The sequence below is a fragment of the Megalobrama amblycephala genome, linkage group LG15 (assembly GCF_018812025.1).
Source record: "Megalobrama amblycephala isolate DHTTF-2021 linkage group LG15, ASM1881202v1, whole genome shotgun sequence".
Lineage (NCBI taxonomy): Eukaryota > Metazoa > Chordata > Actinopteri > Cypriniformes > Xenocyprididae > Megalobrama > Megalobrama amblycephala.
In genome coordinates this window covers 4,244,948-4,317,036 of record NC_063058.1, presented here as the reverse complement: position 1 = coordinate 4,317,036, position 72,089 = coordinate 4,244,948, and the positions used below count along the sequence as shown (strand labels likewise).

Genomic DNA, 72,089 nt, shown 5'->3' with positions numbered 1-72,089 from the left:
GATGATGCTAACAATTTTTTTGTGAATGTGACATGGGCGGGTCCTTGTTTGTTACTGACGTTTTAATTTGCTTTCAGCAACCACATACAAGAGACGGCAGTCTGTCAGAAAATCGCGCTACAGAAAAAAATTGCATGTCATTTGACTTAACCAAAGCACATCATTGGCTAAACTAAGGTCTTCTCTTACCAACAAGAAAAACGAGAATGTTCTCTTAAAGAGACAGTGGCAAGGAAATGAACACAAAGAGTATGTTGCCATATGGCAACACTATGTGGTAGAGGGTTAATATCTCATGACTGCCACTTGGTCTTACTATGTTGCTTACCAGAAGTTTTTGTCTTACCCATGATACTCTCCAAAAAGGTCATGATGCCTCTCCACAGCAGTGTATAAAAACAAAATTATTGTTTTTTAAAGACAAAATTCCAACTTTATTTTGAAAATAAAACAAAAGATAATAACCATAACTTGATTAGATATTAAAGTCCGCGTGAACCGGAAGTTGCAAACGACTCTTCTCCAGTGTTGTGACGTATTTCCAAGTGAAACAGAATATTGAATAGAGGGCAGTTTTACTTTAGTGCTCCTCCTCTTCATCTCTCGCGCTCCTCCTCTCCATATCTCACTCATAGCAGACGAACGGTTTGCAGAAGAGTGGTTTACACGTTTTGAACCCAAGCCGTCAAACTGACGTAATCAGAGAAGGAACGCCATTCCAGACCAGAAGTAACTCTTCAGATTTTGATTAAAGATTACTGCGACAAACAAGTTTTTTCTGTGTTTTAACTTGCGCGGATTCATTGTTCACCACAAGACCAGTAATATGCACTAATAAAGTAAATAGGGTCGATTTTGATTTCATCTGTACTTTAATAATGAAAAATTTAATTACAGTAATAGTTACCTGTGACCCCAATGTAAAGTGAAAACCTGTGAACCATTTATTAATGAGTTATGAACATTAATAACCTATGAAAAGGAACATTAATGTAAAGTGGAAACCTTGCAATCATTTATTAATGATTAATAAACATTAATAACCTATGAAAAGGAACATTAATGAAAAGTGGAAACCTGTGAACCATTTATTAATGAGTTATGAACATTAATAACCTATGAAAGTGAACCTTAATGTAAAGTGAAACCCTGTTAACCATTTATTAATGAGTTATGAACATTAATAACCTATGAAAAGGAACCTTAATGTAAAGTGGAAACCTGTGAACCATTTATTAATGAGTTATGAACATTAATAACCTATGAAAGTGAACCTTAATGTAAAGTGAAACCCTGTTAACCATTTATTAATGAGTTATGAACATTAATAACCTATGAAAAGGAACCTTAATGTAAAGTGGAAACCTGTGAACCATTTATTAATGAGTTATGAATATTAATAACCTGTGAAAGTGAACCTTAATGTAAAGTGGAAACCTGTGAACCATTTATTAATGAGTTATGAACATTAATAACCTATGAAAAGGAACATTAATGTAAAGTGGAAACCTGTTAACCATTTATTAATGAGTTATGAATATTAATAACCTATGAAAGTGAACCTTAATGTAAAGTGAAAACTTGTGAACCATTTATTAATGAGTTATGAATATTAATAACCTGTGAAAGTGAACCTTAATGTAGTGTGCATCGTGTATTTATTAAAGCAGACGCAGATCTTTTTTTTTCCTAGTGACATATTTTATTGTTGAAATATTAAAGGTCCCGTTCTTCGTGATCCCATGTTTCAAACTTTAGTTAGTGTGTAATGTTGTTGTTAGAGTATAAATAAAATCTGTAAAATTTTAAAGCTCAAAGTTCAATGCCAAGCGAGATATTTTATTTAACAGAAGTCGCCTACATCGAACGACCAGTTTGGACTACATCCCTCTACTTCCTTCTTTAATGACGTCACTAAAACAGTTTTTTGACTAACCTCCGCCCACAGGAATACACAAGAGTTGCGTTTGTAGAGTGTGTTTGTCGCCATGTCGTCGAAACGCTGTTATTTTCATCCCGCAGTCCAATCACCGGGTCTGATTCCGGCTCAAATTGATAGGGTAAAATTAACACTCTGAGGTCTGAAAACGCGCCGGCGCGTTTTGCAGGTTTTTTTTCACATTGCAGCAAAACAGACTTAAAATACTCCGTCATTTTTTGTCATAGAGACATAAGTAATATATCAATTGAAACTATAGAATATCTTCTTTTATTTGTATACACTCAGAGTAAAAACACAATGTTGTGCTTTTTGTAAAATAAAGAAAACTAACATGATGCGTGATTTCTCCTCTCCCTCTGAACGAAGTCCATACTGATAGTTCTCAGAAAATGAACTGTAACTTAGTGAATACTAATCACAGAAAAATTAAACTTATGTCTAAAAAAACGTTAAGATGTCAGGTTTTAAATCATGTAAGTCAAATCGAAAACAAACCTTCTGTGTTTATGTAATCTGTATGAAAAGAGAGCCATGTCAGAAGTCCGTGATTCAGCTCATTATCCGCTAATGCGGCCACGCCCACGGAGCCAGCGCTATTCAGACGCAAATTCAGAGGCAATTCATGCATTCATCGTCTCAATCGTGTATTATTGTCTTGAAAAGTGTTTATCTGGATGTAAAAGTCATGGTTAGGGAGCTCTAGAAGACATGCAGTTAGTTCCTGTTTTCTTTTCTTCTACAGATGAATTTTAGATGAGTTTTTGTTTCTTTAGCGCCCTCCGGCTGCAGTATGAATTGGAAACTCCATTCATGGAATAGCCTCTTCTTCTTTTAGATGAATTTGTGGACTAAAAATGCACAGAGAGCGCCCTCCGACTTCAAGGATGAATTGAAAACACCAGCGCTCATAGTAATGACAATGAATATTAAATAAATATAACTTCTCTGTATAGAAAATTGACATAAGCATATGAGAATCCAATATTTCTCCAAATGTGCATGCTTTTAAACTAAAAGCCTATATTCAGACTCTTTGCATCACAGAAATACATTATATTTTAAAGTATAATATAAAACCATTACTTTATATTGTAATAATATTTTTTTGTATGTTTCATATATCATGATGAGCTTGAGACATCACAGAAGGTTTTTTTCACAGCCTACCTGACTGAAATGCCTCATTAATATGCAAGTCGTTTCAGCTCATTACTATCCAATTCTTTTGTCTTCTCAGGTGAGAATGGCCCATTTTTCAGTGGTGATTCACGCCTCCTCGCATACCGTGTTTCTTGGCAAAAAGTGTCTTACAAAAACTAAATCAATATATTGTTTTATATGAAGGAGTAGGCAGCATAATTTTTACATAATTTTGAAGCAAAAACTCTAGTCTACAACCTCCAATACCCAAAAGTCTTGTGAACACAGATTTAATATACTTATTTTGGCCTTATTTCAGTGACTTAAGTTTTTTGTTTTTTCAGTAACCACGCATAAACATTATTCCTTCAAAAACACAAACATGTACATACATGTTCCTCACATATTATTGTAGCCTAGTTTGTGCTGAATACAGTGTAATGACACTTTTGTCATTTATATGTTTATGAACAACTGAAAAAAGCACAAATGAGCATGAGCATGTCAAAACTTCTCCAGGCCCCAAATCAGCCTCAGACTCCAGAGGGTTAAAGACATGTTTACAATAACACTGAGCGCGTGCATCTCCACGTTATGGTAAGAGGCGTGACCTTTCCGGGCAAGATGCGCTAAACTGCTGTCGAATCACAACACAGGAACCGCTGGCACAATCAGAACTCGTTACGTATTTCTGAAGGAGGGACTTCATAGAACAAGGAAGTCATCAGCCCGTTTTTATGACAGTGGAAACAGCGGTATACAGATAAGTAAATTATGTGAAAAATACTGTGTTTTTTACACGCGAAACATGAACACATGTTATATTGCACACTATAAACACAATCAAAGCTTCAAAAAACCACGAAAAACGGGACCTTTAATAAGCAATTCATAATTATTCTTGATATCATGATAAAGGATACTGTAACTTTGTGGGAGTGCCAGAGCGGTTATTTATTTAATATAACTAAGCTAACACCACGAATAAACATATAATATACGAACTAACACAGAGATTATAATATAAACACTTGAAAAACATAGTCTGCAATGTCACTTCAGTTAGCTTACCCATCAAATCAGTAACTTTAAACACAAATTTCACTTTAGAGCATGTCGGAACAGTGCTGGTAACGGTGTGACTTCTTCTCATGTGGCAAGGCTTTATTGGATGCTCACTAGCACCAACTCCTGTCACACGCCAGAACACGCATGCTTAGTGATGTAACCCTGAAAGAGTGATGTGACCTGAAAGAGTATAAGTATATATAGAGTATATAAAGTATATAAGTATATAAAGAGTATATATAAAGACTATATATTAGTATAGCCTAATATATTATTGTCATGTCTAGTTTTCTATAACTTTCTTTATAATAAAAAAAATGCTTCATCTGAATCCTGCTCCCTGACTGCTCTTTACACCAAATGTGACACTAATGAATAATAAGCAATGTATTCTTCTTCTTTTTATAATTATTGTTATTATTACTATTATTATTATTATTATTATTATACACAGTAGTAGTAGTAGTAGGCTATATACTTTATTATGCTCTTTCAGGTTCTCATCACTATGCGTGTTGATTCTGGCGTGTGACAGGAGTTGGTGCTAGTGAGCATTCAATAAAACCTTGCCACTTTTCACGAGAAGAAGTCGCACAGTACTGTTCCAACATGCGTTGAAGTGAAAATTTGTGTTTACTGATTTGATGGGTTAGCTAACTGAGGTGAAATCGCAGACTATGTTTTTCTAGTGTTTATATTATATTAGTAATCACTGTGTTAGTTTGTAGTTATCTTAAACAAATAACTGCTCCAGCGCTCCCGCGCATGTAAGTTACTGTAAATGGGGATGACCAAAGCCAAATACTCAAGTTATGGTGGCCTTTATCATATCAGAAATATCTATTAAATGCATATTAATATGCTGCTAATGTTCTGTAATGGTGCATTAGGTCATTGATTTAAGGATCTACACAACTGTTAATTAAAAAAATACATATTTAGGTGCCTTTATTCAGCTTGTATCAAATATGTTTGGTTTATAGGTGTGATGTTTATTATCTTTTCTGAATACTTGATTGTTTCTCTGAATGTTTTAATTTAAGTTTACTTGCATAAGCCACAAGTCATGCTCTGTAACTTTGTGCTGTAAAAGAACTTTTCTTTTAGTTTTTTTGTTTCAAGTTTAAAGTTGTGTTTACTGAGACATTCATCTGAAAAAGATACTATCTTCTGTGTGTACATTAATAATTAATAAATACATGATTCACGTGTGTTCACACTACATTACTCATGAATAAATGGTTCACAGGTTTCCACTGTACATTAAGTTTCACAGGTAACTATTACTGTAATTAAATTTTTCATTATTAAAGTACAGATGAAATCAAAATCAACCCTATTTACTTTATTAGTGCATATTATTGGTCTTGTGGTGAACAATTAATCCGTGCAAGTTAAAACACAGAAAAAAATTGTTTGTCGCAGTAATCTTTAATCAAAATCTGAAGAGTTACTTCTGGTCTGGAATGGCGTTCCTTCTCTGATTACGTCAGGTAACTTCTGGTAAGCAACATAGTAAGAGTCATGCAACATAGGCAGTCATGAGATATTAATAAGAAAAGCACAAATACAACAACCTTTAGTCTAATTATGATAGTCAATTTTTGCTGCATCATGAAATAAACCAGGAATCTGTTTTTGAGTTAATAAATGCATTTATTAAGCATTTATAACATGTGAGTTAAAAACGGCTTACTAAATGTAGAAAACAATATATGAACAGACTATTACTCACTTTATATGCACGCACACAACTTTAGCAAGGTATAAATCGCTACAGCACAAGCTAGTATCCGTCCGCTTTTCCGATCGATATGACTCAGCTCAGTGGGCGGGACCGCTGATCTGCACGTCCTGTACGGAGCGCTGATTGGCTCGCTGGATGGATGCTGCGTGTGAGTCAACTTCAGTGTATTGCAAGGGGAACTAAAGCACGTGAATATAACCTGAGTGTGGCCTTTTTTACAGTTGTTAAATTACATAATTTTCTTTGTTGATCTATTTCTCTCCTTATCCCCTCCATTTTACAGAAATAACACATACAATGACACTATTTCTACTGGACCTTACAAAAACTCATCAGCACCTTTATTTTCGGAACAAAATGGCATACAAAACTTATTCTCACTAAAGGGCTACAACTTGTCAAGTGAGAAAATTCGAAAAAAGCTAGCAAACATGTTAACTACTTATAAGAGAGTGAAAGACAGGCGCCGTGCAACTGGGGAAGGGAAGATCACCTGGGAGTACTATACAGTAAGTTGAAGACTGCTTTACTTTGTTTCTGAAATAACATTGTCATGTGTTACAAGACTGAAACATTGGTCATTTTCATTTTTCATCCACCCCCACCAGCTAATGGATGAGTTATTTGAAAAGACAAGAGCAAATTATGCATCTATTACAGAACCCACATGAACCCCAATAAAATTATAATCTAAAGATGTTATCTCTTTTGATTTACACCTTTGCCCAAAATGTCCTCTGTTTTTTTCCCCCCAAATAACAATTTCTAATGACAAACTAATTTTGTTCAATAAAACAAATTTCTTTATTTCAACACAAAATCTGTTTGTGTTTTATCATTTTTTGAATATTTCTGAACATTCAAATCTTTACTTTTCATCTTTTGTTTTGTATGTTAACTATACACATACAAGTTAGATCTGGCCACAAATCTGGTCTCTATAATGACAGGCATGAGTGTTGTGGGGTTGCTGGGGGTATGGTTCATCATCAACACCATCACCTACCACAACTACTTGATCACTGGGCTCTAAACAAAGATTATGCAAAATGCAGCATGCTGAGACTGCTGAACTGATATTTGAAATGCTTCTCATTTGCAGACACTGGAGCCTCCTAAACTTACATTTTAGAATGCCAAATGCATGCTCAATGACCACACGAGCAGTATTGAGCTTTCTGTTAAAATATCTTTGCCTAGCAGACAAGTGGCCATTGTCTCTATAAGGCCTCATAAGTTGAGGCAACAAAGGGTAGGCAGAATCCCCAATTATGTGCATTCCCTGTGGAACAAGTGAATGAGGATCTTCTTCAAGAACACGACAAACTTCTGTGAAGCGAAATGCTCTGGCATCATGCCAACTCCCAGGGTGACCCACACTAAAGCCGAGTTCAGACTGCACGATTTTAGCCCCGATTTTGGCTCGCCGACAGGTTTTGAGAAATCGCCGACAAATGCCCGAAATCACAGGCAAATCGGTGCTCGTTCACGCGAGTGACAATCACGCAGTGTGAATGAGCAAAGAAGCGATCTGAGAGAATCGCAGACGAGTCGCCGACACCCGTGAGATATTTGGCATGCTAAATATCTGGACCTGTCGGCGATTCAAAATCCTGCTGTGTGAAAAGTGTTCTGACTGAAAACTACATCGGTGATGACCGACAGCCAATGAGAGAGCAAGATACAGAGCAGCGGGGAGTTCGGGGAGGAGTTATAGACCACAACATCAGCAAGCATGGCTTTGTACACATAAACATTACAATTATATCAAACAGAACCAAAGCACAAACATTTGCTTGACCATCCAACAGCAGCACATTGAAAAGTTAAGCCGAGTTCAGACTGCACGATTTTCTAAAGCCGAGTTCAGACTGCACGATTTTCAAAGCAGTCGGGTCACTGTTCTTTTCACACTGCATGACTATCTTGGCCAGCATTCAGTCGCTGCTGTGTTCAAACTGCACGATGGATCGGCGACAGATGGTTTCACACTGCGTGATAGGAAGAATCGCCGACAACTCTGTCTGGCACGCAAACTACGTTTCACAACCAAACACACACGAGATGTGACAAGGAAACAACGCGATACCACGCGTGCAAGACCGGAGTTATTATTATTATTATTATTATTAAAAACGGTAGCCCGCAAGAAGCTTGCAATACGAATTGCCTGTGCGCTGATTTGCAGCGAAAACAAGAAAAAGAAAAGAAGAATATGGAGGAAATGTTTGGGGAGACTGTGGATTGTGTGTTCTGCAACGAGAGTTGGAGCTAAATACATAACTTTTCAATGTGCTGCTGTTGCGGATGGTCAAGCAAATGTTTGTGCTTTGTTTCTGTTTGATAGAAATGTAATGTTTATGTGAATGAAGCCATGCTTGCTGATGTTGTGGTCTATAACTCCTCCCCGAACTCCCCGCTGCTCTGTATCTTGCTCTCTCATTGGCTGTCGGTCATCGCCGATGTAGTTTTCAGTCAGAACACTTTTCACACAGCAGGATTTTGAATCGCAGACAGGTCCAGATATTTAGCATGCCAAATATCTCACGGGTGTCGGCGACTCGTCAGCGATTCTCTCAGATCTCGTCTTTGCTCATTCACACTGCGTGATTGTCACTCGCGTGAACGAGCACCGATTTGCCTGTGATTTCGGGCATTTGTCGGCGATTTCTCAAAACCTGTCGGCGAGCCAAAATCGGGGCTAAAATCGTGCAGTCTGAACTCGGCATAAGTAGTCGGGTCACTGTTCTTTTCACACTGCATGACTGTCTTGGCCAGCATTCAGTCGCTGCTGTGTTCAAACTGCACGATGGATCGGCGACAGAAGTTTTCACACTGCATGACTTTACAATAGGAAGAATCGCCGACAACTCTGTCTGGCAAGCAAACTACGTTTCACAACCAAACACACGCGAGACCTGACAAGGAAACAACGCGCGCAAGACCAGAGTTCTCACGTGAGACTGGCCCTGCGTCTCAATCAGCTCCCTAGGTAGTGAATCAGTACATAATGAAAGTAAATGTGGCTGATACCCTCATCAGTGCCCTGACTACTGAACTAGGGAGCTGATTGAGACACACGGTGGGATTATTATTAAAAATAGTAGCCCGCATGAAGCTTGAAATACGAATTGCCTGTGCGCTGATTTGCAGCGAAAACAATACAAAGAAAAGAAGAATATGGAGGAAATGTTTGGGGAGACGCAAAGTACAAGGATTGTGTGTTCTGCAACGAGAGTTGGAGGTAAATACATAACTTTTCAATGTGCTGCTGTTGCGGATGGTCAAGCAAATGTTTGTGCTTTGTTTCTGTTTGATAGAAATGTAATGTTTATGTGAATGAAGCCATGCTTGCTGATATTATGGTCTATAACTCCTCCCCGAACTCCCCGCTGCTCTGTATCTTGCTCTCTCATTGGCTGTCGGTCATCGCCGATGTAGTTTTCAGTCAGAACACTTTTCACACTGCAGGATTTTGAATCGCCGACAGGTCCAGATATTTAGCATGCCAAATATCTCACGGGCGTCGGCGACTCGTCGGCGATTCTCTCATATCGCGTCTTTGCTCATTCACACTGCGTGATTGTCACTCGCGTGAACGAGCTCCGATTTGCCTGTGATTTCGGGCATTTGTCGGCGATTTCTCAAAACCTGTCGGCGAGCCAAAATCGGGGCTAAAATCGTGCAGTCTGAACTCGGCATTATTTACCTCCAACTCTCGTTGCAGAAACACACAATCCACAGTCTCCTCAACCATTTCCTCCTCCATATTCTTCTTTTCTTTTTCTTGTTTTTGCTGCAAATCAGCGCACAGGCAATTCGTATTGCAAGCTTCTTGCGGGCCACCGTTTTTAATAATAATAATAATAACTCCGGTCCTGCACGCGTGATATCGCGTTGTTTCCTTGTCACATCTCGCGTGTTTTTGGTTGTGAAACGTAGTTTGCGTGCCAGACAGAGTTGTCGGCGATTCTTACTATTGTAAAGTCATGCAGTGTGAAACCATCTGTCGCCGATCCATCGTGCAGTTTGAACACAGCAGCGACTGAATGCTGGCCAAGATAGTCATGCGGTGTGAAAAGAACAGTGACCCGACTGCTTTGAAAATCGTGCAGTCTGAACTCGGCTTAATGTGACATAAGACGTTAATAATTTAGAACGTCGGCAATCCGCTCTTTTACAGACGTTTATCAGATGTTTATACGTCTGCAAGACATCTGATTTATGTAGCCCAGACATTGTTTTAAGATATGATTCCTCCCATTAATAAAATTAACCCCCATAAAATCCAGCCACATCTTCACATGATTAAATAACCACAATAAAACACGCATTTGTTGATGGTTTTAAAAATATTTATTAGGCAAAAACGTATTTCTAATTCATTATATTGATTACAACTTTTAATTAATTATAAAAATCTATATTAACATAACGCCATATTCAAACAAAACAACAAACAAATAAATTAAGATTAAAATTAAAGGGAAAAAAAAACTATTCCTGCTGCCTGTTTTTAATGTTAAATCCAACAACAAATTACAAAGAAATCACTCACTGCTCTTCACTGAATAGCTTTTGTAACTAAAAAATGGTTAATATTTAATTTATTAACCAGTGATGATAATATGCAGAGTTATTTTATATTTGATTACTTTATCCATTTTCTGTACATTAAAACTACTGTTAGATACCTGAAAAACCTGAAAAGCACTGTTTATTTATTTGAATATTTGCTCTGTTGTATTTATTTGTGATGTTGCTTGTATTATTATTATTATTATTTGTTCTTATTTTCTTTATTTTTATTTGACAGTAGTCATATTTTCCCTGAACATTGCACATACTGAAACCGTGACCCTAAAACCGTGATACGTACCGAACCGTGAGCAATTTGAACCGTTGCACCCCTACTGAGAACACTTGTAAAGTTTTTCTCCAGTGTGGATCTTCATGTGTATCTTCACGTGACTTTTAATAGTGAAACTCTTTCAACACTGATCACACGTGTGCAGCTTCTCTCTGCTGTGGATCCTCTCATGTGTTTTCAGAGATGATGACACACTGAATCTCTTGTCACAGTGTGAACACTTGTAAGGTTTTTCTCCAGTGTGAATTCTCTGGTGCTTTTTTAAATCACTCTCTGTAATAAAAGTCTTCTCACACTCAAAGCACATGTACTCTCTTACACCAGTGTGTGTTTTCTGATGTCTATGTAAATTTTGCAGCAGTGAAAAACTCTTTCCACACACAGAACATGAATGTGGCTTCTCCTTTGTATGAACTCTCAGGTGTATCTTCAGGTTTGATTCCCCAAGAAATGTTTTGTCACATTGATCACATGTGAACGGTCTCTCTCCAGTGTGGATCCTCATGTGTGCTTTAAGACTTGATAATTGACTGAAACTCTTCCCACACTGATCACATGTGTGTGGCTTCTCTCCAGTGTGAACTTTCATGTGATTCTTAAGATGTCCTCTTTGTGTGAAACTCTTCCCACATTGATCACATGTGAACGGCTTCTCTCCTGTATGAACTCTCATGTGATCCTTAAGATGTTGTTTCTTTGTGAAACTCTTTCCACACTGAGTGCAGGTTGTAGATTTCTTGGCTCTTTTCTTTAGAAATGTCTTTAGTTCTTCACTCTCATTGCTTTCTTCCATCAGGTCTGAAATGAGAGAGAAAAAGTCATTTAATTTTCAGTACATCAAAATAATCGAAAGAGAGAAATATGAAGTTAAAGGTCATAAAATTGAGACTTGCTGTGATTGACAACTGCTTTAAAATATTCAGATCATTTTGATGCAGAGTCCAGAATGAGTCAAGTATAACATTTTATTTTGCACAGATAAACGAGGAGAAAAGTTTGGTCAAGGCGTGTCCTGAGCTCTTTCTCTTTCTCTCCAGGGGGTTTTATTGTTTTATTGCAGGGTGTTTGATCTCAGCTTTTGTTTTAGCAGGAAAATCATTTAAAACATTAGATCATGCTTCTGTAGTGAAAACTATTAAATATATTTGATCAAAGACAAAATTATCAATTTTCAATTCACACTTATTTGTATAGCGCCTTTTCACAATACACCGTTTCAAAGCAGCTTTACAGGAAATGCATGTCAACATTATAATTTAGAATGATTTGTTATCAGGAGACTGTGTCCAAATGATCTAATGTGATATTAACAGCCATATTTTGACACCAACTTTTAGATTGATATTTAATTAATTTTCCTAAAACTGTGTAATTATTAAGGGGCGTTCACAGCAGACTTCTGCTTCCACTGACTTCCATTCATACACATGTGAATGTAAGACACCAGAAACACAAGATCAAGTGAAGTTTGTAGTAAAGTGGAGTAGATTGAATATTTTAAAATTTGAGTGATTATTATTTGTTATTTATCTTGACATTGCCGTGTCTGTAGAAAGTTCACATGCTCAAAGTCTAGACTGACTGCATCTTTAAATGTGTTATTATCAGTGTCCTACATGATTCACTCAACCCTGTTACTTCTGACATGATTTTCCTCCTTTCAAAACCACACAGGAAGTGACATCATCTGGGCTCTTTTCTACAGCATGATGGGAGGACAAGAAAATAATCTCAATCCATTGTCTCAGTTTTTACACAAATGAATGACTGCATTCATCAACCCTGTTACCAAAGTTACTGTAAGAAGAGATTTTGCTCAAGTTTCACTCACAACCCTGTCAGCCATTCTGGAAAGTTCATTTACTTTATACATTTTGGTGTTTACAGTTTATTCCTAAAATTAGCAATGTTGTAAACTGGATTGAAAATGCCTAAATTCTGGCAACACTCCTAGAAATTGTGAACCAGACATGAAATACAGGTAAAATAAATATTTAGTTTGATGTGATGTTGACAATCAATATGAGATTTCTCAAACTGAGTATTAAAAATTAACATTATGTATCATTTCATAGTTCAACTGTTTACCTAAATGTGCAGAAGTGCTTGAATCTTTCTGACATGAATGTTGTTCAGCATCATGAATGAATGAAGAATAAACACCAACCTCTTTGTTCTTCAGTATCTTCAGTGTGTTTCATTCTGCAGGGTTCTGGATCACTCATGTTCTCACTGTCCTCTTTAATAAACTCAGTCTTTGCAGATTTCAGCTCTTCCTGATGCTCTGATGCTCGTCCGATGGGAATATTCCAGCATTTATTGATGAACTGCTGTGGGAGGAGCTTCACTGATGATGTGACTGCTGAGGGAGGAGCTTCATTAAGTGAATTGCAGTGGGCGGAGCTTCACTGACTGAACTACAGATTGGTTGGAGGAGCTGATCTGCCCAAATCAAAAATAAATCAGTTACTGTGTTTGTTTTTATAGGGTTGAAATCCAGAAATCAAACTGTAGTGTCTGCATCAAATGAAATGGACAAAAGTGATTTTACATAGAAAATTCACTAAATGAAATGTGTCTGTTTAATGTTTCAAATTACTTTAGTGAAAACAAAATGTTTTAATGTGCCATTATCATTTACTGTAACTGATATATTTAATGCAAAAAGGAATCAGTTATTTTGACCTGTATTTAATAAAAATATATAAAAGAGTAAGAGATCATATTAAATTTAATTATATTTTAAATGATTAAAAACTTCTTGCTGACAAATTGGTGAAAACTGGTGGTTTGAAAGAAAGTGGCAAAGAATAAAGATTTAAAATGACAATTAAAGAGTATTTTGGGCTTCATTGTGATCCTTCAATACAGTGTTTGAATTTGTCATCAACTGATTCTCGTTCTAAATATGCCTGAAAAGTTTTATTTCTTTTTCTTTTCTTTTTTTAATTAATTTATTAATTATTTTTTGTGCAATTTTAACCCTTTTTGTATTTCACCCATAAACTACATGCATTCAAATTTTATATTGGTCTATCGTAAAGTAACTGATGCTAATTCAGAACTTTATTCTGTTTCTCCATTAAAATATTGACAGATATCTAGAAAAGTAGTAAAGAACAGTAAGAAAACAGTTAAAAGCACAAAGACAAAAATAATTGTTCATATTTGAGGTCCACAAATCCTCTCAGTCTGTTTACAGCAATGAAAGGAGCTTTAAGTGTCAATTCACAGCAGATCTGAAGACATCAGCATAATAAATGAGGTGAAAACAGGAACTATTGACATGAAATAAAGAGTGTTTTCAGCAGTTTCTCTGTTAATATTGATGATCCTCAGACTATCAACACTCATTCAACAAGACATTCACATCATCTCACTTTATTCTGAGTGTTTGCTGATAGAAACTGATTATTGGAGTCCTATAAACTGCTCTACTGAAAGACAATACTGTTATTTCTCACAACATGAAATGGATAAAACACCAATAATACAAAAACACACTAATGACACTCATCTTCATCAACCACTGCTGCTAAATAACTACAGCAATATAATATATATATGAACTGAAAGTTTGGTTTTCTAATAATAAGTACATTGATTGCAGTAGTGAAATTAGCTTTATCCAGCAATACTGGAGATGCTGTTACTCGTCCCTCGATCATTTATCTTCTACACTTAATGCAGTTCAGCATCTGAGGAAGCCTTTTACTCCACAGACTCCCATTCTGGTTTATATTTCTGAAAACTTTTATCTTTTTCTTTCACATGCTGGACTAATAACAGCTGCCATCATGAGCTACTCTCTGTAAAGTTAAACTTCCCACCACTGTCAACATCCCGTCTGGATGATCATGTGATGTATCAATAACCAATGACAGAGAGCTTTACTTAAACTGAGCCTCAAGACAGAAGCTCAACAAAATCTTAAGTCTGTGGCTGTTTTTGACGTTTCATATCAGGCCTCCTCCGATCACACTCCATCACAGTGAGAAAACAAGAAACTAATGTTAAATATTTTTATTTGAACAGACCAAACCATAATGTATCAGAATACACTCAGTGTACAGATAAACATTTTACTAAATAAAAACAAAACATTTAGTTTTAGATGAATTAATCTGATTAATTGCACAATGTGGTGATTAATTCATCGAATTAATCGCAATTTAATCACATGTCAAATTTGGCTGAGAAATTACCCCCAAGAGATATTACAAAAAAATGCTTTAAAATAATTTATTTGATTCAACATGAGGGTGAGTAAATGATAATTATTAATTATTAATATGGAAATATGATTTATTTATTGAAGTTATACTCATTCATTCAGGAATGAAGTAAATGGCTCTCTTTATGAGTGCACCACTAAATAATTGATTCAGCCGATTGATTCGCTCAAAACGCAGATTCATTCAGAAACAAAACGAAACACTGTTTAATAACAACATCATACTAAATTAAGAGTAAAACATTTATAATAGTTTTAGATGAATGATCATATTAATAAAAAACATGTTCCAGAAATTGACAAAGTAGTTCCTTATGCAATGATGTCCATTCAGTGAATGAAAGCTTTACAAAAATTGCAAATAGTTTAAGTAGAAATCTAAAATCTCTGAGTTTTTCTCTAAGTGAGATCTTTCCAGCAGGATTTGTGATTTGTCTCAGAGACGGGGAGAGTTTTCAGTTTCTGCACATAAAACTGTTACATGTTAAATCTCTAATTACTTTAACTTTATTTTACTTTATTATTACAATGATTGTTATCATAAAATAAAACCATGTTTCATAGTTATAGTTATTAAGCAGCAGTGGTTGATGAAGATGAGTGTCATTAGTGTGTTTTTGTATTATTGGTGTTTTATCCACGTCGTGTTGTGAGAAATAACAGTATTGTCTTTCAATAGAGCAGTTTATAGGATTTTCACACACATTGTGACTCCAATAATCAGTTTTGTAGGGCTCCGTTCGACAGATGTTACCAAATGGCTCTATCAGCCAGAGGCATGATTGAACAAAGCTTCATTTGGTCCAAAAGATCCATTTCCTGACAGGAAACGCCTAGCCTTGACAGAATTGATGACGTGACTTCTTTTAACAAAGGACTCTGTCTAAAGGGCGACTTAGCTCATCAGCAATAAACTAATCAGAACCCATCACGTGGATTTGATTACATTAAATCTATTGACTCTCTCACAAAACCCTCTTGTATTATCGGACGGAACAGGAAAACACCCATCAACGGAGACGAATCTGTCCTATCAATACCTCCCTTGTGTGAGCAATCCATCCTGACCCGATCACTCGTGACTCTGGTCAAAGTTTAAACTATGTTTAAGGACTCAATCTTGAAACTCAAAAGGGACAATTGTCGATTACTTAAAGTATCAACTATATCCAGAATAACATTTGCTATGATGTTATTACTAACATGTTGGATTCAATGCATTATGTGTTTGTGGGCATTTCTCAGATTAAGGGCCAAATTGGGTTGCTGCAATTTTGAAAATTAAAATTACAAATTTTACTAATTGGAATACATCAAATTATAAGTCCTTAAGTCAGGAACAACATTATGAGCTTGGTTGAGACCATAAGATAAGGGAATTTATGATTTTTTGCCATTTTCTTAATTATGTGAAGTAAATGTGTCATTACCATCACATCATTGAATATATGAAAAAAATAAAACTTAAATGATAAATCAGTGCTTTTAAAACATTTTGTGGTTTCACATGGAATCTGTTTTATCTTGAACTTAATGGGATTGTTGATTTTTACCTGCAAGATTAATTATAGTCATTTAAGTATCTACATTTCTGATTCATCAATCTACCCTGGCTTGGAATATAAGCTTATTTTATGTGAATGCCATATATCAAAACTTTTTAATACAGTGATCATTTAGACTGTCCAGCATTGTCAGAAATATATAATTGTAGGATGTTTTTGTAATTTATACATAATTTATTGGCAAAAATATGTATGGTGATGGTGATGACATTGCAGTTCTGGTAATGACAGTTTGTTGCGGTGATGACAAATCACTGATCATAAGCTATTGTAATTTAAGATCCTAAGTGACTTCAGACCAACAACAACAAAAAAGACCAGCTAGTAATCTGTTTAAACATCAAAACATAGTTTAATCTGATTATGGAAGACCAAACATGAACTGTGTTCCTTGTGAACAGGATTGGTTCAGTATAATTATAGTCTAAACAGACTATTTAATCATTTCATAGCCACGTTGAATAAAAACAAAAACAAAACATGAAACAGGAGGGCAGTTAAGAACAGGTAAAACGCTGAAATAACACATTAGTCATGTTACGTACCCCAAACAACTAGAATCTAATCTGACACACGGACGAATTGTGTCTTACTTAAACTTTTTGTTCAACAATTGCTTAAAAAATGAAACACCACAAACATGTAATTGAATGAATGAATGAATGAATGAGGCATTTATATAGCGCTTTCACATGTACAACTGTACACCCAAAGCGCTTTACAATCATATCAGGGGTCTCTCCTCATCCACCACCAGTGTGCAGCATCCACTTGGATGATGCGACGGCAGCCACAGTACAACAGTGCCAGTGCGCTCACCACACACCAGCTGTAGGTGGAGAGGAGAGAGAGTGATAGAGCCAATTCAATGGATGGGGATTATTAGGAGGCCATGATTGGTAAGAGCCTATGGAGGGAATTTGTCCAGGACGCCGGGGTTACACCCCAACTCTTTACGAGAAGTGCCATGGAATTTTTAATGACCACAGAGAGACAGGACCTCGGATTAACGTTTCATCCGAAGGACGGTGCTTGTTACAGTACAGTGTCCCCATCACTATACTGGGGCATTAGGACCCACACAGACCACAGGGTGAGCACCCCCTGCTGGCCTCACTAACACCTCTTCCAGCAGCAACCTAGTTTTCCCAGGAGGTCTCCCATCCAGGTACTAACCAGGCTCAGCCCTGCTTAGCTTCAGTGGGCAACCAGTCTTGGGCTACAGGGTGATATGGCTGATACCAAATCTTCCACAAAACATTACTGTCACAGTTCCCGTGTCTCCCGGACTCCATTTCCCATCATCCTCTTGTCTCCACACCTGCACTCACTTCCTTCATCATCTCCCCATCAGCACTCATCACCTGCACCTGGACTCCCTCATCAGCACTGCCTATATAATGGACTCACTCCTGTCCGTTCTTAATGTTGTGTTACGTGAGTCATGCTATGTTCTATTATGTTCTATTCCTGGATTGCTAATAAAACCCATCCTTTGTGGATATCCGTACTCGCCTCATCTCTCCTGCAACAGCACCCGTAACAGAAGAACGGACCCTTCAAGCAACTGGATTTCCACAAAGTATGGATTTAATTCATGCCTCTGAGTCTCTTACTCCGTGCCTCTCACTCCAATGTCAGCGGCGGATCATCTCATAGGACTCTTGCAGGTAGGAGGAGGAAGAAGCCGGCCTGTCTCGAACCTGCTCCAGCCCTCTCCGAGCCAGTTTCTCCAGTCTCTGCCGAGCCAGTTTCTCCAGTCTCCGCCGAGCCCACTTCAGTACCAGTGGGGCTTCTTATTGTGTATGAGGGGATGGACTGGACCCCTCTTCAAGCCGCTGAGCCAGTAGCTCCAGCCCTTGTCGAGCCCTCTGCTCCAGCCGCCGCGCCAGTATCTCCAGCTGCCCACGAGCCCACTCTATTCCTCCGACTCCTTAAGTTTCTCCTCAGCGACCTTAATGATTTTTTTTGGGGGGGCTAATACCCGTGGGTGGGGAGAATGTGGGCGGGGTTTCCAAGGCCCCTGACCCGCCATGGCAGCCCACGGCCAGGATCCATGGCGGCTTGGATCCATGGACTCGTCCTGGAGACCTCCGGTCATGTCCGTTCCTCTCCCTGCTCCGGCGTGAGGTCTCCAGGACGCCCACCCCCCCTCCCTGGTTGTTACATCTACGGCACGAGGATGCTCCTACCGGGAGGGGGAGGTACTGTCACAGTTCCTGTGTCTCCCGGACTCCATTTACCATCATCCTCTTGTCTCCACACCTGCACTCACTTCCCTCGTCATCTCCCCATCAGCACTCATCACCTGCACCTGGACTCCCTCATCAGCACTGCCTATATAATGGACTCACTCCTTTCACTCCCTGTCCGTTCTTAATGTTGTGTTACATGTGTCATGCTATGTTCTATTCCTGGATTGCTAATAAAACCCATCATTTGTGGATATCCGTTCTCGCCTCATCTCTCCTGCAACAGCACCCGTAACAATTACTCATTGAAAGATAATTTTCTATTTCTCTTTTTTCTCTGTCCTTAGCTCTCTTCCTTTGTTGATTAACTTTCCATTGCTTTTTTTTTTCATGTCTGTGTTCTTGCATGCTCAATAGGGAAATGGATTTCAAAGTTTATCTTCTACGATATCTCTTTCTCACTCTGCATATTTCTCAGGATCATCTTTCAGATGTTTTCTGTAAGATTTGGACCTTTGGGCAGCTGGTTTTGGAGCCATTTCACACCTAAACACAACAATTATAATGAATTAGTTTAGTATTCTAAAAACAAATGCATTACTTAATTTAAAATATAGTGACTTTTAATTGGTAAATATTAATTAATTTAAGATAACATATTCAACAATTTCTTTAAAGAACAGTATGTTTAATGTATCTGCAGTCATCACCACCACAACCTGTCATTACCAGCACAAGCTGTAATGTGCTGGTAATGACTGTGCTGGTAATGACACTTTTGTAAAAAAACTAGCCTTATTAGCAAAGATGATGACTTAGCAAGTGTAGCTAGCTTTCTACATGTAATGTACACCATTTAAACTATTAAAGTGATAAAAATAATCCAAAAATGTTTAAAAATACAGAAATACAACACATATGGTAATGACGCATAAAAAGTGTACATGCCCAACACAAAGAATAAAGAGTAGATTTACTTACTTTTCTGGACATCAAGACATCAGTCTTGCAGCTTGAAATCCATGTGCTCCACTGTGAAATTAGGTTGCCATGGCTACCAAATAAACTTTTGATGAAAAAAAAGTAGGAAAGTGCCTTTATGCAGAGCGTGTTGGTAATGACGGCTAAACCATGAGACAGGTAGAAATGAAGCAAAATAAAGTACAAAATGCATATATATGCTTAATCTGTGCATGTAGTTTATTAGTTCAGGTAACATTTAATTCATATGCATATTTTTATTTATTAATTTGTGATAAATAATGTTTGACATATGGCTTGACATGTGAAAACTCTGGTGGCGGACAACACCAAAACACAGATAATGTACCACAAAACACCAATAAAATGTGTTAAAATCATTAGTAAGAGCAGCCATAAAAAACGTCTAGGCTTGTTTTTGTTTATACTAATTAGTGGTGCTAAAATTTATTAGATTTAATTCGTTTTTAATAAAATTGCACCCTGTGGACAGAAATAGGCCCCAATTCTGGGAAATACCCTTGTATTCCTGTATGCATCTTCTTTCTCTTATAATCATTGTTTTTAATTAGGTCAGTCTAGTAATATGTGTGTAAGAAGTGTGTCATGTTTTGAGCTCTAAATACAGAGTTTATAATTCTCTGTAATTCTGTGTGAATGAAACATTGAAATTCGGTATCAGGAAAATATTAAGAAACTTTATAAAGTTGTTAATCAAACAGGAGAATGTTCTGCAGATATCACGCGATGTGATCAATAGACAATAGACGAGGCGTGTCTAATCTCCGTAGCAACGGCTCATTGGAGGATCGCTCCCTTAAAACTATGCTGTCCGAACAAGCTAATGTCAGAAGCTGGAAGAAAAGAAATCAGTCAGAAATCGGTCAGAAGTCAAGGTCGGAGTTGAAACCCGGTAGCCGAAGCACCGCTACTTTGACCACGGCGGAAAAGTCGCATGGGTCATTGAGAACTGATCCTTGACCGGGGCTGATTTTCCATCTAACACCCGACTTCAACTACAAGCTGCGCCGCTGATCATTCGTCAGCCGTCACATCCAGACTCCAAAACACTCTGTGAAACATCTGACCAAAGTCTCCAAAGAAGAAAACTGCTCAGAACAGCGCAACAACTTTAAAGCTTCCGCGCACCCACGAAGGGCTTTCCCGAGAAGACGTCACCTGAAAGACAGCCAATCCAGAACGGGACTCCGCTGCACGCGAGTCGCAGATACTTGGGGTTTCGAGTCTGACGACAGCACGAGGGCGTGGCTTGTTCGCAAGGTCAAGGAGCATGCGCCGTTTACATGCTCCCGGAAGACCGCGAAAAACCATAGACAGTAAAAGAAAAACAGCTCCAGAGAAAAAAACGTCGATCTAGGTTATTTTAAAGGTTTGTTTAATATTCTCTTTTTTTTTCCAAACATGAACGGTCAAATGTCATTAAATAATTACTTACAAAGTTAATTTGTCGAGTGAACGTCCTAATTATGGCTCACAGGATTCAAACACTGTCTGTAGTTTGGTGTTTCAGCGATTATATGTTAAGTGTCAGCTGTTTTAACGTTACTCATTTTAACTGTATACCGAAACGTTATTACATATTGACAGTTGGTAATGTTTTATATGTTGCGTGGTGTCTCAGTCCAAATGCTTGATGTCTCAGGTTAGATGCTTGGTGTCTCAGTCCAAATGCTTGGTGTCTCAGTCCAAATGCTTGGTGTCTCAGTCTAGATGCTTGGTGTCTCAGGTTAGATGCTTGGTGTCTCAGTCCAAATGCTTGGTGTCTCAGTCCAAATGCTTGGTGTCTCAGGTTAGATGCTTGGTGTCTCAGTCCAAATGCTTGGTGTCTCAGTCCAAATGCTTGGTGTCTCAGTCCAAATGCTTGGTGTCTCAGTCTAGATGCTTGGTGTCTCAGTCTAGATGCTTGGTGTCTCAGTCCAAATGCTTGGTGTCTCAGGTTAGATGCTTGGTGTCTCAGTCCAAATGCTTGGTGTCTCAGGTTGATGAAAGAAGTCAGTGTTTCTCTCTTGTGGCATTCTAGTTCAGTGATGAGGTCAGATTTATTGGTGACGAAGCCAGACACTGTTTTTTAGATGTTCAGCACTTTAAAACAATCAGGGAGCCATTCTGTGCCAGAAGACTTAGGAAGATGGTCTGTAAGGAAAGACTAGGGGAGAACATTGTGCATTTGAATAGACTTTTGAACTTCAAATTATATATTATAAGATATAATACTCTAATATGATATTATATGATATGATATGATATATGATATACACATATAGTATTTCTGGTCTGGTCTGCCTCTGCCATTATGCACAGGAAACAGGACCTAAAAAAATTAAAAAAAAATCTATTAATGTGAAAACAGATTATTCTTATATCATATTGTATATGCACTTCAACCGAGTTTTCAATAATTCAAATTTATAAAGGCTATAATAATAATAATAAATAATAATAATAAAAAAAAAAAATAATAATAATATATTAGAAAACATCTAACCTGAGACACCAAGCATCTAACCTGAGACACCAAGCATCTAGACTGAGACACCAAGCATCTAACCTGAGACACCAAGCATCTAGACTGAGACACCAAGCATCTAACCTGAGACACCAAGCATCTAACCTGAGACACCAAGCATCTAACCTGAGACACCAAGCATCTAGACTGAGACACCAAGCATCTAACCTGAGACACCAAGCATCTAGACTGAGACACCAAGCATCTAGACTGAGACACCAAGCATCTAGACTGAGACACCAAGCATCTAGACTGAGACACCAAGCATCTAACCTGAGACACCAAGCATCTAGACTGAGACACCAAGCATCTAACCTGAGACACCAAGCATCTAACCTGAGACACCAAGCATCTAACCTGAGACACCAAGCATCTAGACTGAGACACCAAGCATCTAACCTGAGACACCAAGCATCTAGACTGAGACACCAAGCATCTAACCTGAGACACCAAGCATCTAACCTGAGACACCAAGCATCTAACCTGAGACACCAAGCATCTAGACTGAGACACCAAGCATCTAACCTGAGACACCAAGCATCTAGACTGAGACACCAAGCATCTAGACTGAGACACCAAGCATCTAGACTGAGACACCAAGCATCTAGACTGAGACATCACGCATTGAAGTGCACATACAATATATGATATAAGAAGAATCTGTTTTCACATTTCATTTCATACATTTTTTTAGGTCCTCTGTTTCCTGTGCATAATGGCAGAGGCAGACCAGACCAGAAATACTCTAGGTAAGCTTATAATATTTAAAGTTCAAAAGTCTATTCAAATGCACAATGTTCTCCCTTAGTCCTTCCTTACAGACCATCTTCCTAAATTTTTTGGAACAGAATGGCTCCCTGATTGTTTTAAAGTGCTGAACATCACAGAAAACACAGTGTCTGGTTTCGTCACCAATAAATCTGACCTCAGCACTGTACTAGAATGCCACAAGAGAGAAACACTGACATCTTTCATTGTTTGGTAAGAATGACAATAAGAGATGTTTTGGTTGCTTTTATAGAACTGAAGATTATTATTATAATTTCTTGTCTTTTCATTGTAGGTCTGATGATAAAAGAAAGAAAGAAAAAGGGCCACATCGTCTGGTTTGGCAGGTGGAAGATTTGTCAGAGGATGTACCACTTTCTGTCACAAACAGAATAATTCATTGCTGTCAGCATGGCAATCCGCGAAAGAATTGCAAAACTCAGGAGGTAAGATTTAGGGGATTTCTTTTGTTTCATAGGTAAACTATAATGCACAATTTACCAAAGCATACTTTTCTATTAATACTTTTGCATACATTTCAGCTCTTTTCAGAAGATGAACATATATATTCTGGCAAAAGAAAGAGAATGTACATTCAAACAACCAAAAAAGTTGGCTGCACAGCCAAGCTTTTTATTAGGTACATTAGAAGGTAAGCAACATTGCATCTGTACAATAAGGTTGAAAAAAAACCTTTAATATTTGAATAGCCTAATTGCATTACTCTAGAAATATTTTAAAACACAAAAATACTTATTCTGTATTAAGTTAACAGCATGTTTCTTTACCCACTGATAGGTTTAATGTATAAACTTGAAGAGAAATACATTGAATTCAAATTTATTTAGGGGTCAACCAAAGGTTAGTCAACAAGAAGAGGCTTAGTCAACAAAAGTTTAATTGGTTTAATATGTGCCGATAGATGATAGTTTTGTGTGTCGATAGTCAGAGATATGTTGTTTAAAGGCAAGGCAAAATGGCATTGTTGTTCATCAGCATTTTGTTTTGTTTCCTTAGCAGTGTTTTTCTCACACAACCTCAGTATAAATTTCAGGGCAAATGAACTACCGTTTTTTAGCAAACTCGATGGATGTCCTGAGAAATCTGAATGCGATAGTCTGTGATTGCTGGTGTATTATTCTGATGCTTCTCCTCGTGTTTTTTTTACCTACCCGAGCTACTGTTTGCGCACTAATTTTCGACATGTTCATCAAAGATGGTATCTGACAAAAAAAAAACAACATAAAAGTGAAGTTGACTTGAATAGGGTTTTTATAATAAGTTAAAACTATATTAACAAATAAAAAATTAAAAGACATACGATTATACATGGTGCACTACTCTCACCTAAGCCTATGCTACTCTTACATCCTACATCATACGTCGGGTCTGAGGTCACTCTTCGGCCAAACTCAAACTTGCGTTTGGCCGTTGCCGGAAGCCTGGGATTGTAGTTTTTCTTACAAAAAAAAAAAATCTTTTTTTTTCCAGATTTGACAAATTCAGCATTGAAAAAGGAGCTTCTAAAGTGAGGAAACAAATGATTATGGACACTCTGAAAGCAGCTCTACAGAAAAATGAAGCAGAGTCATCTGAAATTATTCACATCAACTTGCCACTTGAGACAGCTCACCAACACCACAAGATTTCGGCAGAAAGTGCATACACAAGAAATATCCACCCTCTTGTGAAGAAGAAAATTCAAGAGTATGTGTCATTAGGCATTACTTCTGTGCCTTTCCTTAAAAAAGTGCTTCGGCAATTTGTGAACACTGAACTCTCCGCTTCCGATTGTGTCCTCCCAAAGTCACATGATCAGTGCTACTTTCCATCTAGCCATACTATTCAAAATCATGTGCATTTGTCTTTAGTCGCAGGAAGGTACTCTGGTCTTGATCAGCTTAATTTGGAAGAAAAGCTCAAGAAATGGAAAGATGACGACCCTAGTGCACATTTTTATTTCAGAAAATGCTCAGAAGCCCAAATCATGGACAATAAAGTATCGCAAGATGTTGATTGTGTGAAAAGGGAAGAAAAGGAGTCCATTCAGAACACATTTTTATTTGTGCATCAGTCCCAAGAACAGCAGAGACTTCTGAAACGGTATGGAGACATGGTTCTCCTGGACGCCACATACCGAACGACAAAATATGCCTTGCCACTTTTTCTAGTTGTTGTCAGGACAAATGTTGGCTACAAACCTGTTGCAGAGTTCATCTGTGAAAATGAATCCACCATGGCGATCTCTGAGGCCTTGTCTTTAATAAAAAAATGGAATGATGCCTGGAATCCAAAATATTTCATGACTGATTATTGTGAACAAGAATACCAGGCACTTCAATTGGTTTTCCCACATGCTCAAAAATACCTGTGTTCTTTCCATCGAGAGCAAGCCTGGATTCGCTGGACAAGAGAAAGTAAGAATACTCTTTCTCTTTTCTTTTTCTCTTTCTCTCTTTCGAATGTCTAGCCCTATATATATATATATATATATATATATATATATATATATATATATATATATAACTTTTTTTCAAATCAGTATATCATAACTCAGTTAACTGAGGCACCAACAATTGTAACCCTAATTTTGGGGTGTTGATAACAGTCACAGACATGTTGCTCATTTTTGAGGACATTTTCAAATTCAGTAATTTTGTTTTCTGTGCTGCTAAGTGCAAAGTTCACTATTTGGGCACTGAAATAATTCAGAAATCAAATCTCAACTCATTTCAAATGTGTCTACATTAAGTATATAGCATATAATTTGCCCCACACAAAATTAGTTTTTTAATTTACATTGCAGTAATTAATATTAAACAAAATACTAAGTGAAATTATATATATATATATATATATATATATATATATATATATATATATATATATATACACATACATATATACATACATATATACATACAAAAGTTTGGAACCACTAAGATTTTTAATGTTCTTAAAAGAAGTTTCGTCTGCTCACCAAGGCTACATTTATTTAATTAAAAATACAGTAAAAACAGTAATATTGTGAAATATTATTACAATTTAAAATAACTGTTTTCTATTTGAATATATTTCACAAAGTAATTTATTCCTGTGATGGCAAAGCTGAATTTTCAGCATCATTACTCCAGTCTTCAGTGTCACATGATCCTTCAGAAATCATTCTGATATGATGATCTGCTGCTCAAGAAACATTTAATGTGTACAATTGTACAAAATATTTGTGTACAATATTTTTTTTCAGGATTATTTGATGAATAGAAATTTCAAAAGAACAGTGTTTATCTGAAATCTTGAGCAGCAGATCAGCATATTAGAATGATTTCTGAAGGATCATGTGACACTGAAGACTGGAGTAATGATGCTGAAAATTCAGCTTTGATCACAGGAATAAATTACTTTGTCAAATATATTTAAATAGTATACAGTTATTTTAAATTGTAATAATATTTCACAATATTACTGTTTTTACTGTATTTTTAATTAAATAAATGTAGCCTTGGTGAACAGACGAAACTTCTTTTAAAAACATTAAAAATCTTAGTGGTTCCAAACTTTTGGACTGTACTGTATATATATAATACTTTTTTTAAATGAACAAATATATTTGTCATTTGGTTTTTTTTTTCATATAATTTTAGCTGTTATACGATGAAGAACTTTTCCTACAAAGAAATGTGTGTAATAGAAAAGTACTGATATCATGTGGAAACATTCACGTTAATTTATTTAACTGGACAACGCTACAAATTATGTGTGTATTAAACAGTAATAGTTGTAACATTTTAATGTACCTGTTGCAGGCAAGAACCAACTCTCTGATCAGGATCGCAGTGAACTTCTTGGCCTCCTTTGTAGTGTAGCATCTGCACATGATAGAGAAACATGTGAGGCAGCGATAAGTAAGCTCAGGGACAGTGTCTTGTATAAGAGTAACACAGCTGTTCGAAACTATGTTGAGAAAAGGTGGCTCAATATTAAAGAGGTAGGGGTTACAACAGTGTCACCTTGAGAATATTTTTTTGATGTCTGTGCATTGTCACAGTGGGAATTATAATTAATTGTAGTGCTTTTATGTACAATGACAGTAAAGGTATTTTTTATGTAGTGTAAAGGGAGATCAGAAAGGCTTTTTTTTGCTTGTTACTTGTAACTAGATTTAAAAGATTATTATTTTATTTATTTTTTTCCCCAGAGGTGGTGCAGAGGATTCTCCCCTCATGGATTTAATGTATCTGTAACCACAAACAATGGCATTGAAGCAATGAACAACTCCTTGAAGAGCTTTTACCTGAAGATTTCGGGTACTAAAACAGTATCATCTTTGGTTGAAATGATTGTTACTGAATTCATCCCAGAGCAGCTCCTCTCATATGCTAAACTTAATTACATGTACAGCAGTCAACACAGAGTATACAGTGGTGATGTTCCTGAGTTCCTCTGGGACCGTCCAAGATCTTTTGTGCAACATTGCCTGAAAAACCTAGAGGCAGCTTGTTACTGTACCTCCCAACAGGTTCAAGAGCAGAGAAAGGGGCTTTATAAAGTCCAGAGTGAGCACTCATGTGAATGGTACACAGTGGATCTCGGAGACAAAGACCGTTTTCCGTCATGTGAATGCAGATCTTTTAATTCCACTTTTTTACCCTGCAAGCATTTTTTTGCTGTTTTCAAACACACTGACAACTCATGGTACTCATTGTGCCCAGATTACATCAGCAGTCCTTATGTCACTCTTGACTCGGATGTTGTGTCAAGTCAAAAACATTTGGAGGTGAAGGAAGTGATTGACAAGGACACTACTGTCTGCACCAATAGCTTTGTGGGCAGCGCGCCAACATGTAAGGAAAATACTGTACATCCTGTTGCCATAGACTGTTGTGACATTCAGTGCTTGAAGACAGACATGGAGGCAAATGAAGTTTCCACTGCACAGTGTGCCCTTAGAGAGAAATTAAAAATTCTCCAGGATCTATCATACATATGTATGGATCATGAGTTATTACGTAATGCAACTGCAGTCATTCATGAACTTGCAGGAAAGATGAAATGCTCTGTCCCAAAAGAAGACTTACTACCACTTCTAAGTAACCAAGATGACATAAAACTGAAACTTCGTGTACTTCCACCACAGAAAAGAAAAGGAAAGGTGAAAGCCAAAAAAAGGAGAATTGAGAAAAGAATCAGTGGTAAGGTGACTAAGGGAAGGAATGCTTTCTGCATCCATGTTAAGTCACCATTCAATGCAAATTTTTTATGTTGTAGGTGACACAGGGAACCAGTCTGGTTCTTCGAAAGAGAACTTGCTTACAGACTGCACTACAATAGGTTTGCCAGGTGAGTAGTATGTTCAAGTTATACATTGATTAGTATGTTCAAGTTATACATTGATTATACTGCAACTACAGTAATGGCAATAATTTAAGGTGTTATTGCAATGTGAAATTTAAAATATGGTATTATTTGACAGAGGCTGAGACACTTCTGGCAGAGCTGATCAAGTATGACATTGCTGAGGTAGAAAGTGGAGTTAGGTTGTCTGTCTGTGGACAGATGTTAGAGAGCAGGGATTTTAAATCTCTGAAACATCCTCACTGGTTAAATGATAAGGTAGAATTAGGTATTAAGATAGGTTAAAAGGGAAGAATAGGGTTGATAAAGTCTTCAAAACTAAATTTCTTTACTGTTTGTCACAGGTGATAAATGCATACTTGGACACGTTGACACTCGAAAACAACACAGAGGCCAACACTGGAAACTTCTGTTTCAATATTTCTACATACATGCCTCTGCTTTGGGAACGTGACCAATTTGATGACTGGATGTTTAAAAAGGTGATTATGACTAATGTAACTCCTACAATATTTATATGTTACTGTGTTTAAAGGGATAATTCACTCAAAACAAAATTGTCAGTACTCAACCTGTATGAGTTTCTTTCTTCTGATGAACACAAAAGAAGATATTTTGAAGAATGTTTGTAACTGCTGACGGTAGCCATTGATTTCTACTATGGATGTCAATGGCTACCATCAGCAGTTACAAACATTCTTCAAATTATCCTCCGTTTAGCTCAACAGAAGAAAAATCTCATAGGTTTGAACACTTTAAAATAAAAAATTATCTCAAGCTTTACTTACCCTCAAACCATCCTAGGTGTATATGACTTTCTTCTTTCTGATGAACACAGTCGGAGTTGTATTAATAAATATCCTGACGCATCCAAGCTTTATAATGGCAGTGAATGGGATTAACAAGTTTGACTTTGAGGCTCAAGAAAGTGCATCCATCCACCATAAATGTACTCCACACAGATCTGGGGGGTTAATAAAGGCCTTCAGAAACTAAGAAATATGTCTGTGTAAGAAAAATATCCAAAATATCCTCGTCACAAAGGCTCGTTGATGCACGTGCGGAGTGAAGGCTGGCCCGTGTGGTCTGATCCAACAGATGAGCTACTGTAGTTCAAATTGCTCAAGAAGTTAATGCTGGTTCTGATAGAAAGGTGTCAGAATACACAGTGCATCAGTTTGTTGAGTATGGGGCTGCATAGCTGCATGCTGACCCCTGTCTACCACCGGAAGAGCCAACAGTGGACACGTGAGCATCAGAACTGGACCATGGAGCAATGGAAGAATGTTTTCTTTTACATCACATGGATGGCCGGGTGAGTGTGCGTCACTTACCTGGGGAACTCATGGCACCAGAATGCACTATGGGAAGAAGTCGGTGGAGGCAGTGTGATGCTTTGGGCAATGTTCTGCTGGGAAACCTTGGGTCCTGCCATCCATGTGGATGTTACTTTGACACGTACCACCTACCTAAGCATTGTTGAGACCATGTACACCCTTTTAAGGAAATGGTATTCCCTGGAGGCTGTGGCCTCTTTCAGCAGGATAATGCTCCCTGACACAAAGCAAAAATGGATCAGCAATGGTTTGAGGAGCACAACGAGTTTGAGTTATATGATTATTGAGGTATATTATATGAAGGTATATTATATGAAGGTATATTGTACGATTATATGAATGAATGATTCCACCAAAACAGCTCGTCTTTGTAAAATGGCACATCTTTTTACATTAAAGGGTTAGTTCACCCAAAAATGAAAATTGTCATCATTAATTCAGCCTGTTGTTGTATGAAACCTGTATAAATTTCTTTGTTCTTTTGAACACAAAGGAAGATATTTTAAGGAATGTGTTAAACTGAACAGTTTTGGGGCACCATTGACTTCCATAGTAGTTTTTTTTTTCCTGCTATGGAAGTCAATGGTGCCGCAAAGTTGCCTGGTTACAAACTTTAATCAAAATATCTTCCTTTGTGCTCAACAGAAGAAAGAAATGTATGTGTTTGGAACAACATGAGGGTGAGTAAGCTATGCTAAGCTATGAGTATATGATGACAGAATTTTCATTTTTGGGTGAACCCTCCCTTTAATGTAAAAAGATGTGCCATTTTACGCAGACGAGCTGTTTTGGTGGAATCATTCATTATATATTAGACATTTTATTTTTTCTTATTACAAAACTTAAAGGAACATTCCACTTTTTTAAAAATAGACTCATTTTCCAACTCCCCTAGAGTTAAACAGTTCATAGTTCATTGAATCATTGAATCATTGAATCTGATTAGACCGTTAGCATCTCGCTCAAAAATGACCAAAGAGTTTTGATATTTTTCCTATTTAAAACTTGACCCTTTCTTGTAGTTACATTGTATACTAAGACTGATGGAAAATGAAAAGTTGTAATTTTCTTGGCTGATATGGCTAGAAACTATATTCTCATTCTGGCGTAATAATCAAGGAACTTTGCTGCCGTACCATGAGTGCAGCAGGCACAATGATATGGTTGTGACCCCCTGCATTCACAGGGAGCGTGCCTTGCAACCATAGAGACATTTGTGAGACACTGTGGCTGAGGAGAGACATTTAGTCTCCTAGCATGAAAGTTTAATTGCATATTCACATTGTAGTGGGTTGCATAGAAAGAAATTGAATGTTATCTCAACAGTATGCCACTTTTTTTTTCTTGTTGTCTTTTATTTTAAGGTGGCATTCTCCCAAATGAAGTGGATTTTCCTTCCAATCCATTTGAGCAACAATCACTGGATTCTTCTGGTAGCTGATGTTCCGAATATGGAAGTATCAATACTGGACTCAAAGTTAGGAAACCATGTCATGTATGTTGATATGTGGAGGTAAGATGTAGAATTTTTACAAATTGAGTAATGTTACTGTACATGTTTTTCTTTTAATCATAGTATGTTGTAGTGTCATATTGTACATATTTTACTCTTCACTCCAACAGAATTAAGTTCTGCTTGTTTATCGGCCATCATATTGATCTTTTAAGGGCTTTCGCATTGGGCACGTTTGTTGAGGTCTGTGTGTGTCGTCATCGGCTAAAAAACACATGCCCAAGTTACTTTACTTCCTGTACAAATGCGAACCTGAGTTGCTTTCATATTCACATGAATCATACCATAGATTATGAATGAATGAATAGATGAATGAATGAGGCATTTATATAGCGCTTTCATATGTACTACTGTACACCCAAAGCGCTTTACAATCATATCAGGGGTCTCTCCTCATCCACCACCAGTGTGCAGCATCCACTTGGATGATGCGACGGCAGCCACAGTACAACGGCGCCAGTGCGCTCACCACACACCAGCTGTAGGTGGAGAGGAGAGAGAGTGAAAGAGCCAATTCAATGGATTAGTCCTACAGTGATTAGTTCCAGTGCTACAGAACTCTCTGAGCTCAGACCACCTCGTACAGGTAGTGTCAGGTTCAGTACCCTAGTGTGCTCCAGGGTCTTATGACAGATTTCACATTATCAATTTTTCATGCGACCAGTGCTCTGTTTAGAATTGAACTGCCAGTGTGAAAGCACCCTTAGATGTAATCTAAAGTTGAACTAGGCCAAATTATGGAAACATTAGAAATACTCAATTTAACCTTGTAAATAATTGAATGCATTCCACTTATTTTCTCAGAAGGTATATGGCTGTGAGGTACAGTCATACTAATGAATTGGGAGGATTCTGGGAATATGGTGGTCTCTGCTCTGCACCACAAAACGATTCCAGCAGTTGTGGGGCTTTTGTTCTACTGGTAAGGCATCACAAAGCTTCATAGCCACAACTTGTTTCTTTGTGCAACATTTTCTTTTGAATACATAAATGGACTTTAATATGACATTAAATATTTTTCATTTATCTGTCCAGAATGCTCTTGCCCTGACGAGAGGCATCAGTCCAAGCCAGCTGACACAACGCCATGCAGTGGAAATGAGGAAGTTTGTGTACCACAAGCTCAAACAAAATGCATTATGTTAAAGGGTTAGTTCACCCAAAAATGAAAATTCTGTCATTAATTACTCTATTTATGATATTTTTGATCAAATCTGAGAGGTTTCCTATTCCCAAGAGAAAGCTACATAATTACCACATTCATTGTTGCAAACTCCTCACCTTTCAGTGACAACTCACCTTTTTGAGATCAAAATAGGTCACTTATGGGATTTGCATAGATCTAATGTGTTTTTGTGGGTGGGGGGTCTGAGATGTGGAAACTTTTGAGGTCTGAGATGTGGCAACAGTGAAAGGAGAGAGAGGGCAAACAGTTTAGCTCTAATCAGCCAATATTGTCTTAAATAGCCATAGCACTTCATCTTTTTATAACATGAGGTTTTGACTAAATGTAGCCTATTCAATCTTGATTTTGGTGAAATGTTGCAACAATTTTTTTGTGTGCGCGAGTAAAATTACAGTTTTGAAAATCTGTTTGGAGCATGCCCCTGCCCTAATTTTCTAACTTTTTTCCCCTTACCTGTTTGCATCCCTGAGGTCCAGAGAAGAAGTAAAAACATAATAGACATAAAAACTAAAATAGTCAACATGACTACAGTGGTTCAACCTTAATGATATGAAACAAAAATAATGACTTTATTTAATTTCTTCTCTTACCTGTCAGTCTCCTACTCTGTATATGTTGTAGAGACAGAGCAGTGTTTCCGGGTTCTACGCCAGAACGCCGGCTCATTATTGGTCTGCCTCATTATCACACATGCGTTGTGTTGCTAATGTGAAGAACTGATGTAGAACCTGAAAGCGCTGCACTGTCATTACAACTGTCTTTATAATTAATGAGAGAAATTTCATTTTTGGGTGAACTAACCCTTTAATATTTGTTCTTTTCTGCCCTTGAGTGCTTTTCCTACTTTTTACTTTCACTTTCATAGTGTCACTGCACCTGACCCTGTGTTTCCTGTTTCGTCATTGACCCAGTCTCCAATGTGTTTGCTGTACCGTGGCATAAAATTGGAGTCAAGACGCAACTCGCAAGGCCTTCTGTTGTGTTATAGCCTCTATCTGTGTTTTCTAGGGACCTTCCAATTTGTTACTCATTTGTAATGTGTTATAACTTTTTTGCATATGTGTAAATGGTATATATTCTTATTTCTATTTCTTCATTTTAAACATATTTTTTCCCTTCTCATGCTATTTTCATACCCTTGCATATTGTAAATAAATCATTTGCTTATTCAGACTTGTGTCCTTTCCTTGTACACATCACCTGGTTATGACATATTTGTGTATGTGTCTCCTCCCAAGTTTAATGTTACAACCCTTTATCCTTTGATTCATCACCATCGGGGTCGTAACAGTTAGTTTTGTGTTCCAGGAATAACAGAGGGTTACTTAAGTTTCATTGAGTTTGTTCTCTGGGTGCATATAAATGAATTGCATTCCAAATAACAATTTAACCACACAAAATGCTCTTGTGTTTGTATTAACATGCAAATTGTGTAAACTTGATTACCTTTAGATATGTTACTGAACACCATGTATTATTTTGTACTATGAATTTGTGTGAGAGACCAGTGAAGAGTGCATGTTTAACATTTTATTTAAACATCTATAAATGCCTCCTAAGCTAATAGATGTAATTGACACATTTAACTGCTTTATATAAACTTTTACTTTTGAATAAACAGTCCTTTTTAGAAATAAAATGGTAATATAGTTAAGATTTATTACACTGTCATTTGAAGACATCACACCAGTGAAATACAATTGATCTCAAATTACACTATAAAAAATGTAAGCTGTGTTAAAGGGATAGTTCACCCAAATATAAAATTGTCATTTAATCACCCTCAAGTTGTTCTAAACCTGTGTAAGAGTTTCTTTTGTTGAACACGAGAAAATGGGTTACCAGCATTCTTGTTCAACAGAAGAAATAAAGTCACAGGTTTAAAGGTGTTTAAATTTTCATTTTTTGGGTAAACTATGTCTTTAAGCAAGTCTCTCTCTCTCTCTCTCTCTCTCTCTTTCTATATATATATATATATATATATATATATATATATATATATATATATATATATATATATGTGTGTATGTATGTATATATGTATATATATATATAATATATATATATGTGTGTGTGTGTGTGTGTGTGTGTGTGTGTGTGTGTCTTTGGAAACTACTTTGACTTTGTCTCTTATGCTCATTAAGGCTGCATTTATTTCATAATAAATACAGAAAAACCAATAACATTGTGAAATATTATTACAATTTAAAATTATGGTTTTCTATTTTACTATACTTTAAAATATAATTTATTCCTGTGATGGTAAAGATGATTTTTCAGCATCATTACTGCAGTCTTCAGTGACACATGATCTTTCAGAAATCATTCTGATATGATGATTTAACAGTTGTGCTGCTTAATATTATTTTATAACCTGTGAGACATTTTCAGGATTCTTTGATGAATAAAGTTTAAAAAAATATTTTTTTTTAATAAATTAATACTTTTATTCAGCACGGATGTGTTAAATTGATAAAAAGTGATAGTAAAGATTTATATTGTTAGAAAATATTTATATTATGAATAAATGCTGTTCTTTTTAACCTTTTATTCATCAATGAATCCTGAAAAATGTATCACAGGTTCCAAAAAAATATTAAGCAACACAACTGTTTCCAACATTGATAATAAATTAGCATATTAGAATGATATACTGATATGAATTATATTTTAAAGTATATTAACATAGAAAACCACAATTTTAAATTGTAATAATATTTCACAATATTATTGTTTATTCTGTATTTATTATGAAATAAATGCAGCCTTAATTAGCATAAGAGACTTCGTTCAAAAACATTAAAAAAATAGTGATTTTTCCAAACTTTTCACTGTATGTGCCCTTGACACCAAGCAACAGTGTCACGTGATTTTACAGTATTATAAAACATTATTCCCAAATGCCAAATTAGCTTTTTTTTCAACGTTTAACACAGTAATATCATTCTTGTTTCAACTGAGTAAAAATTAAACAAACAACGAGGGCTTCTGCGCGATTACTATTGAAGTTTGCGGTCTTCCGGGAGCATGTAAACGGCGCATGCTCCTTGACCTTGCGAACAAGCCACGCCCTCGTGCTGTCGTCAGACTCGAAACCCCAAGTATTTAGTCTGAGCCCAGAGCAAACGCAGGTACAAGCAGACTTCTCTCTCTTGCTGGAAACTGGTAAAGCTCCTTTAAACCTAAAGAATCAAGCCAAAGCTCTGCTTTTGTGATTTTCCTCAGGTTGCGATGTTAGTTAGTATTTGGGACTTTCTTCATAACTCATATCAACTCCGTGAATGTTTGTGTGTGTGTGTTTAGCCTTAGTTTCCTGTAATCATTAGAAGTAGTCAATAAAGCTTGTTTTGATTTTCACATATACGAGTTTCTTGTGCTGTGTATCAAATTACTGCCTTAAACTTAAAGATCAAGTTACCTCTTGCTTATAATAATATAATAATTATAATCATAATAATCATAATAAAATGTTGTTACTGTTGGCCACAGAATAATATTTTATCCAGAATTGGTAAAATACTTTAACCTCAATTTTCGCTGGACGAATAATTGATGAAGGGTTAAATATTAATTCTGAATCATTTACAGTGAATCAATTACAGTTGATTCAATTCTTATTCCCTGTAACAATTAAATTGAGCTAATAAATGACGTAAGGTCCTTCCCTACAGGTATTACAGTTTCTAACAGCAAACACTCAGAATGAGATGAATATCAATATTATCAATATTTACCCTTTTTTGGGGTAAATTTGGGTACATTTTTCAACATCAATATTAACAGAGAAACTGCTGAAAACACTCTTTATTTCATGTCAATAGTTCCTGTTTTCACCTCATTTATTATGCTGATGTCTTCAGATCTGCTGTGAATTGACACTTAAAGCTCATTTCATTGCTGTCAACAGACTGAGGGGATTTGTGGACCTCAAATATGAACAATTATTTTTGTCTTTGTGCTTTTAACTGTTTTTCTTACCATTATCCATATTTGGAATAATTTTGCTACATTATATTCTGTTATCATTTATATATATAAAACAAACCCCGTAACTGATATATTTTTTATTTTGGCAGATCAGCTCCTCCCACACTGGGATTCATCATCAGTGAAGCTCCTCCCACTGGAATGCATCAATAAATGCTGGGATATTCCCATCAGACGACCATCAGGAAGAGCTGAAACCAGTAAAGACTGAGTTTATTAAGGAGGACAGTGAGAACATGAGTGATCCAGAACCTGCAGAATGAAACACACTGAAGATACTGAAGAACAAAGAGGTTGGTGTTTATTCTTCATTCATTCATGATGCTGAACAACATTCATGTTGGAAAGATTCAACAACACATTTAGATATGCAGTTCATCTAATATTCAACAAATGGTCAGTAAAGTGAGATTTGAAAAATGTTCATATTGATTGTCAACATCAGGTAAAAATACAGATTATTTTACATTTATTTTAAATCTGGTTCAAAATTTGCAATAATGTGACCAAAATTTTAGACTTGTTTCAAAAGAAAAAACAGTAATATCAGTAAACACCAAACTGTATCAAGTAAATTCACTTTCCAGAATGGCTGACAGGGTTGTAAGCTTGACAAACAAAATCTGATTTATAGTTACTGATAAAGTTGTATTTTTCATAAAATGTAGAAGTTATTTAATAGTTCTTACTACAGAAACAGTACACTACAGACAAACACAACAGTGATTTGTCTATAATGTTTTAAATATAATAATTGTTTCAGGGACATATAATAAATATATAAAAAGGCATCAAAGTTATCAGAATATTTCATAGCCGTTGTCTACTTCAGTACATGAAGATTCACTTTTATGTTCTTTCACTTCATAATCCTCATTTTGAATTACTTTAATATACTGAAAATTAACTTTTTTTGTAATTTCAGAGTTGATGGAAGAGAGTGAGGAGAGTGAAGAACTGAGTGAAGTGGAGGAGAAACATCATGACAAACCTGGAGAGAAACCTTTGAGTCACTCAAAGACTAAAAAGACTTTTTTAAAGAAAAAGAGACAAGAAATCTACAATCTGCACTCAGTGTGGAAAGAGTTTATCAACCAAACAATATCTTGAGCTTCACATGAGAGTTCATACAGGAGAGAAGCCGTTCACATGTGATCAGTGTGGGAAGAGCTTCACACAAAAAGGATATCTTAAGAGTCATATGAAAGTTCACACTGGAGAGAAGTCACACACATGTGATCAATGTGGGGAGAGTTTCACAACAAGAAGAAGAGAAGCAGTTCGCATGTAATGAATGCGGCAAAACGTTTCTCTGGGCATCAAACCTGAAGAAACATCTGAGAGTTCATACAAAGGAGAAGCCACATTCATGTTCTGTGTGTGGAAAAAGTTTTTCACTGCTGTATTATTTAAATAAACATGAGAAAATACACACTGGTGTGAGAGAGTACATGTGCTTTGAGTGTGAGAAGATTTTTACTTTAGGATCCACACTGGAGAAAAACCATTTCCCATCATCATTCCTTCGATCTTCTGTAGTAGTTCTTGTACCTGAATGTCTGATTTACCTTTAATACTGAAACAGTAAAATCATCCTCCACATTCAGATGTTCATCAATGCCTGTTTCAGATCCTCCAGTTCATCTCCATGCGTGAACAGAATCATGATGTGCTTCTGAACTTCAGTAGTAAAGGCAAGCAAAAAAATAGGCCATCATAGTAAGAAAATTAGACAGTTTCCAGACTATATTTACAATTCAATGTGCCAAATAATAAAGACAGACAAGAATGACACTGTGTAGACTCACTGGGCCCATGCCTTGACAAGTGGCCCCATTCTGGTAGTTAATGAGAAGACATGACAATGCAAGTTGATTAATGCTACCAGAAATGGACAAGGGGATGACTGTGTCAAACAACTTGTGTTACTTCACCTGCCGGATCAGGCATTCAACATGCACCCTGAGCCTGGCCACAGACTGAGTGTGTCTCACCTCTCCAGTAGACATTCATGTGCCCTTGGTCACAAAAGCAGGCCTGTGGATTTTGCATGGTACCAGGTGTGACGACCTCTGCTGTTGGTCTCGGGTATTGCTGCTTGGTACCTGTTCCCACAAATTAGCAGTCTATTGGATTCACCTGTGACCAGTGCTTCAGGCGCTCCTTTAAAAAGAGATCTACAGTCGAGCCAAGGAGAGCTTTGGGAACTTTGGCTTTGGACTTTGTTTGGTTTTGGACTTTATGTTTTGTTTGATTTGTTTTCTGTATTTATGCCTCAACATTACATTACATTTCCAACCATGCACTCTGCTTTACACACTGACATTACTGATGACACAGAAACATTGTGACATCCTTTGATTTTTTTTGTTTTATTATTTAAAGCTGCAGTAGGGAGTTTTTAGAAAACGTTGACTTAGCCTGAAAATTTGAACAAGCACAACTCACAGGTCACTCCCCCTTGCTCTCTGCTGCGCTACAGCCCTCCCTCCACAGCTCCTCCCCATCACAACGGAGCCTGCCGTGAACGCGCAGGCTAATAAGCAAGCAGGGCCACCGATGACGGCGGATAAACAGTTATGGCACATTCACTGGTACAGACGAAACACCAACAATATGATTTACATTGACTATGGCCTGCCCATACTTTGACTACAAACTTGGTCCTCAAAACATTAGGCCTATGTATTTTGCAATACATGTAATGTAACTGTAACCCCTATGCAAAATCCCCATAAAAGAAAATATGAATGAGTTGGTGGCATATTTGTATGAACTCATTATCATTAATTGTGCCTTTAAGTCCCCTTGCTCTGTGAAACCTGATATTAGAAAATCTGCCTGGTAACTAGAGTGTATGAGCAGATGGAAAGGATTTGTTGCCGTGAAAAGCCATTCCCGCACATAGTACAGGTGTAAGGCTTTTCTCCAGTGTGAATTCTCATGTGTCGCTTAAGGCCTCCTTTATGACTGAAACTCTTTCCACACTCTTGACAGGTGTGAGGCTTTTCTCCAGTGTGAACTCTCATGTGGATGTCAAGGTTTCCTTTCTTACTGAAACCTTTTTTCACATTGTTGGCAGGTGTAAGGCTTTTCTTCAGTGTGAGATCTAATGTGGACTATAAGGTTTGCTTTTTCACTGAAACTCTGTCCACACTGTATACAGGCGAATGGGCTCTCTACAGTGTGAATTCTCATGTGGACTTTAAGGTGTCCTTTTTGAATGAAACTCTTTCCACATTGCTGGCAAGAAAAAGGTTTCTCTCCAGTGTGAATTCTCATATGGACTTGAAGGTTTTTATGTCGATCAAAACTCTTTCCACACTGTTGGCAGGTGAAATATCTTTTAGTTTCTGTCTTTTGAACTCTTTTTCGTGAGGAAGTCTTTTTAGTCAGCGTCGACCTTTCCCCAGTCATGAAATCATGTTTATCATTATGTTCTTTCTCTTCTTCCCTTTCATTAAGTTCATGGCTAGCCAGTGCCGTTAGGTCTAGGGCAAAAATAGACATAAAACAATTTAGACATTTAAAGCATCAAAACCAACAACATGTATGATCTATACCAGGGGTGTCCAAACCTGCTCCTGGAGAGCTACCATCCTGCAGATTTCAGGTCCAACTCCAATCAAACACACCTGAACCAGCTAATCAGGATGTTCAAGGTTCCTTGATAATTACAGCAGGTGTGTTGGAGCAGGGTTGGGACTGAAGTCTGTAAGACGGTAACTCTCCAGGAGCAGGGTTGGACACCCCTGATCTACCCTATGGATCAGGGATGGGCAGCTTTGGTCCTGGAGGACCTGCAGAGTTAACTTTTATCTCTATTTAAATACATGTGCCTGTAATTTTCAAGCAGTCCTCAAGAATAAGGGTTAAATTTTGGGGTTGGGTTAAATTTTGCAGGTGTATTTGATAAAGGATGGAGCTAAACTCTCCAGGACCAGAGTTGCCCATCCCGTCTATAGATCTTATACTCAATACACCAGTGGTTTTCAAACCTGGTCCAAAGGGACCCACCACTGCACATTTCCTGTATTTTTTACATCTGGTGAAGATCATCAGCTTGTTAGAGGAGAGCTGGCATTGATAGAGAAATTTGCAGACTACTATTCCTGTTCACCAATAAGGCGAGAACCAGACCTGTTATAAACCTAAATACACTTGAATTAATTAAGTTAATTTAAAAGTGAACTATTCTATTAGTAATAGTAGATATTTGTCATTGTAATGATGTCAGACATAGCACACACAAAAGTAGTAGCTGTTCTGTACTGCGGCACGGTTAGCGATCTCACTACAGCCGTACAGAGCCTAATCTCTTCAAGCGGGCCAGGGCATGGTACGGAGCAATCACACTAGCCAAATAAACTAGACTTTGAGGGTCAAAAGTGCTCACACGTTTTCGATCGCCTAGTGCGAGTACACCCTTAATTTCGGTTTCAAGACACATTTTGAGAATAATTTAGGACACAACACTTTCCCACCATTGACAGAATTTTCCTGGTATATGGTAGGGGTGCTTTTACTTATCTGAATCAGTACAAAACCTCCAGATCAAAACACAGAAGAAGCAGCAGCAGGAAGAAGCGATAAAAGCTTTGATCAAGTACATGCAAACTAACGCAATCATCTGTGTTATTTTTCTTGACATATTGCATGTTCAGCTATTCATACAACAAAATCTTCTGGGGTCATTAAAGTTTTGTAATAATAATCAAAAATGATGGTGATGGCTGGCAACTTAAAAAAAAAAAAACAATTAATGCTTATGAGATGTGCTTTCCTCAGCACAAAACTTACATTTTACAGTTATACTGTTACTTGTAAATGTCCAATACTAGCAGAATCTGTCTAGTACTTTACATGTAACTCTCTAAGATCTTGATTGCTTGAAATCTGCTATGGAGCCGACCTGTACTTAGTTGTCAGTTTTTTATAAAATAAACTATAAAAGGACTTTTTTAAATGCTTGAATATATGCCACACTCATATACTTGTACACGTACTCGTACCAAAACTGAACCTCACGTACGTAACTGATAGAATTTTCCGATGGCACCAAAAAAAGAGCCTCAGAGGTGTAGAAATACTTCAGAAAGAATGATGATAGGGGGCGCTGGAGAGCAGCACATGGAGTAGGACGTGTTTTCAATTAGCTCCGTCACACTTGTTGAAATGAATCATTTCCAACTTTGTTGCTCTTGCTAAATTTGATCACTCAACATAATTAACATGCTAATGATGAATAAATCTAAAAAAAGTCAAAAACTGTCAAAAAGGCTCGTCCTCATCAGCCGACACAGTGGAGGGCACTCTAGCAAGTTTATCAAAAAAGAATGCGCCTCTGAAGTCCAAGGTAACAGGTTTAGAGGCCAGATCTCATTGACAAATTATCAAGATAGCTGGTCTTTGTGAGAACATCGAGAAGGGCAACCCCACACAATTTGTCTCTGGCCTATTGCCTTCACTATCGGGAGAAGATAATTTTCCGCGTGACAAAGGTTGACAGAGCTCACCGCATTGGCCCCATTGTGAACAACAGACCGCAAGTTATGATTGCCAGGATACATCATGATACAATTAAGACTAAGATACTGCGGCTCGCCCGTAACCAAAGCCCGCTCTCTGTTTTGATGGGAGTCATATCAGTATATTTCCGGACTTTCCAGCAGAGGTGTCTTCCCAACGCAAACTGCTTGACGGTCCACGGGAGAAACTAAGGGCTAAAGGAATAAAATATGGCCTGTTGTACCCTGTACATCATGGTAGGACTTAATTCCTAGCTGCTGACGGCCTGCATAATCCATACATATTTTATATATATATATATATATATATATATATATATATATATATATATATATATATATATATATATATAATATGTGTGTGTATACACACACATATTATATATGTGACTTATATTTAATAATAGCACCTATTTTACAATTAATTTAGATGTTTTTGAGAGATGCGAGCTCCAGGGCATCAGCGGCCATTCAGGGGTCGTGTAAGAGCCGAGAACAGCTTCATCTCGGGCAGTGGTTCGGGGATTTACCGCTGGCTCTTATAGTGGTTAAGCATGAGACATAATTCAATTTGAGTACATAAAACGGGCAATCTTTGGTCTTATTAATCTATTATTTGTTCCACAGCAAGTCAAATTGTGCTATTGTGCTTATAAACCCAACCGCCAGATGTCAGCGTTATCTCAGAACGTAAACTGACGCATAGCCGGAGAAGCGCTAGGTGCATCAATAGCGTTAAGCCCCGGGTATACTTCGGCCCTCATACTGCTCATGCAACAGCGCAAGCAGGAAAGAAGAGTCCACTAAGTGACAATACGCACAGTACTGAGCACAATGTGCAGTCAAAGAAGAATGAGTAAAGAGCGATTCAAAAACAAGAAGAGTAAACTCAAGAGGCATGCCTTCTCCATCATTTTTGATTCCTGTTATCTTGGTGTATCTTCTGAACTATGTTGCAATGGTGGATGCACTATTTTTCTTCTCTGATCCTGCCCAACGAATGTCCCATTGATGAAACAAGTCTGGTAAAGAGTATAGAAAAAATTTGTATTGCGCATGTGTCGAACTCGGTCATCTGCACGCATCCGCATCCATTTAGTATACTTTGAAGGATGTGCGGACACGACCGGGCACGGAAAGTGAAGTATACCCGGGGCTTTAGCATCAGATTGACAAGAGTCAGCTGTTTGCAAAATAGACCATGTTATATAATCCAAAACTCGGGAAACTCACTGAATCTGCCAATGCCATCCGCACTCCTGAGAGGCATTTGATAGAATGTGATAAGTACTGCACGTTTTTCTCTCAATAACAAAATAAACAGACAACAAAAAATGACAGCGGTGGCAGCATAAAGAAAGCATCTGATCATAGCCCTGTGGATATGTTTGCAACAGCTCTGTTGTACTGAATCATGATTTGGATCGTGTGTCAAACTGCCAACGGCTGAAATCATGTGGCTTTGGCGCTACAAACAGCAGATTTGATACACTGATTCATTTATGATCCGAAGCTTCCTGAAGCAGTGGTTTGAAATCTTTTAAATATTTTGAAATATTTTGTTTTGTTTTTTTGGCGCTCCAAAAACAAATATGTTTGTAGTACCTTTATGGACCTTGAGAGAGGAAGTGTCATTGCTCCCTGTGCAGGCCTCACTGAGCCATCGGATTTCAACTAAAATATCTTCATTTGTGTTCTGAAGATTAACGAAGGTCTTGCGGGTGTGGGACGGCATGAGGGTGAGTAATAAATGACACAATTTTCATTTTTAAATCCGGTGGCATGGCAACAGCAATCGAGATATCAAAAAATCTGTTCGTAATTTCACATCAACAAAGTCTTGGGCTACGTTCACACCGTCAGTCCAAATCTGATTTTTGTGCATATCTGATTGAAATCTGATTTAGCAAGTGTGAACTGCAAAAAAAAAAAAAAATAATAATAAATCACATGAAATGCAATTTATACAAATCCATTTCAAGCTACATTCATGTGTGGTTTGAAATCCTATTCAAATCACATTTAAAGTGATGTAGTTACACATTATAGTAATGAGTTAATAATGCTTAATTATGAAATTAAACCAAACCTCAACCATAGCTCTATAGTAAATATATGTAGTTAAAATTATCAGGAAAATTTAATTCTGAAGTGAACTAATCCTTTAAAATTACTCAGCTCTTCTTTGAGTGATTACAATGTAAGCGTCATCTTAAAATAAAATAACCAATTAAATTGCCGTTTGTGTTTGACCAGTAGGTGACACTGTCAGTTAATTGATGTGGTCAGTTTGGCATAACAATGACACAGAGTGGTGTCAATATGCAAAACCATTGCAGAGTCACGGCTTTAGATCATTTTTGGTCATTTTGCAGTGACGTTTTTTTGAGTCTCAAGGTACAACAGTACTGTAGAAAAAGCAAATTTCATGTTTTGTTTAATTATAGCACCACCAATTTTTTTTATGTGTCCTCACAGTGAGCCCATACATACAGTGTGTCAAGCTTGGTAAAATCTCATTGAATCTCATTGCATTTAGGAGTTACACATAAATTTATATTTATGAGCACATAACAATGACCCATGTCCGACTTTGTATTTATTTGGCACTTACAATCAAAATTGTGACTTTTGGCTTGCAATATTAATGGGTTAGTAATGAAAATTCTGTCATCTACTCATCATTATGTTTTTCCAAACTTGTACAAGTTCTTCTGTTGAACACAAATTTTGGAGAATGTTGGTAATCAGACAGCTTACGGTTTCCATTGACCTCCAGTACTTTTCTTCTACTGAGGAAGTCAATGTTTGGTCAAGATTCTTCAAAATATCTTCTTTTGTGTTCAGCAGAAGTAAGAAACTCATACGGGTTTGGGACGACAACAGAATTTTCATTTTAGGGTCAACTTTCCCTTTAATGTTTATTCACACAAATCCAGTGCTGCTGATTTAATTTGTTAGTTTAACTGAACTTATTTCAGTTTGTATCAGAACTTTTACAGAACATTAAAACGACAACCATGGTCATTTTGTCACAACATGTAATTTTCACACCATTTCATCTGTCAGCGCTTATTGATTTCCAAACTACACCAAACCACAAATTTCAAGGTGAATATTTTCACTGGTTTCATCAAATATTATCAGTTCACTGAATTCACTCTGTTCAAAATGTTTTACACACTTGCCCTGCTGACTTTCCTCCATATGACACACACACATTAAATTATTATTTATAAAATAATTGTTTTGCTTGATTTAATGTTCAATTACTGCTGTTTATGTTCAGGTATGTTAAAATGTAAAAGCACTTTTGAGCATTAAGATGCTCAAAGTTTTTTTGTTTTTCATTGTTCTCTATTCAGAAGTAGATGTTTGGTTTTATGTTGTAGAAAATATTCTCTATTTCTGTAGAGCTGGACATTTTAGGATCAATAAAATGATGAGAATAAAACCAACCTGTTTGTTCCTCAATATCTTCAATCTTCATGTCTTCAGTCTCATCTTTAATAATTATCTTCATGTCTTCAGTCTCCTCTTTAATAATTATCTTCATGTCTTCAGTCTCCTCTTTAATAAACGCCATCTGTAAGAAAAGAATAACAAGAGTTAATAGTCTTCACCGGTTAAAAAACACTCAAAACTAACGCTGTAAATTAAACACTTCATATTTAGACGTTTATGATCTACATTTTGTATTTAATGAATTATAGATTATATACTCAGCAAAAAAAGAAACGTCCCTTTTTCAGGACTGTGCATTTCAACAATAATGTTGTAAAAATCCAAATAACTTTACAGGTCTTCATTGTAAAGGGTTTAAACAATGTTTTCCATGCATGTTCAATTAACCATAATCAATTAATTAACATGCACCTGTGGAATTGTCGTTAAGACCTTAACAGCTTACAAAAAGTAGGCATTTAAGGTCACAGTTCTAAAAACGCAGGACACTAAAGAGACTTGTCTACCGACTGTGAAAAACACCCAAAGAAAGATGCCCAGGGTCCCTGCTCATCTGCGTGAACGTGCATTAGGCATGCTGCAGGGAGGCATGAGGACTGCTGATGTGGCTAGGGCAATAACTTGCCATGTCCGCACTGTGAGACGCCTGAGACAGCGCTACAGGGAGACAGGAAGGACAGCTGATCATCCTCGCAGTGGAAGACCACGTGTTGAGCACGTCTGGGACCTGTTGGATCGCAGGGTGAGGGCTAGGGCCATTCCCCACAGAAATGTCCAGGAACTTGCAGGTGCCTTGGTGGAAGAGTGGGGTAACATCTCACAGCAAGAACTGACAAATCTGGTCCAGTCCATGAGGAGGAGATGCACTGCAGTACTTCAAGCAGCTGGTGGCCACACCAGATACTGACTGGTACTTTTGATTTTGAGCCTCCCTTCATTCAGGGACACATTGTCAAACATTTTTAGTTTGTCTTATGGTGTTGACTCTTTTAGTGTTCATACAAATATTTACACATTAAGTTTACTGAAAGTAAAAACAGTTGAAAGTCAGAGGACGTTTCTTTTTTTGCTGAGTATATTTAAATGATTACTTAGTGTTTGTAGTTCTCGTTCATGTTCACTGTTCGAGCAGCACGTGTCGTGATTCACTGAATCATTTCTCAAAGTGTGTGATTCAATTGACTCGGAGTTGAAAAGTTCATCATAACTCTCCAGAGACTGAACTCGTGTTCATGATAAACTGATTTATGATGTATAGAGAGAGAAATGAGACGCATGTTTACTCTTTCTCATCAGTGGATATGAGCTTTACTCACACAAATACTGTTCATTACAGTTAGATAAACAATTACAATGTTACATTAAAATGTAAATAAACTCATTTCACATCGCTTGTTTAAAACAAAACACACTATAACTATAAATCACTGAACTGTTTCTATCGATTAAAACAGCTTAAATTCTTAAAACAAACCTTTCTTCAGCAGAATCACAGCAGATGCAGGATCGCAGTCTTATGACGTCATGTCGTCACTCCAAAATAAAAGTCCTGTTCAGACGCCGCATTGTATAGTGCATAGAAATCTAACTGTTTTACCAGATAATCTTTGTATTAAAATAAAAACTGTAACAAAAATGATACAAAGAAACATGTTAAAAGGTTGTATGAGTTCATTCATGTGTCAGTGCAAACTAAAACACAATTTATCTTTCAAGAATCAGTAATCCAGTAAAATAAGCAAAATGTCAAGTATAAATGTAGTTTATTCAATACCAGAAATATTGCTAAAAGGTTCAGTCAAGTTAAAAATGAAATGTTTCACATATTTGTAATTAAATAAATAAGTAAAGTCTTCAATGTCAGGGGTCATTAGTGTGAGTTGCTGCCTATTTAGCAAATTAAATTGTGATGTTGACGCTCTTAAAAGAGACTGGTTCTCTGATGTAGAGTCCAGAGCAATCACACACACAGTTGTAAACGTCAAACTTCACAGCATGCAGACTCTTGAAGATCTGCCCCATTTGCCACACACACACACACACACACAGAAATGAGCTAGTAACACTGCAGAGCAAATTGTGAGAATTTGTGAAATAAAATCCAAAATTGAAAAGTCTCTCACACACACACACTCGCACGCATGCACACAAATGAGCTAGTAATACTACAACAGACCAAATTGTGAGAATATGTGAAATAAAACCCAAAAATTAAAAAAAGTCTTGCTCTCTCACACACACACAAATGCATCAAAGTAGGACTGCATTTATTGAAATAAAATCAATAAATCATAAATTAAAAAATCCAAAAGAGACTCATTCTCTCTCTTACACACACACACACACACACACACACACACAAACAAACAAACACACTCCAGGCCAATCACAGTATTTGTTTATAAAACAATCACCTTTCTCCCTGCCTGCTGCCACGGCTACTATAAGATCAAAGGATCAAATATTCTCCCCCAGTAACCACTAGGCCAATCAGAGAATTTGTTTTATAACGCCAAAAACAGTGAAGACCTGGCCTCAGTTCATTCTTCAGCAAAATGACAAGAAGATACACTGCTCAAGAGACACTGGATTACTTGCTTCAGTCAAGTGAAAATGAAGAAAGTAGAGAACCAGATGACACTTCTGATGCAGAGGAAGACTGTACAGAGGCTGACCCTCATTTTGAAATCACAGAGGAGCAGAATTCAGATGAGGATTCAGAGGAGGAATGCCCTGAGGAAGATCCAGATTTTCGCTCTAAAAATGGGGAAATACTTTGGAGCTCGTCTCCTCCACCACAAACACCAGGAAGAGCACGAGCAGAGGAGATCATCAGAAAGACACCTGGTCCTACAAGGTATGCCTGTTCAAGAGCTGAAGACATAAAATCAACATTTGAGTTGTATTTTCCAAGATCAATCCAGAACATTCTAGTTAGAATGACGAATTTAGAGGGGCGTTGAGTGTTTGGTGATCAGTGGAGTGACATTGACTGGATGACAATGGAAGCTTTTATTGGTCTTCTCATCCTTGCCGGAGTTTTTAAATCCCATGATGAGGCAACACGAAGCCTGTGGCATGGTGAAATGGGGAGAGCAATTTTTCGGGCTACCATGCCATTGAAAGATTTTGAGAGATTGTCAGGTGTGGTCCGTTTTGATGACAAATCAACAAGAGCTGCAAGAAGGGAAACAGACAAGCTGGCACCCATCCATGAACTGTGGGAAAAATGGGTAGAAAGGCTTCCCATTATGTATAATCTTGACTTGAATGTAACTGTAGATGAATGCTTGATTGGGTTCAGGGGCCGATGCCCGTTTAAACAGTATATGCCGAGCAAACCAGCCAAATACGGTCTCAAAATCTGGGCAGCCTGTGATGCAAAAAGCAGCTACAGCTACAATATGCAGGTGTACACTGGCAAACCCCCAGGAACACAACACGAGCGAAACCTGGGCAAACGTGTGGTGCTTGAAATGCTACGTGATCTTGAGGGGCACATTGTCACGTGTGACAATTTTTTCACCTCATATGGTCTTGGCACAGAGCTCTTACAGCGAAAACTAAGGATGACAGGAACTGTGCGAAAAAACAAGCCAGAGCTCCCAAGCGCATTGGTGACGAGAACAAACAGGACTCGTTTTTCATCTTTGTTTGCATTCACCGAAACACACACCATCGTGTCTTACTGCCCAAAAAAGAGCAAGAACGTGATTCTTATGAGCACTGCACACAAGGATGCAGCAATCAGTGAATGTGCGGACAGAAAACCAAAAATGATTCTGGACTACAACTCTACCAAAGGTGGAGTGGACAATCTAGACAAGGTATGTGCTACTTTGCATTTGTTCACTGCTAATAATAATTGTATAGTCTTTGATAAAATCTGTTCGAAGCTAAATGGTAAACTGAACTTGAAATAAAAAAAAATTTAAAAAAAAAAAGTAAATTGCACTAGATGACATTTATTAAAATTTTGTGCGTGTGCGTGTGTGTGTGTGTGTGTGTGATATTCCAGACTGTTGCTACATACACATGTGGACGGAAGACAGCTCGCTGGCCCATGGCTCTCTTCTTCAATATAATCGATGTCTCAGCCTACAATTCATTTGTGCTGTGGAGTGAAATCAATCCCACCTGGGGACAGGGGAAAACTTACATGAGGAGGAATTTTCTGGAGGAGCTGGGGAAAGCGCTGGTCTACCCCTTCATGAAAAGAAGACAAAACATTCCTCGGACACCAGCCTCTCTGGGCTTCCTAAGAAATGTGCAGGATTTAATGGATAAGGAAGCTGCTCCCTCCACGGCTTGTGCCTCCACGGCTGCTCCCTCCATGGCTCGTGCCTCCACGGCTGCTCCCTCCACGGCTCGTGCCTCCACGGCTCGTGCCTCCACGGCTGCTCCCACCTCGGCTGCTCCCTCCACGGCTTCTCCCTGTGCGGCTTGTGCCTCCACGGCTGCTCCCTCCATGGCTGTGTCATTGGCTGGTCCCTCCACGGCTCATTCCATTCAGTCAGAAAAAAGAAAAAGGTGCCAAATGTGCTGGCCAAAGGATGTGAAAACCAGCAGTTTTTGCATAAAGTGCAAACTTCCAGTGTGCAAGAGACACTGTAATACTGTCTGTTGCATATGCATCAATGTGTAATATAATTACTGTTTGTATGTAAATAGTAAAAATTGTTTATTATTAATGCATGTAAATAGTTCAAATTGTTTATTATTAATGCATTTTTATTCCTCTTTTTTAAATCTACTGTTTGATAATTATTGTGTTTGCTCTTATTTTAGCGTAACAAGTGTTCCTGATATCTGTTGCATGTGCAGCAATGCATAAAATAATTACAGTTTGTATGTATATAGTTAAAATTGTTTATTATTAATGCATTTTTATTCCTCTTTTTTAAATCTACTGTTTGATAATTATTGTGTTTGCTCTTATTTTAGCGTAACAAGTGTTCCTGATATCTGTTGCATGTGCAGCAATGCATAAAATAATTACAGTTTGTATGTATATAGTTAAAATTGTTTATTATTAATGCATTTTTATTCCTCTTTTTTAAATCTACTGTTTGATAATGATTGTATTTGTTGTTGTTGTTGTTGTTGTTAGTTTATTATGTGTTTGCTGTTAATAAAACTTCAGAAGCAAACAGCATTAACATTTATTGAATTACATTGAATAAAATATCAATTAATTGCAAAATGTTTGTATAAAGTTTTTTGAATTATCACTATCCATTCCTTATTTTGATAGATTTTTTAATTATCAAATACCTAGTAACAAAAATGCTTTCTATGTGTTCCCTTTCTAACAAGATTGTAATGTTTGACTGATCATAATGTGAAACCTGATACTTATCTAACCAAAAATACCTAACAAAAAGTAAATATCTCTGACAAAAAGTAGTCTTTGAGAATATATAAGCATAAATCCAAATCCACAACTCAATAAAAATAAGTATTTTTGTCTAAAAACACTAGGCAATTTATAAGCCACATCATATAGAACTATAGGAATCTAGTGGTTACAACATGGCATTACAAATATTTTTCCTTTTTTCTTTTCAATAATCTACCTTCAAAAAATTGGATTTTAAATGCCTTGACTCTATTTTAACATGGAATACTGCTTTAATTGAAAAATAATTTAAAAAAATATTAGAAAAAAATTGTGTATTATTTTCAATGTGGAAAAATAGCTAATGATAAAATTCATAAATATTGCAAAATATCATAAAATACCCTCAAAATTCTAAATAATAATCAAAAAATATTATGGAACAAAAATATATTTCATTGGTTTTCCTAGACGGGGGGGGGGGGGGGGGGGGGAGTTACATTTTAAGGCTTCGGTCACTTTTGACCGTAAAGAAGGCAAGTGTGACTCCTAAACGAAGAGGGCCAGAGGGTTAAAAAAGGGATTTGTTACATTTTCATTATTCCACATAATACATGTGTGTGGGGAAAGATTATGATTGAAAGCATCTTCCAGGAATCTAGAGCTTGTTTGTGGAAATTCAAGAGTTTGATTGGTAATTTTCTGCACTTAATATTACAAGATAGTAAGAATTTTTGATTATGTTTGAATATTAGGTTAGTGATCCAAATCCATGGTAATCCATTATTGGAAGCACAACTCTTAATCCAGTTAATTTTGAGTATCTGGATTATAGTTTGTAAATCTAAATCATTAAGACACCCTGCTAGTAACTTCTTACCAAGGATCTTCTTTGCACACATTGTTTTATTTCCACTGGTGTCAAAAGTATTCACATTCAATACTCAAGTAGAAGTATAGATACTAGGGTTTAAAAATACTTCTGTAGAAGTTGAAGTATCAACTCAAGCTTTTTACTCAAGTAAAAGTGTAAAAGTACTGGTTTCAAAACTACTTCAAGTATAAAAGTAAAAGTAATGTAAGGAAAAAAATGCCATTAAGGACAAAAGCTTAGGCCACGCCACAGGGGTCTATTGAGCACTCCACCTCCTCAAAATGTCATCAATAACCTTTATTGGAATGTAAATGTACATCCAAACTTAACTGCAGGTATCTGTGAGGGCAGCGGACAAGAAAAATGTTGGTAGTTTTGGTGTACCCAGGGCAGGCTAAGTAACAATCAGGGCTTGACATTAACACCCGCCAAATGCGGGTAGTTTTCAGCTGTTTCAGTTCACATCGCACCAAAAAACGCCAACAAACTCGTCTGTTGGAGTTTGTTGGATAGGTGTGATAACCCTGTTGGCATTGGTTGGAGTCTGTTTTTACCAGACTGAACATGTTTAATCGGCGTTTGTTTGGTCGGCTGAGCATCCAACAAACGGCAACAAACTCTCGGTGCGTTCCAAACGGGATATATCGCCCTCCGAAGGGCACTTCGGAGTGAAAACAATCATGGCCGCCATATTGAAGGGTCGTTCCAAACCAAAGTGTTCAAAACTGGCCACATTAAAGGGCCCTTCGGAATGAAGGATTTCGAAGGGTACAACTGATGGACACTTCGGGCCCCCATGATCCTTTGCACAGGGAAGTTGTTTGTCATCACAGAATGGGTACAGGAGGCTCGGAGTTCGATTTTACCTATAAATGTATGTATAATATTTTTCTATACTACTGTAATATTTATACGAGTTAGATTTAGTACATTATTATGGTCAAAACGACACTGTACTTCAACAAAAATACTTTACAGCTCCCTTTATCAGTCCATTCAAATGTTACAAATACATAGACACAATATAGGCTACATTATGGTGCGATAAACCAAAAATAAATAAATATATAAACTAACGTTAAACAAAGGGCGCAGCTTGCGCGATCTATCCTCCTTGACTGTCTGGTTAAGATGACGCAGAAGTGCGTTCTAAAAAAGGAGTATTTTTGACCCCTACACCCTTCATCCCTTCGAAGCTCTCCCTCCGGAGGGTAAACCCTTTTATAGGGATTAGGGCATAGGGATGAGCCCTTCCGAATGGAACGCAGAGCCTCACGTAATCTGACCTGGCCACGAAGCGTTGCCATGACGATAAGGCAAGTCCCCGGCAAAGACAGCTGTTTGATCGCGCCCGCGCCTCACGCGCACACAACAAAACACTGGAAACGTGACATCGCAGCTTGTTCGTTATAAAAAATAAAATACAGTTTAAAAAAAATTATATATAAAAGGTACAATAGTCCATAGTGCAATCCGTGCCATTTAGTAAGAGCAATGCTCCACTTCACCGAAAGAGAGAGGTATAACACCATGAGAGCAACGCAGGTTTACCTTCAGTTTCGTTTTAAATTAATTCGTTTTGGCTCGTTTAGCTACATGGTTGTATAGGACTATGGGTCACATAAATAAAAAGGTAGAAAAAAAAAAAAAAAAAAAGTTTAAAAACCGGTGTATACGCTAATTTATTCAAACGTCTCTACCGAACTACCTAGCTTAATTTGCAGAGGACGAAGAGAAAGCACCCGTTTGATAGCCTAAATGAGCCAGTAGTGGAGAAATAATAACTTTTAAGAAATAATCTTTTTTGAGTAACGACCCCCAACACTGTCCACCTTGCTGGAGTGTGACGTGATTTGTGACATGTCCAGCTGCGATGGATCGCGTACAAACCAATAGGATGTTAGAATGGTATGTTTATACTTCTCATCCAACCACAATCAAATTCACTCTATCCGGATGGAGCGATTTATCTGGATAGTTGTTTTTTTTTCTCAAGCCGGAATGAAAACAAGCCGAAATGAAATAGGAGTAACGAGGCTATTTTTAAAATGTAAGGAGTAGAAAGTACAGATAATTGCGTGAAAATGTAAGGAGTAGAAAGTACAGATAATTGCGTGAAAATGTAAGGAGTAGAAGTAAAAAGTCGTCTGAAAAATAATTACTCCAGTAAAGTATAGATACCCGAAATTTCTACTTAAGTAAGGTAACGAAGTATTTGTACTTCGTTACTTGACACCTCTGACTGTCAATCTACTGTGTTTTTTTTTAAAGATATAGATGCTCCAACACCAGTAGTGTTGGGTGTACAAATAACAACATGGAAAATCAAATGGGACTTCATACCTTTATAATGAAATAGAGATCGCGAGATGAATCCAATCTGTGGCACTTGGGTAAAATTGCAAAACAAAAAAACAGAACTTTTTGTCCATATTGATATATTGATATATTGTCCATTGTTTGCATAACATTTCTTCTGAATGATCTGCTCTCTGTCATCGTTCTTCAAGAAAGGATGCAATCTGAGCAGCGTTTATGTTGTAAAACTGTATACGATCGTATCGAACAAACAAATGAGCCCGTGTCCAAAGTATATTTTCTTCAAAATAGTGCAGCGGTTTTAGTTATAATATCCAAGCAGTGCTGTCGGATTTTGATATCCTCCCGCCATTGTCATTGTAGTAAATCTTACAACCAAAACTTTCAGCCAATGCCATGATCCAACAACGTGTGTCTGTTATATCTTCCGCATGCGAGCACATCTACACAGACACACATCAGTCTCGAATATCATGCAGCAAGCCATATTTTATAATTGTATAAAATAATCGAGAAAAAAGCACAAATACGGCTGAGATGCCAAATTCAGCGGCTGGAATTAGCTGAGGTAAAGTGACGGCTCACAGACAGCAGCGGCATCTACCTGTCACTCAAGTGACCACGCCCTTAATTATGCAGAACTTTAAAGCTTAATATAATTTAAGCGGATGAGTTATAAAAAAATTCACCCCCCTCAGAGTTGTCATGAAGGGCAAAAATAGCAGTATAGACCAAAACCACAATTTGAACCAGGCTGTAAACATGCTTTTTTCTGCTGTAAACTTGGCCAGTTTAACATGGGCATCAATGAGATTCTGCTCTCTTTTGGAGCCTGTCCCTAGCGGGGACAGGGTCCCTAGGAAGTTACTTCCGTATTGGCTTCATGAGAGACTGGGGGAGGTTGCCGCTTGAGCTGTACAAACGACCCTTTTGGGGGCAAATGTGGGGGGCTTTGGTGGTGGTGGGAGCTGATTATAGTCACCATCATCAGACTCCTCAGAATCCGTCTGGTCAAATTTAGGATTTAGCCTGGGAATGATTAGAGGCTAGTGTATGGTTTGGGTTCCATTTATCTTAAACAATAATACTTTCTCTTCCACTAATGCGACTCTGGCTCTGTTTCAATGCTGGAGCCCTTTTCGGCCCAAATCAAGCATTCATGGGCCTTGTCATATATATCTGAAAACATAACAAAAAAGTTTTTGTTAATTTATTTAACAAGTAATAATCAGGGATGTGGCCGTCATCTCACAGCCGTCACCTCACAGCCGTCACCATGGTAACCCGGGACGGAACCACAATCGCGGGATGCGCAACAAGGACTGTATCGTGACAAGAACATCGCCGGATCGGATGATCTGGGTGTATTATTGCTTGTGTCTATATATAACCTATAAGTTACTAATTTGACTTTGTTGTCGATTGATTAGATGATCGATTTTGATTGATTTTCCACTATGGCAGGATGTTTAAGCTGCATTTAACATTAACTTAGCAGCTAACGTTACTTGTATTTGCTAGCACTATAGGGATGCAAACAGCGCGCTTTTCGGCGCCCCCCGCTTTTTTCACGTCAGTTTGGGTGACAAAGTCATCTGAAGCCATTCCATAGTTTAATGTGAGGGACATAAGTCTATTTACATCATTAAAGTTTACAGAAACTCTTTTTCCCTCCTCTGCGGCTGTCAATCATAGTCTCCATTCAGTAACGTTATTCAAACAGCGCGCGCGCCTCTTGTGGTTACAGCAGGATGCACGTTAAAACTCTCTCCAATATGATATATTCACATTATAATGCTTGATCTGTGGATAAAAGGCTGTGGATTTGCATAAAATTACTTTATTTTAAATTGTTGGAGTTTGTTGCTGTTTTTAAACGACTCGCTACCGTGTGCTTGTTAGATCACACACATCACAAGGAATCGGCATCAAACGCGCACAATAACTGGAATTTAAAACTTTGAAGAAACAAATGATCAATAAACTGTTGGACAGATAACACTAGGATTTGTGCGCTCGACATTTCTTGGCTTTGTGCCGTGAACTTTTAAATGCGCACTTGTATGTTATTTCTGTGTAGTGTAGTGTAGTGTAGGCTATATAAATATAAACACTTCTGAATTCTTGACATTCATATATAAATATATAATTGTGAAATGTATGATTGCCTGATTCAATTTTATAAGAGTACTAATAGTAATTTGTTTTTATTAACATGTTTAGATTTTATAAAATTACTGTGCAGATTTTTTCAATAATTACTTTTTGCTGCTGATTTATACACTCACTAAGTTTAATAAAAATACATAATAAATTTATGTAATATTTAAAGTTGTTAAGTGTAATTTATCTTACACTGCAAAATAATAATTTACGAAGGATTAAATTTATCACAATTATGTAAGTATCTGGATATTTGACGTGGGGCGAGGGCTTTGAAAACCTCTCTCTTTTTTGACCAAAAAAATAAATATTCATTCATTGTTTCCCATCAATGACCCTGTGCTGCCGCCATTGTTTCATAATGAACCGAAAATTTAAAATATACATAGCTGGTCTGTAACGTTGTATTTTGCCAACGAACTAAAATCGAAACCGTGATATGGCTTTGTGCCTTTATAAAACAGTAAATACAGCGATTAAGTATACAGTCTGTTTGTGCTGCGTGTTTTAAAGAGAAGTGCGCACATTTGCTCACGAGATCAACTGGTGATGGTGATCAAAATAAAAGCGCAAGGATTTATCTTATTAATTACTACAAAAGTAGGTTATTGTAATTTCCCTATTCTGTTGTGCAAAGTAACTTTTGTGTAAAATAATTTTTGTCTACTGTTGTGTAATTTTTTATTTTTAAATTTAATTTAGAGTGCATTTGTTACAATATGTGGATATAACTGTCATATGAATAATTATATAGGCCTAAAACACTATTATATTATTATTTTTATATTATTGTAATAATTGTTTGGCATCCTAAAACACAATGTAGACTGAGACAATATCACAACTAAAAAGATGTTTGAACCTTCTTTCATGTCCAGGTACAAGTCAATGCTGTTTCTTTGGTCAATTTGCATACTGTACATGGGTTGAAGCTCTTAATTTTGAGCTCTCAAAGTGCACCAAATTGATGCATTTAACCTTAAAATGTACAAAATTTTCTTATGGGGGAGCATGCCCCCAGACCCCCCTAGAGGAGGTACACCAAACATAGTTTTACAAATTATTATGGGAAATAATGAACATTTTCTACAACAAAGTTCCTTTAATGACAGTAAAGCTGTTAACAGAAAATTAAAATGTCACTGGGCAAAATATTTGGGCTAAGCCCCGAATGTTCACAACGTCTAGCTCCGCCCCTGGTCTCAGTATATTTTCCTGCTTTTTTGTCCTTAGCCAATCACATGCCTGAATAATAACAATTAATTGATTTTATGTTCACAAATTATACATCTAGTATTTTGATATTCATTTAAAACCCTTACCTTTTATTTTTAGTAAATCAAATGGGTGTATCTCCCATGTGTCTCTGTTTGGCTTTTCATGCTGCATCACTGCCCTCTTGATCCTCTCATGGCTCTTATATGGAGGCCAGTAGCATCCCTCCTTGGTGCACCAGGCTTCAGAGATGACAGCTAAACTGTCCTCTTCATTTGGAAATTTGACGACAGCAAACATTGAACTGTAAACAAAAAGGTGAAAAGGGTCACTCAATTTTCACAAAATATTTCACAAACTCAATTTCAACGTATCTTTTAACATACAAACCTTTTTACAGATAATTGTTAAACTCTTATTTTTTTATTTTACAGGTGCCTCACATCCTACAAATGGAGTGATGGCATGCCAGCAAAGTCCTCTTTGCATGGAAGTAACACTAACTTCCGTAGCACATTTGTGGCTTGGGTAAAAAGAAGTTCATCCTTCAATCCAGAGAGCAAGAAAATGTCAAGCTGTGATGATGGTAGGGGATAGACAAAAAAGATCTGTCTTGTTCCTAAATCTTTTGTACACGTTTAAGGTTTCTCCGTGTTCTTTGACCACCAGGTTTTGCACAACAACAACATCGTTGTTTTTCAGCTGGACACAGTTATTCCCAGTGCAAATCTGCACAGAGAAGTGAGCGAACTGCATTTTTGCATACTGCTCTTTCACATTTAGACCATTTGGGACTGGGCCGTTGTCATGTGGTCTTTGTAGTGTCTCCTCTGCATCTGACTGCATTGTTCACATGGTCTCTTTTTCTGACAGTCTTCGTATGACTTGTGCTAATGGCTTGTTTGGTTTTCTCATCATTCGTTTAATTTGGCCAAGGAAATTCTCAAAGGGAAAACAAGAGATGTTGTCAAGTACAGGTCCTTCTCAAAAAATTAGCATATTGTGATAAAGTTAATTATTTTCCATAATGTAATGATAAAAATTAAACTTTCATATATTATAGATTCATTGCACACCAACTGAAATATTTCAGGTCTTTTATTGTTTTAATACTGATGATTTTGGCATACAGCTCATGAAAACCCAAAATTCCTATCTCAAAAAATTAGCATATTTCATCCGACCAATAAAAGAAAAGTGTTTTTAATAAAAAAAAAGTCAACCTTCAAATAATTATGTTCAGTTATGCACTCAATACTTGGTCGGGAATCATTTTGCAGAAATGACTGCTTCAATGCGGCGTGGCATGGAGACAATCAGCCTGTGGCACTGCTGAGGTGTTATGGAGGCCCAGGATGCTTCGATAGCGGCCTTAAGGTCACGTCCTGTTTGTTGCTGCCGCATTGTTTGAGCTAGAGCTCCGTCGAGCTGATTCCTAATTGTTTGTTTTTGCCTCGTAAAATCTAACTTATAATCTATCACTCTTTCTTTTTCGGTGGGGGAACACATCCCCAACATTATTTTATATAAAAAACATTTGGATTACCTTGATATCGCTAGTTTTATCCGACTTCCCGAACTTTCGCTACTAGCTTTAGCCCGTTAGCATTAGCGGCGTGCCACGCCCACGCTACGCTAGCGTTTGTACTCTTCTCTCTCACAATATTATTGTTTCATCTAAGTTACTCTAATGGCGAGTGTATTGGATGTTTCTCTACCTTTGTGTGCAGGTGAGGACACGTTTGAGCTGCATGCGGTGCAGTTGGAACTGGAGGCCGTGGAGCGGCAGATCCGGATCCTTCTCGAGAAGCAGGCCGAGCTACGCGAGCGGCAGACAGCGCTGGAAACTTCTCGCGCTGACGCTCACCAACCCTCGGTAAGTTTGCAGCGCGATATTAACACTCCTGCTTCCTCTACGCCGTGTGTTTCTCTGCACAGGGCCCGAGCACCAAGAACGCGTTCATCCCAGCCCTCGTTCACTCCGGCGCCGTCAAACCAGGGACCTTGGGTGCTTCAGCAGCGGAAGACGCGAGCCAGGCCTCGGACCAGGACCTCTCCTCCGCCGCCCCCGGTCTTCGACGTCTCGACACGGAACCGCTTCTCCCCTCTTCGCGAGGCAGAACGCGACGCCGTGGTCATCGGAGACTCCATCGTCCGCCACGTCCACGCTACCACAGCCAAAGGTAAGGTGCGCAGTCACCGTTTTCCTGGTGCTCGTGTTCTCGATGTCTCTGCGCAGATTCCCGCGATCCTCAACGGTGCTGAGACCATCGGAGCTGTAGTGCTGCACGCGGGGGTGAACGACACCAGGCTGCGGCAGACGGAGGTGCTGAAGCAGGACTTCAGAAGCCTGATCGAGACGGTACGAGCCACATCGCCCGCGACAAAGATCATCGTGTCCGGACCGCTTCCGACGTACCGACGAGGACATGAAAGGTTCAGTAGATTATTTGCTTTAAATGAATGGTTGATGTCTTGGTGTAATGAACAGAAGCTGCTCTTTGTAAATAATTGGAATCTTTTCTGGGAGCGTCCTAGGCTTTTCCGTGCTGATGGCCTGCACCCCAGCAGCATCGGAGCTGATCTTCTGTCAGAGAACATCTCCAAGATGCTTCGCACCATATGACTAGTAAGTCAAACCTCAAATCACAGCCTGTGTTCTGCCCACTTCATTGATAGAAATGTGAGTGTAGTACAGTCTATAGAAACTGTGTCTATTCCCCGAATAGTGAGGTTTAACAATAAAAATAAAGGATCTAGAAAAAACCTAATCGTGATCAAACCAGATTTTTGTAAAATTACTGAACAAAAACAATCTCTAAAACTAGGGCTACTAAACATTAGATCGCTGACACCTAAGGCAGTTATCATAAATGAAATTATCACGGATAATAGTCTTGATGTAATTTGCCTTACTGAAACATGGCTTAAAGCAAATGATTATTTTGGTCTTAATGAGTCTTGTCCACCTGGCTACCGTTATAAAAATAAATGCCGCCTGATTGGCCGTGGCGGTGGTGTAGCAACAATCTATAGAGAGATACTTAATGTTACTCTGAGAACAAACTACAGGTTTAATTCATTTGAAATTCTTATGCTAAATGTTACACTCTCAGATATAAGTAAAAAGTCGCTACTATCTCTTGCTTTGGCTACCATTTATAGACCTCCAGGGCCTTATGCTGATTTCCTAAAAGAGTTTGCAGACTTTCTCTCAGACCTATTGGTCAACGTTGATAAAGCGCTGATTGTTGGAGATTTTAACATTCATGTAGACAATACAAATGATACGTTAGGGGCTGCGTTTACAGATTTACTAAACTCATTTGGGGTCGAACAAAACGTCACTGGACCCATTCACCGTCTTAATCATACTCTAGATTTAATTATATCACATGGAATAAATCCTACTGATATAGAAATTCTACCGCAAAGTGATGACGTCTCTGATCACTACCTTGTAACATGCGTACTGCATACTGATGATATTTGTCAAATTGCGCCACGATATCGACTATGCAGAACAATTCTCCCGACAACTATAGATAAATTCACAAATAATCTGCCTGATCTATCTCAGCTGCTCATCGTACCCAAACACGCAAATGATCTTGAGGAAATGACTAGCAGTATGTGCACCATTTTTACTAGTACATTAGATACTGTTGCACCGATGAGATTAAAAAAGGTTAGAGAGAAAAATACTGTTCCATGGTACAACAGTATTACTCGCGCTATGAAAAGAGAAACTCGTAATCTAGAACGCAAATGGAGACAAACTCGTTTAGAGGTCTTCAGAATCGCATGGAAAGACAGTTCGTCCCGCTATAGAAAGACTCTAAAAGCAGCCAGGGCTGAGCATCTTCGCAAACTTATAGAGAATAACCAAAACAATCCACGGTTCTTATTTAGTACAGTAGCTAGATTAACAAATAAACAGATATCACCAGAACAAAATGTTTCATTACAGTTTAGTAGTGATGACTTTATGAATTTCTTTAATGAAAAAATCGAAAGTATCAGAAATAAAATTGTAAATGTACAACCTTTGACAGATTTTTATGATTCAGCCTCAATTATCGCCCCTCAAGAACAGTTGCAGTGCTTTACAACTATAGGACAGGAAGAGCTAAATAAACTTATTACTGCATCTAAACCAACAACATGTTTATTAGATCCAATACCCACTAAACTACTGAAAGAACTGTTACCTGTAGCAGAAGAACCTCTTCTCAATATTATCAACTCGTCTTTATCTCTAGGTCACGTCCCACGATCGTTCAAGCTAGCAGTTATTAAGCCTCTCATTAAGAAACCACAATTAGATCCAAACGTATTAGCAAATTACAGACCCATTTCAAATCTTCCATTTATGTCTAAAATACTAGAAAAAGTGGTGTCGGTCCAATTGTGCTCCTTCTTGCAAAAAAACTCTATCTATGAAAAATTCCAGTCAGGATTCAGGTCTCATCATAGCACAGAAACTGCGCTCGTTAAAATTACAAACGACTTGCTTCTAGCTTCTGACCAAGGCTGTGTCTCAATACTAGTGTTACTTGATCTCAGTGCTGCGTTTGACACTATAGATCATATAATACTCTTAGATCGACTACAATATTACACTGGTATTCAGGGACAGGCATTACGGTGGTTTAAGTCGTACCTATCAGACCGTCACAATTTTGTTTATATAAACGGGGAAAAATCTAAGATAACGATAGTAAACTATGGAGTGCCGCAAGGATCTGTGTTAGGCCCTCTGCTGTTTTCAATGTACATGCTGCCACTCGGCAATATTATAAGAAAACATGGAATTAGTTTCCACTGCTATGCCGATGATACTCAGTTATATATTTCATCACGACCAGATGAAATCTCTAAATTATCCAAACTGACAGAGTGTGTTAAAGAAGTAAAACATTGGATGACTAGTAATTTTCTTCTATTAAATTCAGATAAGACTGAAGTATTACTTATTGGACCAAAAACCTGTACACAGAATCTCTCAGACTACAATCTGCATTTAGAAGGATGTACTGTTACTCCATCCTCGACAGTTAAAGACCTGGGTGTTATATTAGACAGCAACTTGTCCTTTGAAAATCATATTTCATATGTTACAAAAACAGCCTTCTTTCACCTCAGAAACATTGCTAAAATACGGAATATGTTATCTATTTCTGATGCAGAAAAGTTAGTTCATGCTTTCATGACGTCTCGACTAGATTACTGTAATGCATTATTAGCTGGTTGTCCTGCTTCAATAAACAAGCTACAATTAGTACAAAATGCAGCTGCTAGAGTTCTTACCAGGTCAAGAAAATATGATCATATAACACCAATCTTATCATCTCTACACTGGTTACCTATTAAGTTCCGTATCGATTATAAAGTATTGCTACTGACCTTTAAGGCTCTAAATGGTTTAGCTCCTGTGTACTTAACCGATCTTCTATCGCCCTACAATCCTTCACGCTCTCTAAGGTCACAAAACTCTGGACTTCTGGTTGTACCTAGGATAGCTAAGTCCACTAAAGGAGGGAGAGCGTTTTCACATTTGGCTCCTAAACTCTGGAATAGCCTTCCTGATAATGTTAGGGGCTCAGACTCGCTCACCCAGTTTAAATCTAGATTAAAGACGCATCTCTTTAGCCAAGCATTCACATAATGCATCTCATACCAGATCAACTGCACATGACTATCTTTGCTTAAAGTTATGAACAGCAGCTACGCTAATTATTCTCCTTTTGCTTTTCTGTTTTACCTCGGGACACCCGCCCTGAGGTGACTAGAGAGTACATCAGCTTCAGTTTGGATCCAGCCTCTTAAGAAGACCTCAGATGACCATCACCTGTGAAGAGACAGCGCCAGCTCCTGCGAGGACTTCAGAAGACGCAATCATCTGGATCAACATTCACATTGCACAATCTCTATATCCTAATTTATTGTTAATGTAATTCATTTTCCAGGAGCTCTTTGCTTCTACCTTCAGTTAAACTGCTAACAGTGATTAAAGTATATTATTTGCTAACTACATTCTTTAAATTGTAATGTTGACATCCGTTTTCTGTAAAGCTGCTTTGAAATGATATGTATCGTGAAAAGCGCTATACAAATAAATTTGAATTGAATTGAATTGAATTAAGCTCATCCAGAGTGTTGGGTCTTGCGTCTCTCAACTTTCTCTTCACAATATCCCACAGATTCTCTATGGGGTTCAGGTCAGGAGAGTTGGCAGGCCAATTGAGCACAGTAATACCATGGTCAGTAAACCATTTACCAGTGGTTTTGGCACTGTGAGCAGGTGCCAGGTCGTGCTGAAAAACGAAATCTTCATCTCCATAAAGCTTTTCAGCAGATGGAAGCATGAAGTGCTCCAAAATCTCCTGATAGCTAGCTGCATTGACCCTGCCCTTGATAAAACACAGTGGACCAACACCAGCAGCTGACATGGCACCCCAGACCATCACTGACTGTGGGTACTTGACACTGGACTTCAGGCATTTTGGCATTTCCTTCTCCCCAGTCTTCCTCCAGACTCTGGCACCTTGATTTCCGAATGACATGCAAAACTGAGCAACAGTCCAGTGCCGCTTCTCTGTAGCCCAGGTCAGGCGCTTCTGCCGCTGTTTCTGGTTCAAAAGTGGCTTGACCTGGGGAATGCGGCACCTGTAGCCCATTTCCTGCACACGCCTGTGCACGGTGGCTCTGGATGTTTCTACTCCAGACTCAGTCCACTGCTTCCGCAGGTCCCCAAGGTCTGGAATCGGTCCTTCTCCACAATGTTCCTCAGGGTCCGGTCACCTCTTCTCGTTGTGCATTGTTTTTTGCCACACTTTTTCCTTCCCACAGACTTCCCACTGAGGTGCCTTGATACAGCACTCTGGGAACAGCCTATTCGTTCAGAAATTTCTTTCTGTGTCTTACCCTCTCGCTTGAGGGTGTCAATGATGGCCTTCTGGACAGCAGTCAGGTCGGCAGTCTTACCCATGATTGCGGTTTTGAGTAATGAACCAGGCTGGGAGTTTTTAAAAGCCTCAGGAATCTTTTGCAGGTGTTTAGAGTTAATTAGTTGATTCAGATGATTAGGTTAATAGCTCGTTTAGAGAACCTTTTCATGATATGCTAATTTTTTGAGATAGGAATTTTGGGTTTTCATGAGCTGTATGCCAAAATCATCAGTATTAAAACAATAAAAGACCTGAAATATTTCAGTTGGTGTGCAATGAATCTAAAATATATGAAAGTTTAATTTTTATCATTACATTATGAAAAATAATGAACTTTATCACAATATGCTAATTTTTTGAGAAGGACCTGTACCCCAAATGCTTGTACATCATGAATAAAAATAGTCAAGCAATGCATGTTGTAAGTCATGGTTTCTTTTCCATACAGTCTGCTGCAGTGCTTCCACAAACAAAACCAGGAGGTTTCCAGCATAGTCTGCGTAGTCTGCACAAAGGATGGACTTAGAAAGATGGTCGTAGCAACTGAAAGCAGCATGATGTTTTCATACATCACCTTTGGAATATTTCCATTTAAACAGACTGGTGCAGTGTACAAGAGGAATGTACGAAATTCAGTGGCCTTCCAGCGGTCTGACTCGATTACAGATCTCGGTTTTCTGTTCATTTCTGATGGCGCATGAGGTCGTAGCTCTGTCAGTTGTGAAGAAACATTTCTGACAAACGCTGGACCTAAACGAGTCTTCAGTGGCCCTTTCTGCCATAGAGAGATGAGTTTACGTGTTACCCCCAAACATACAAGGTGCATGTAGTCAAGAGGAAATGATGTCACCAAACCAATGGACAGTGATTCTAAAGGTGTTTTCCCACTGTAGTGCGAGTCCTCAGAAAGAGAATCAAAATGGTCATGGTTGGACCTCAGACTGTTGTTTCTGGAAAGATCATACAGTTATTGTGGTAAACTCTATTTTGACAGCATTTGTCACATCCATAGTACCCATTGTGACCCTTTGAATTTCTGATGAAGGCCCTTGCAGGTGCATCACAAACAATGGCAGAGATCTGGACCCTAATATTTCTGTCTTCAAAAAAGAAACCTTCTTTTTCAAGATGCTGCATTTCCTCAACAAAGTCTTGTAGGAAATCAAGACTGGCTGTTTTTTTCTCCCCAAAAAACATCCCAATGACGAATGGCAACTTGTTTGTCTGGACCCCATCATTGTAGTTTTCTACAAGGCCTAAAACAGTCCAGAATTGAGAGTTTGAGCTCTTGTATAGAGGAAGGCCATCTATATTAACTTGCAGGGACACTGACTGACACATTGGATGAACTGATGTTGTGAGGTGGGACAACAGACCGTGTTCAATGCCAGCATGAAAATAAGTCCCCCCAGAGACTTCTTTTATTTCCACCACTGATTTTGTTTTCAGCAAAGTCCGTGAATCTTTAGGAAGGCCTAATTCAGGTAATTTGTTGCACAAAATCTTGAGTAGTTCAGTCAGTGATGAATGTGGAATTTGTTTCCTGACAGCCCAATCAGAAAGTAATGCTCTGATATTATCCTCCTCATCTGTGCTTTCATCATTGCTGTCCTCTGTGTTCCCAGCAAAGCTCTCACTAGCTCCTCCCTCACTGCTGCTTAGTGTTCAATCATATACTGACTCCACTCTATTGTTGGACTCTGGTGTTGTAAGAGCCACTTCCTCAAAATTGCTTATGTTGTGACAGTCAAGTCTCTCCTCAGTTATTTCATCATCTGTTTCTACAGATGCTGACTGCAGTTTTTGCAAATCTTGCTCAACTCCTCTTTGAATTTTTCTGCGTTTACTCCAGTAACTGGACATGTTACCTGGAGATAAACACTTCTGAATATATCTGTAAAGGAAATCAAATGATAGCATCAACACTGGGATGTTGATGATCATGTTATCACTAATAATTGCTTTAAAAAAATTAAATTGTAAATATTTGCAAAGGTGTCCACTGATGTGGTCACAGGCACAGCCATTTAAAATGTATACACCCATAGTAGTGGCAAAATAAATTATTGCTAAATTTGTTTGATTATGTTCTATGAAAATGATATAAGCTTATATGCAGGTCTCCAGGAGAAACTGGCAGCTATGAGATTTGATGTGCCCCATGGACGCACCAATATTAAGCATAACATCACTGCAGCTTTTGTTGACCAAGAGCAGACATGGCATAATTGTAATATACATTTTTTTTAAGGGTTAGTTAGTTTTTAGTTGGTGATGCCAGAGACCTAAAGGGGAGGGGACTATCATATGGATGTAAGTGGGGAAAAACTGCCCAGGTAAAAAAATAAAAATACATTTTTATAATGTTTTAAAGTGCTCTATTTTCACACACTAATTTTGTACTTAATATACAAAAAATTTGTATTTAGTACTTCTTAAGTACAAAACTAGTGTGTTAAAAACAGATACTGCACAACCCCTTCAAGCAATATCATGCATAATGTCAACAGCGTAATTCTCTGAAGAATGAAAAAACTGTAATGAATTGAGTGGACAACTTCTCTTAAGGCCAAACAGTGGTGCAAGAGTGGGATCTTGTGCCAGAGCATTGCAATGTTCTGAATATAGCTCCTTTGTTCCAATTATCAAATCTGGGTCATCTACACTAAATATAGACTGCAACTTTGTTTTGTCAGTTAAGCAAAACCGGCAACAAGTAGGTTGCACTGAACGACTCAACCATACCAAGCAGTCCATGTAAAGCTAAATTGTCACCAGTAACCTGAATGACAGAACCCTGTAACATAGTATCTGAGAAGGGCACATTGATTTCCCTTTGATTCCAGAATTTTCAGATCCTCTACCAGAGGCTGTAAGATTGGTTCAAAGCCATATTTTTTCAAGTCTACTGAATGGAAAAGGGCCACAAGATGGATGTTCATTAAAACAGAATTGATCTTGGGGGGCAAATTTCTTAAAATAAAATAAAAACAACCAAGTTTGTGTATTCCTTTTTTGGATCCAAGTGGATTTGCAGTTCGAAATCGTCGTAATATAACTGTATTTGAAGAGCATGCTCTTTTTGACCAAATAACATATGCTTTTTGAAGTAAGAACCATCATTAATGTCTTTGTAAATACCATCTTGATGACTTTTAACCTGCTGGAAAAAGTGGCAAAGTTCAGAATTTGTAAACATAGACTCAAGAGTTCCTAAAATGGGCACATAGACAAATTTGTCATTGACAGGAACTTAACTGTATAATCCTGTAGTTTTATCTTTGCGCACATCATAGCGCACACCAAGAGCATATTCCACCAGTTCAACAATTTTCCATTTTTTCTCAAAGTGTCTCTGTCTCTTTGTTTCAGTATTAAGGCAAGAGAAAGGATTTTCTAGCTGGTGAAAACATTCTTTAACTTTGTCTAGGGTTTGCAAAGGCACCTCTGATGAAAGACATTTTAGAACAGTGTCTCTTGCTTGAGCGTGAACATCACTTACAAGTTCTTCCATTGAACCAACTAAACATTGAACAGTATTTTCAGAGACTCCAGCTGCTTGTACTTGAGCAACAATAGCACTACACATATCCGTTAGTTGCCGATTTTCAACAGGAGTCTGAAAAGTGACTGGAGGATCCTCAGTTAGGGTATCAGAAACAGGAACATTGATACCACTACCAACGTTCTCAGCAGTACCTGAGGCTACACAGTCTCTGTGCACTCCCAAAATATGTTTCTTGAACCCATAATATGTATAAAACACAGATGAACATCCAGGTTCGCCACATTTCAACCGTAATGAATGCCCTGGGTACAAACCATGATGAAACTTCAGATGCTGAAACAAACTTGAATAACTTCTGTGGTGTACCTTGCAAAGGAAGCATGAGAACATTTGAGCAAGACGCTGGGCGCTGGGAGTCAAACCTCAGTGTTGTGAATTCTCACACGGATTTCTTTGACCCTTGGACTTTCCTTGGCAATGCCCACATCAATGCCATACACCGTTGTTTGAATGAACGTGTAGAAGATGCACAAGGCCTCATCATACGACACAAAGACAAAGTGCGCCTTAAAGAGTTCATCAAAGGCTGCAACAGCTGTCTGCGTCATGCAGGGAATGGCCTTCTGGTCCAGGATGATGTAAAACTTCTGAATGCTACTCCTCTTTTCTCCAACACAGAGGAGGAAGGGCTGTGTAGATCCAACTTGCTCAAGAAATGTCTTGATGTCTTGAAGAGCATATGATGAGAGATTTTATAGTGTGCAGTTTTTTTTTATAACAGCTAACAGATCTTTCATGTTCAAATTCACAAAAAAAAGTCTTTACATTTTTAAAATGTATTATGTTGAGATCTACATTAACCAAAATTAACAAATGCAGTGCAAGTATTGTTCAGTGTGTTTCAGTAACAAATGAAATCTTACTGTAATGCGTTTATGAAATCGTTTCACCCTTGAATTGTAGATGTAAGAAGATTTTAATGTGAGATGTGAAGAGAGTTTTCTGCTCAATTAGGGCGATTGGCTGAGATATACAGGGATACCCGCCATCCCCTAGGATCCAGAAATTCTCAGGTGGGTAAAGCTGCTGGCAAAATAGTGGACTGTTTTTCAGAACTCTGGAATCATGAACTGAACCTGGGTATCCTACGAAGATGTCTAAAAACTTGCCTCTGTGGTCACAAACTGCTAAGAGCTGAATTGAGTAAAACAGTTTGCGGTTGAGGTAGCACTGAGCATCTGTACTAGGTGGCTTGATTCTCACTTGGCACCCATCAATGCTTCCTACAGCATTTTTGAAAGCTGCAGATTCAGCGAGGTGAGCAAACCCATCTCCAACCTTTTGCAATTCTTCTGCAGCTTGGAAATGAATCATCTGGGCTCTTTTGCAAACTATCTTATTTGCCACACGGTGAACAATTTCATGTACAGTGGAGCGGGGAATATCAAAGGCTCTGGATACGACCCGATAGGAAGTTGCGCTGGCCAACCAGAACACAAAAACAAGCACTTCCAGCTCATGTCCCCATCCATGATCATAATGGTCACGCAGGAATGAGAACAGATGTGTTAGTGTCTGCCTTGTAAGCCTGTAGTCTGGCCTTACATCACTAACTCCATCATAAAAAAAATGGAGAGAACTGGCATGTTATGAACAACAGTCAAGATAGCATTCCAGGGGCCAGTTTACGACAGGGCCCCTCTCTAACTGCTGGTGTGTAAGAAGATGTGCCACACCGTGATTGGATCTTTGGTGAATGAATATAAACAAATGTTCAGCAACATCAGATAAGATGTTGGGACAACTACCAGACACCTCTTCCAGAGCAGAAAGGGGGACCTTCTGCACCCACCAAAACCAAGGAGAGGACATCTCATTGGACGATACATTGACTCTAACCACCAAACTCATTCCTAAAGTTTAGGCAAGGACTGCCATAAAAATTCCTTCAGGACCCCCTGGATAGAGCAGCCGTTACTGAAATAAAGAGAGGCCACAGAGATCTATCTAAATCCATTCATACCTATGTTTGGAGGCCTTATTTGATTAAACTGCATCACATCCACTCCATCTGCAAAGCAAACTGCACTGTTCACAGGTCTTGGGACAGACCCACTCCATGGATGATAATCTTCAGTGTGTTTGGTGCATCTGTTCCCTAAGCTTAAATAATTTGAAAGAGGTTTGGAAAAGAAATAACATGAGTAAAATGTTAAAGACACTATTTTAACACTCTACTTTATGCTATGCAAATGAGTTCCACACTAGGGTGGGCAACACCGGGGCTGCTTCAGATAACTGACAATCACACTCCAGGACCGGCAAGGCACCACATTTCAATCTCCTCCTCACAGAAAGGATAAAATGTCCCTCAGACACACCCTTGTCTTCGACGGGGAAGGAGACATTAACAGACACTCCACATCCTGACAGACAAGGAAAGAGACTACAAGACGGTTCACAGATTTTTGGGGCCTAAACAATTTGTGCTTTTTTCATGCATGGATGATACACTGTATTCAGCACAAACTAACAATAATATGTGAGGAACATTTCATGTTTGTGTTTTTGAAGGAATAGTTTATGTGTTTGAAAAAACAAAAAACTTAAGTCACTGAAATAAGGCCAAAAAAAGTATATTATCTGTTCCCTAGGTATTGGAGGTTGTACGATGCCTTAAATAATTTGAAAGAGGTTTGGAAAAGAAATAATGCATGGGTAAAATGTTAAAGACACTATTTTCAGGACAAAAAAAAACATGATTTTTGTGACTGTACTTTATGCATGATATGAAGAAAATTTTGTATGCTATGTTAATGTGTTAAATGAGTTCAAATAATGGTTTTCTATTTTAATATACAAATATAATGTACTAGGGAACATTCCTACCTCTGGGCAACTATATTTGTTATATTATAGACTAAATGTTGATGTGCGGACAAACTATACATCATTAAAAAGGCTGCTTCAGATAACAGACCATAATTTCTTAATATGGACATTTGGAGAAATAGAATCATATGTTTATACACTCAGAGGGACAATCAGGACCTCCAGGACCGGCAAGGCACCACATTTCAATCTCCTCCTCATCAGAAAGGGATAAATATGTCCCTCGGGAAGACACACCCTTGTTCTGCATTTCCAGCTCGACGGGGAAGGAGACATTAACAGACACTCCACATCCTGAGTTTCTGACCTTAATTGTATGTGACATTGACGGAGTATTTTGAGTCTCTTTCAAGAAAGAAAAAACCACTACAAGACGGTTAAGGTGAAGCTTTCGCAAGCAAAACCTTTTACATTGCTTCCAGCTGCTCTCTAGCTGCAAAAAAGGCCCCAGCATTGAGGGACTTCATCTGAACCTTATGGCTCCTACAGCAACGCAGCCCATTCCGCAAAGAACCTCTGCATCGGCAGACATTGACTGTACCACACGGCTCCTCAGCGACACAGCCAGCCTGCAAGGGAACCTGTGAAGATTCATCTGACCCAGCTGCCCAGTCCATCCTAAAGGACCCTCTTGGCGCAACCGAAGTTCAGCATCCTCCAGCCCAGCGTGGCACGACTACTGGATCGCAACTCCGTGCCCTCCCACTGCACGCAACCTGCATCATCAGTGGAAGACGTCTCTGCTACCGGATTGATCACCCGACTGTGTGGAACTTAAATATAAACTTACCAAACCTCTTTTCTAGAGACCTTGGCATTAGTTTATACACGCAGCATATGTTTTTCTAACCTGTTTAGATAACAGTAACTTGAGGTCAGCTTGTACAAATAATAGGGATATTATTTGTTGAATGATAAATAAGCAATTATTTATCACCATTTTACCAGGGCCATTAGGTGGCTTCCATAAGAAGCATTCCCATACGATTCTCTTCCATCCTACATTGTCCAACAGCATTGCATTTATCCATTCTGTGTTCACTTCATTTATTTGTTTCTTTGATTTAATTCAATATTCTGCTTTGATTATTATTTTATCATTTAGAAGTGCATACTCATTATTTCATTATTAATCGTTGTGGTATTTACTCTTGCATGTCTATTGTTAATAAATTTAATTGATTTTATTATAACTGTGTCTTCCTTGTGTTGATGATCAAAGACTCTACTAGTTGACCGACTCCCTCCATTTTAAATCGGAATTATTGAACAGCTCTTTTGGAGTGTTCTTAAATTGTTAAGATATTATTCTTAACTGGTGCCCCATATTACAAAGGAGGGAGGGGTCATCTGATACACTCATAACCACACCTTAAGTGACACATGATCAAAAATCACTACGTCACCGGTGAATGGAGCAAAATT

The 72,089-nt window shown here is 37.8% G+C and overlaps 3 protein-coding genes, 1 long non-coding RNA gene and 1 pseudogene across 10 annotated transcripts; 3 read left to right on the top strand and 2 right to left on the bottom strand.

Annotated features, from left to right (window-relative positions):
- The first annotated feature begins 20,557 nt into the window (after window positions 1-20,557).
- On the top strand, window positions 20,558-34,292 carry LOC125246554. Of its 6 annotated transcripts, XM_048157499.1 has the most exons (15): window positions 20,558-21,129; window positions 22,961-23,015; window positions 23,115-23,247; window positions 23,330-23,480; window positions 23,577-23,686; window positions 24,526-25,451; window positions 26,841-27,022; window positions 27,233-28,226; window positions 28,303-28,374; window positions 28,508-28,647; window positions 28,734-28,871; window positions 31,091-31,239; window positions 32,044-32,161; window positions 32,275-32,388; window positions 33,291-34,292. In XM_048157499.1, exons 2-14 carry the CDS (start codon window positions 22,982-22,984, stop codon window positions 32,383-32,385), a joined length of 3,258 nt encoding a protein of 1,085 aa, XP_048013456.1. In that variant the 5' UTR covers window positions 20,558-21,129; window positions 22,961-22,981; the 3' UTR covers window positions 32,386-32,388; window positions 33,291-34,292. The 6 variants fall into 6 exon arrangements, with proteins under 6 accessions (XP_048013456.1, XP_048013457.1, XP_048013455.1 ...); XM_048157500.1 differs by lacking the exon at window positions 32,275-32,388; XM_048157498.1 differs by having other exon boundaries at window positions 32,275-34,289.
- Window positions 34,293-36,761: 2,469 nt separating this feature from the next.
- LOC125246596 (zinc finger protein 32-like) lies at window positions 36,762-45,451 on the bottom strand. Its single transcript, XM_048157573.1, has 2 exons — window positions 45,400-45,451; window positions 36,762-39,903 (listed from the first exon to the last, which is right to left on the bottom strand). The coding sequence occupies exons 1-2, from the start codon at window positions 45,428-45,430 to the stop codon at window positions 39,464-39,466; spliced, it is 471 nt and encodes a 156-aa protein (XP_048013530.1). The 5' UTR covers window positions 45,431-45,451; the 3' UTR covers window positions 36,762-39,463.
- Window positions 45,452-47,960: 2,509 nt separating this feature from the next.
- Window positions 47,961-50,202, top strand: LOC125247995 (annotated as a pseudogene).
- Window positions 50,203-54,758: 4,556 nt separating this feature from the next.
- LOC125246686 lies at window positions 54,759-57,844 on the bottom strand. Its single transcript, XR_007179941.1, has 3 exons — window positions 57,705-57,844; window positions 57,422-57,618; window positions 54,759-55,115 (listed from the first exon to the last, which is right to left on the bottom strand). It is a non-coding gene; the product is annotated as an uncharacterized LOC125246686 (long non-coding RNA).
- LOC125246575 lies at window positions 57,492-60,798 on the top strand. 2 transcript variants are annotated; one of them, XM_048157533.1, is made up of 4 exons: window positions 57,492-57,632; window positions 57,749-57,900; window positions 59,045-59,190; window positions 59,314-60,798. In XM_048157533.1, exons 2-4 carry the CDS (start codon window positions 57,780-57,782, stop codon window positions 59,938-59,940), a joined length of 894 nt encoding a protein of 297 aa, XP_048013490.1. In that variant the 5' UTR covers window positions 57,492-57,632; window positions 57,749-57,779; the 3' UTR covers window positions 59,941-60,798. The 2 variants fall into 2 exon arrangements, with proteins under 2 accessions (XP_048013490.1, XP_048013491.1); XM_048157534.1 differs by lacking the exon at window positions 57,492-57,632 and having other exon boundaries at window positions 57,714-57,900.
- Window positions 60,799-72,089: the final 11,291 nt, after the last annotated feature.

What these genes read in the sequence shown, in the direction of transcription:
- LOC125246554 (XM_048157499.1), top strand. Translation starts at nt 22,982, where the DNA reads ATGGCAGAGGCAGACCAGACCAGAAATACTCTAG. An exon ending in ATGTATGTTGATATGTGGAG is followed by an intron (nt 31,240 to 32,043) that starts GTAAGATGTAGA and finishes TTATTTTCTCAG; the next exon opens with AAGGTATATGGCTGTGAGGT. An exon ending in GTGGGGCTTTTGTTCTACTG is followed by an intron (nt 32,162 to 32,274) that starts GTAAGGCATCAC and finishes TTATCTGTCCAG; the next exon opens with AATGCTCTTGCCCTGACGAG.
- LOC125246596 (XM_048157573.1), bottom strand. Translation starts at nt 45,430, where the DNA reads ATGAAGATTGAAGATATTGAGGAACAAACAG. An exon ending in AGATATTGAGGAACAAACAG is followed by an intron (nt 39,904 to 45,399) that starts GTTGGTTTTATT and finishes TTTTTGCCCTAG; the next exon opens with ACCTAACGGCACTGGCTAGC.
- LOC125246575 (XM_048157533.1), top strand. Translation starts at nt 57,780, where the DNA reads ATGCCAGCAAAGTCCTCTTTGCATGGAAGTAACACTAACTTCCGTAGC. An exon ending in AATGTCAAGCTGTGATGATG is followed by an intron (nt 57,901 to 59,044) that starts GTAGGGGATAGA and finishes CTTTGTGTGCAG; the next exon opens with GTGAGGACACGTTTGAGCTG. An exon ending in CTGACGCTCACCAACCCTCG is followed by an intron (nt 59,191 to 59,313) that starts GTAAGTTTGCAG and finishes CCGTCAAACCAG; the next exon opens with GGACCTTGGGTGCTTCAGCA.